The 58463-nt window shown below is 39.0% G+C and overlaps 4 protein-coding genes and 1 pseudogene across 6 annotated transcripts; 2 read left to right on the top strand and 3 right to left on the bottom strand.

The window, feature by feature from the left end:
- Positions 1-2167: 2167 nt before the first annotated feature.
- LOC131310604 (uncharacterized) lies at positions 2168-11614 on the bottom strand. 2 transcript variants are annotated; one of them, XM_058337716.1, is made up of 10 exons: positions 11290-11613; positions 10103-10180; positions 8573-8864; positions 8262-8488; positions 7968-8070; positions 5540-5644; positions 5263-5430; positions 3144-3314; positions 2935-3035; positions 2168-2810 (listed from the first exon to the last, which is right to left on the bottom strand). In XM_058337716.1, the coding sequence occupies exons 1-10, from the start codon at positions 11548-11550 to the stop codon at positions 2751-2753; spliced, it is 1566 nt and encodes a 521-aa protein (XP_058193699.1). In that variant the 5' UTR covers positions 11551-11613; the 3' UTR covers positions 2168-2750. The 2 variants fall into 2 exon arrangements, with proteins under 2 accessions (XP_058193699.1, XP_058193700.1); XM_058337717.1 differs by lacking the exons at positions 2168-2810; positions 2935-3035; positions 3144-3314 and adding an exon at positions 4055-4368 and having other exon boundaries at positions 11290-11614.
- Positions 11615-21295: 9681 nt separating this feature from the next.
- LOC131310603 (uncharacterized) lies at positions 21296-25430 on the bottom strand. Of its 2 annotated transcripts, none has more exons than XM_058337715.1 (3): positions 24621-25430; positions 23122-23675; positions 21296-22334 (listed from the first exon to the last, which is right to left on the bottom strand). In XM_058337715.1, the coding sequence occupies exons 1-3, from the start codon at positions 25317-25319 to the stop codon at positions 21563-21565; spliced, it is 2025 nt and encodes a 674-aa protein (XP_058193698.1). In that variant the 5' UTR covers positions 25320-25430; the 3' UTR covers positions 21296-21562. The 2 variants fall into 2 exon arrangements, with proteins under 2 accessions (XP_058193698.1, XP_058193697.1); XM_058337714.1 differs by having other exon boundaries at positions 23122-23681; positions 24621-25427.
- Positions 25431-31214: 5784 nt separating this feature from the next.
- LOC131310601 (uncharacterized) lies at positions 31215-36606 on the bottom strand. The gene is made up of 2 exons (XM_058337713.1): positions 36295-36606; positions 31215-31953 (listed from the first exon to the last, which is right to left on the bottom strand). The coding sequence occupies exons 1-2, from the start codon at positions 36454-36456 to the stop codon at positions 31399-31401; spliced, it is 717 nt and encodes a 238-aa protein (XP_058193696.1). The 5' UTR covers positions 36457-36606; the 3' UTR covers positions 31215-31398.
- Positions 36607-39315: 2709 nt separating this feature from the next.
- LOC131309600 (ABC transporter B family member 21-like) lies at positions 39316-47610 on the top strand (annotated as a pseudogene).
- LOC131310600 (ABC transporter B family member 21-like) lies at positions 44305-54722 on the top strand. The gene is made up of 13 exons (XM_058337712.1): positions 44305-44438; positions 48783-49235; positions 49474-49528; positions 49675-49850; positions 49939-50160; positions 50296-50534; positions 50702-51227; positions 51353-51626; positions 51789-52657; positions 53034-53300; positions 53413-53676; positions 53800-54093; positions 54210-54722. The coding sequence occupies exons 2-13, from the start codon at positions 48870-48872 to the stop codon at positions 54564-54566; spliced, it is 3909 nt and encodes a 1302-aa protein (XP_058193695.1). The 5' UTR covers positions 44305-44438; positions 48783-48869; the 3' UTR covers positions 54567-54722.
- Positions 54723-58463: the final 3741 nt, after the last annotated feature.

The following is a 58463-nucleotide window of genomic DNA, read 5'->3' as shown; positions in this document are numbered from 1 at the left end:
CTCTCTCTTCCTGTTTCTTTTTTTTTTTTTAAATTGTACTTTGTTGTACTGTTTGAGAAATAAAAAGGTATATTTTAATAGAGAATAGGTTAAATAGATAGTGTTGGTATAATGTTGAAAGAAATGTCAGTAGGTAAAATAAAAAATGTGCACTGTTCACATTTTTTTTTTACCTAATTATTGATAAACTTGCCCTTAGAAGGTCTTATTTGGGGGGGGGGGGGAAGAAATCTCAAGTGGGCTTTTTTATTTACGTGCGTGTTGACGAAGGTCTAAGCAAGGTGGTATAGAGATCTAGACAAATATGAACAGAATATTATGAATATATGATTGGGCTTGTTCATGTGCTTGATCTGCAGGCCAATGAAATGATTAATTATCTTCACTTCTCTCTCTCTCTCTCTGAATCTCCTTACATTATGAGGGGAAGGGATTCTCTCTGGTCTATGATCATGAAAATGCACCGGAAGATTTGGTGTGTCTGTTTATCGGTCAATTTTCAAACTCATTTTGATGATTCAAATCGTTTATATTTTAAAACTCGTTTAGAATTAACCACGTTAAATATCAAATTGATCGGATACTGGTTGGAATATTATTTCGATACATATTTATCTTGGGATATTGTTCATGATATCAATCAATTTACAACCAACTAATTTTTGACGTGGTTGATATTGTTCTTGATGAGCTTTGAAGCCAACGGTTTAGATTATTAAAGTGGGCCATGAAGGACCCTAAAATAAGTAAAGTGGAAGGTCCTCCAAGGACCATAGAGGATTCCTTTTCGAATACGAGATACTATTATTGAGTGTGAGCGGAACATTGCTCTCCAACATCAGATAGGTGCGCGCAGGTGCAACTTGAATAACTTTTTCTTTGAAATATAGTAAAAGCAACCAACTGATATTGAACCCCACATGTTGGAAATTTAGGTGTGCAGCAGCCTAAAGTAAATCAGTGCTAATAAATTTTGTTTATTTTCACCCAGTCGCCATTGGATTGACAATTTGGTGCAGATATTTGAGGTGATGTTGGATTTTAAATTCTGAATTCGTAATTTGAAATTGTTTTATGCACGTTTTGATTCTCAAAACAGGAATAAAGAGCCACAATCTACTATTTCCATCGCTGTACAAACTTCACATCTTCTTCGCCCGCCTCGGTCAGCATGTCCACGGTCGCGATCCCCATGGTGAGAAAGTCCCGTGGTCCTGAACGGCAAGTGCAACGTCCTCGTACGACAAGTCCCATGGTCGGAAGCCCTCGTTGGCCGCGTTTTTCATCCCCTCCCACTTGTGCATGCCAGACGGTACCGAGGAGGAGAATGGTATGGAGATGGCGTTTTTGGGTTGTAGCGGACGACGGTTTTTGGGGCAGCGACGGCTAAAAGTTCGATCCGCCGGTGGCGGTAGTAGCAGATGGTTAGGGTTGGGTTTAAGGTTTAGAGTTAGGTTTAAGGTTTTGTGTTTTCAGTTTTTGGGTGGTCTTTTTGTGTTTCCTCCTAGTTGGGTCTCCCCTAGTTTGGGTTTTCCTAACCTAGATTCTGGTCTCCCTAGATCTGGGGTCTAATAATGTTTCTGCAGGTTTTGACGGGATTTCGTTCTGTGGTTCCTAGGATCCGTTATCCACCATGGCCACGAAGGTTTGCCAATCATCCTCGATGCCGGCCTGTTTTCGTCTAGGAGGTAGTTCCTGTTGTGAGGTTCCTAGAATTTCAAAACGGGTATAGAAGAAAAATGGGGCTAAAAAGAATATTTTCGAGATCATATAGAAACACTCTTCTTATTTTCGCAAGACTATGCTTGCTGGACTCGTTGATGCCAGGAGAAGTCATAGTTTGTTCGTGGTTTTGGCCATAGTTGTTCAGGATATCAGATATGGCTGGTTATTCCTTTGATCAATGGTCCAGATAAAAAATACTTCTAGGGAAGAGTTAAAAATCCTGACCGTCCAAAATACTTTTAAACGGTGAGATTAAGAGCGCTGAAAAGAGCGGTAAAGGTTGAGCTATAGACATAGACTTTCTATTGTGTTTTAGGCTAGTCCGGGCTCCAGTGGGGTGCGAGCTAGTCCCGGTGGTTGTCATGTTTGCTTTCCAGGGGAATGCCCCTTCGATCCTGTAATTGAGTGTTTTTCAATGAAATAAGTTACTTCAAAAAAAAAAAAAAAAAAAACTCTACATTTTTCAAGGTAATAACTTTGGTTTAGTATAAAGCATACATAGATTACTTGTGAATTTTGTTGCAGGCTTGCAACATAAGGTTACATGGGTTTAATTGAAAACGAAGGAGAAAAATTACGTTACTTTCATATAACTCTTAAACTATTCCTTGCTATAGTATACGATGAACAGACAGTTCTATCCTTTACTAGCTCCAGAAGTCCTTCCATTTCGAGGAGGTTTCTTTCTCCCCAAGTAAACCCTCAAACACATTTTGTACTTCGAAAACAACCCTTCGACTAATTGCTAAATCATTGTTGTGGGATGGACATCTTTCCCTACACATCCAGGTACTCAGTAGCTGTTTCTTACAGAAGTACTATGTATATGTTCACTCAGTATCATTTCCTTCACATCACTTCTATTCATCGGGGCTATGACAAGTTACTCTCCCTCCCTCCCACCCACCCACCCACATGGTACTCCACTGATTTGGTTCCTTTCTTCGCCGGAAAAGGAAGTCGTCATGGAGTGCAAAACTAAGGTGGGGTGTAGAGAGGGCTAAATCTATGATTTCTCTGAGAAATCAGGCCATATCATGATGACTGAGAAACTCCAGTATAAATGGATACACTTGATCTGCTGCCTGCATTTTGCGAAAAGAAATTCATTATGCCACTGGAAACCAATATGAAACATGTCACATAGGACAATATTGTATCAAATATCTTACACTTTGATATATCTCAAGCTAAAAGATCAGGACCTACCTTAGGACCTCCAACTAAGTCGTAGTGAGCATAATGTGGACCACTCGGTTCACCGAAAACTTTATAGGAAACTATATTCTTAGGAAACAGCTTGACTGTCTCTGCACGAGACATCATCATGGCCACAAACAACAGTAAGAAAAGCCCTTCGAGATTAGTGCACGTTTAAAAAGAGACAACGGGGTATTAAGTATTAACACAAACTATACCAAATACAGCTTCAGGTGGGCAGATTCGGTCTCGGTCTCCAGCAATAGCTAAAACTGGCACATTGCCTTTGTGCAGATGATCTTTGTAAAAGAAGCTTCTACTCCTGTCACACAGTCCACCATCTTGAAAGGCAGTTGATAGCTGCAAAAGAAGCTTAGCTGGTACGGTACCTGTAAATTCTCACTGATCAAACCATGATTATAGCAATCAGAGTGTAATGATGATCAAGCTCTCAAAGTTTTGTTTTGTGAAGCCTGATTAGTATTGAACTTAAGGGTCAAGTGTTTGTGGATCCAACTAAGAAGTGAGTATCTGGAATTGTTGGGAGCAACACTCCCTTGCCAGAAACTAGGGATTTGGGGGCCCAGGAGAAATTTCTCTTGCGTTCTTAGCAGTGGCGACTCTAGGAATTATGATAGATGGGGTCATTCACAATGGACAATCTCAATATGTTTGTGAATATCGACAAAAATATTCAACTATTTCTGGAAAAAAGTTGTAAAAAGAAGTTGTTCCAAACTTATAGATATAAACATGTACATATATGTGTATATATTGGTCCTCAAGATTAATCGAGGTATGCGTAAATTGGATACAAGAGTTATCACAACAAAAAAAATAAAAAATCCTCCTATATCTGAAACTACGATCCCCAACTCTTATTCAATCATAATTCGACCCATCCAGGTTTAAAAAAATTTGTTAATATAAATCAGAACATAAAATTTTATTAAATCTTGTTTGCCATGAATTTAAACTCACAAACCTTACTTTTAAATTTTAATAAAATGGAACCCAAATTGAAGTTCCTAGAGAGAGAGAGAGAGAGAGAGAGAGAGAGAGAGAGAGAGAGACATAGGAGATAAAAGCACCTTTTGTAGACCAAGAGAGAGATGCTAAAGTGCCGCAGAGAGAGAGAGAGAGAGAGAGAGAGAGAGAGAGAGTCAATGTAAATTGCAGCGGTGCTCAAAGAAATTTTTTCAGATGCATTGACTCATGGTTGGAAGCCTTGGGGTCACGTATCATGTTAATGGTGTGAAACACTCTTCTACTTCACTCCAGAACATAGTGAAACTGGTGACTCATGGACAGCAATTTGCAGGGACTTCTGGAGACGTCATGGCTCCTCCACCACACATGCTTAGGGGATGCAACCATTCTAGCCTACATTTAATGAACTATTGGGTACTTGCTGGGTACTTAAATATGTCAAAAGAGTTGCACCTATCGAATCTCACAAAAAGATTCGGCCATCAGTAAGCATTAGAATTTCTAATTCCTCTTTTCACCATGAGTACTTCATACTTTTTAAACTAACCATGTAATGAAGGAACATAACAAGAGTTTTCATGTCAAATCACATTACTAATGCATGGTGGGTGCACCTTTGGCCAACATGTCAGATACAGATCAATAGCCATTTATAGTGTCTGACAAAGACTCATTTTACCTCTAGGTCCAGAAAATAGAAAGTAATTCCCACCGGGTCTCCTCTAATTAACGAAACACTAAAACTCTATGAAAGTGCCTAACCCCTAGGGCACCCTATGAAAGTGCCTAAACCCTAGGGTACCCTATAAAAATGCCTAAACCCCTAAGCTAAAACCCTATAATAGAAAAGTGCACCCTAAAACCCCTATGAAAGTGCCTAAACCTAAACCCTAGGGCTCTATGAAAGCGTCTAAACCTAAACCCTAGGGTACCTTAAACCCTAGGGTATCTTAAAACCTAAAACCTTAAGGTACCCTAAAACCCTAGGGTACCCTAAGATTTTAGGGTACCCAAGAGTATTAGGGTACCCACTAGGGTACCATAAAACCCTAGCATACCCTAAAACCCAAGGGTGACACTTCCATTAATGGTAAATGTATTTTTATAAAAGTGGACCTAGTGGTAATTAAGTATTCCATCTCTCCTTAATGGGAATTAAGTGTCATTTTTCTGTACTTAGAGGTAAAAATCTCCAACATGTATATACAAGAGTCAATGTACTGCAAAGTCATGACTGAGGAAATACCACATTCCTAATTAATGAGAAATGCAGCAATAGCATATTGCAGACATTAAAATATACTATACTAAGCCATGTCAGTTATGGGAGAATTATCATCTACTTACAAAAGTTGTTTAAAATAAGCTTCTCAAACAGTTCTGGATGCATGTTCTGTGCAGATGCCAGGAGCTTCAATCCAGACAAAACATAAGGAGGACGGGCTGCAAGAGGATAAGCAGCTGTGAGCAGCACTCCTAGTGGAATAGCAGGAATGCTCAAAGCCTGTGCAGGGTCTGCCTGTATGCCATAATAAATCAAGATTAACTTCTTTTTACAAGTAGATGAAGTTCCTCACATTCAGGCAGAAAGGACTTGTGTGAAACAACTAGATTTCCACTTCACTTTCCAGGGGTAAAAGCCGTTTTAGTGATGATCTTGAAGTTGAATAGTCAAGTGAAGAGGCCAATGTAATGACTGATGCCAGCCCAGAGTCCTTTCCTTCAAAACCTTTAAAATGTTCAAATATTATCACACATTAAAACTTGTTCCAAAATAAATATAGTGTCAGAAAATACTACACATTTACAATATTTTACAACATGAAAGACGACCTTGCATACTACTAAGAACATAGCTCAACCGCTCAACCTTTTCAACTTTCTTTTGGCCTTTCATTTAACACTAAAAAACCGTTAATAGTTGCTGCTCATATTTACAGCAACTAGATTCTCAAATTCTGTCAACAAATAACTTGAGAAAAGTCAAGCAAACTATCATCCCCTTGATTTGTAAATGCTGCTAAATCTATTCCACCTTTAGAACCCAAATTCTACGAGGTTCCCTCAAGTGGTTAGTGGTGAAGAGGCATATCCTAATGTCTCGGCATGTGACAGCCTACTTAGATGTTCACCCTCTGTGAGAAAGGATGGCTACTGATCAATGTCTAGATCAAGGGGCAACCATTGAAAGTGGAATACTATTGTCACTCTCCTCCTCTAGCGTCACCCTTTCTGGGCAGGAAATGGTTCTGCCAATACTTCCATAGTTGCAAATTCAAGATGTTCCACTTACTGCATATAACGTACCTACTTTAAAGTTACGCCTAGGATCATTGTTTCTAAACCTTTACAAAATGCGAACACAAGTTTGGGTTTGTCTTACTTTTCTATAAGTTCCCAGACATGTCAAAGTCAAAATAGCAGACTACTTACTCCCACCTATTGCTGGTAATAGATCAGTTGTTTCTTAATGTCCTGTCACACAAGTATGAAACATCTGTAAATTTCCATTAGTGTATTATAATGTTCTTCAAAAATACAACTTGATTCACTAGCAGTTCCATTAGTGCATGATTTGAACAGGAAGCGGAAGAAGTGTAAATTGCCTACCGGCCAATGCATTACAGGGGATTGCAGCCAAGCAGGTGCCAAGAAAGTCATCAATTCAATGTTCTAGATGGAAAATGTTGCCCAAATGAAGATGATAACAGAAACGATAATGTTCTTTTTACTCTTTTGCTGATTCTCTCCTTTTCGCAAGAATGAGTACCCTCACGTTAACTGTAATAGCTTGCTAAACATTCGAGTTTCTCACCATTTGAGAAGGAATAAAGAAGAGCCTAAGAAGCCAAGCTTCCAACGTATATCTTCTATATAGTGGAATCAGGTCACTGACTTTTTTCGCTTGCTCTTCCATATATTTCCCTTGTTTTCAGGACTATGAAAGTAACGACTCTCTTCAGAGGTTGCCAGTTCTGTATGCATGACATAACGTGGACATCTTAAGCATCAAGTCATTAACGTACTAGATTGTTAGTTCTGACTTAAAACAAAACAGAAGATCTCACAATGTTGGAAAAAACAAGCAGATTCCTATTTTACATACCCACGCAAAATTAAAAGAATTAGAAAGGAAACAAAACAAAAGTGAATTTCTATGTTCCATCTTCCAAGAGCCCCTAAGCAAGTTTGGGAACAAACACCAACACAATTGCTTCATAAACTTCCGGAGTAAGCAAGGTTGATATATACAACCACGGCTTCATAAAATGGTTGAACAATGACAGTATACTACCCATGTGGACACAATGCAACGGATCTGATTCCACTGTTTTCTAACAGACACTACGGATTTTTTTCTTTTATTTCTTTAGGGACAACACAGTTTGGAGTAAGTCCATTGCCAATATCTTAACTACAAGGTAAAGTCACTCGATCTGTACTTCACTATTCTAACATATCAAAACTAAAGCAAAATAAGCGTGTATAATGAGGTATATAACGCAACACCATATCTAGGTTTGGCTTCTTTTTGTCATTTACATATCTTGAAAATTGGAGTTTGATGTGTTCAACATCTAGATATACTCCTGCATCCAAGTCCATGTAACGAAAGTAAAATTTCAAGAAAATCACAATTCAGCCTTGTTAGATTTAAGTTACGATTACACAGATTTGTGGTTCTATCCTTTCGGCCTTGGTAAAGAACTTCAATTCATCAACCTCAGATGGCCACCGATGGAAGTCCTCTGTAAAGTTTTATTTCGGATATTGAATAATCACATTCTCTTCCTTCTTTTTAGTTGATGAAATTACTCCAAGATGTGGTCCTCAAGAAAACAGCTCTCTAAAAATACCAATAACACAGAAGAAAGTTACATGCAACACTAAAGCTGAGTCTATATCAAACACCCACAAGCAGAGGTTTGTGTTCAAATATTTTATGTGGAGATCACCAACTATATACATATTTATAGGGGGGCAAATGTATCAACCATGTATAGGGTAGGAGGGGGTTGCAATAGACAAGGAAACTACAGAGCATCACATACCGTTTCGAGATAGCATTGCATATAGCAAGATACCCCCCATGGAGTGACCAATTGCAAGTAACTTGCCATCCTTTGGCTTGCATTGGTTCCTTACATACTCCATCTGCATTGACCATATGAGTACCCAGATTATCATAAACTGTTGAGTGGAATGTACTTTTCTTCCAATTAACAAGGTGAAATAAGAAAAGTCACAACTAAGTATAGCAGATTATTAGTTTCCAAAAAACGGAAGTATAGCAGATTATTTTCTGAATCCCCCATCTAGATAATTATCAGGAGATGTCACCTCACCGCAGCAGGAACATCCTCTTCCAAATAGTGATCAAAGTCCCAATCATACTTCACAATCACGTCAAGTTGTATCTGGAGATCTTCTATTGTTGCAACGATACGATCTTGCATCTCAATAAACTGGGGAGGAATAGATTGTTGACCTTCTTCAATGATATTTATGAGCCTTTGACTCAAATCCCTGATTTGTTTAGCACTGGCAGAATTTTGCCCTGCCTCTGATGAACCTGAAACGTTTTCCTTAATGAATATTCTATTAAAAAAAAGTCAAGCATCAAGTGCGAGTTCTGATATACAAATGCTTGATTGACCTTCATTTAGCCAGCCAGATAGTTTTTCGGACCAATCAACAATAGTTTCAGTCAACTTGGTCACCAACCGCGATTTATCTGATTTCGTAACCATCTCTGTCCCTCTACCTCTGGCGGGTATGACATCCATGTTTGAAGAGTCAGCGTCTGGTGTTTGATCTACAAAGTATGCACCATTTCCAGGCTTCTTGACCTCTGCAGATCTCACTCCTCCAGTGCTCAACCCAGCACCACGAACTTCCAGAATCCATGTATCAAATCCTTGGCTGGACATGTAACGTGCAAATGAAGACTGCAAACAGATCATCCTATCAGGAAATAGGAATTTCCAAAAAGAAAATACTATTGCGAAGAAAATTAAAAAGCACAAGGAAATTTCTCAATAGAACAACTATAAGCTAGAGACAAATTCCATACGAATAGACTGATTGAACCAGAGACACATTCTATTCTATTCTTTTCCCTAGCGCAGCTGGGACATCCTGGACTTGAACCAGAGACCTCGCCTGTGAATCAGAACCACCGAATGAGCTGCAACACATCTATGCATTAACTATTAAGAATGCATGCATGTCACCCTTCCTTACTAAGTTCAAGATCATGCGCTTCCCTCCTGATATGCAAATGCATTACAATTTCAAACTTTGATTTCATGCATTGCAATTATGGTACTTGCACAATGCATGGCTCTTCGGCCAAACCGTAGAAAGACAAGTGAAAATAAATGGCCGAGCTAGCTTTTTGCAGATCTAGTCTTTAAGTCCTACAATCCATAAAAAGTAGGATTGGCATGAAGAGCACTGTTTGTTGAATTCTAAAAGGTTTATGCAGCTCATACCCAAGTTGGTTAGGTATCAAGACTTGGCGGCTTTGAGGATACCATGATGCATCAACTTTGTTCTTCAACATAGGAACCAACTGAACATGAAGTACAAGATGGAGGAGTATTATTGAGACTTAAGCAGGCCCCAGTATGAAACAAATAACCACACAGCTTACAGCACCGCTGCACCAGTAAAGAGTTTTTTTTTTTTTTTTTGGGGGGGGGGGGGGGGGGGGGTTGTTATTTTAAGAAGCTACAGCACCAGGAACTTTTGTAATGTAGTATTCTACAGTACAGGATAGAATCAGTAAGGAAAATAGAATAATTGATATGTACTAAATAGCACGTGTTTGTCTCTTACAATAGGCGTGATATCTATATAAAGAACGGTGGTTGAAAATATTTTTAAAAAATGGTCCAGAAAACAAACAAAAAAAACATAGAATACCTACACTATCCAAAAATTGGATGTCCAAAATGCCTAAAGAGAAATCTAGTTGAAGCTATAACCACAAGAAGTGCCGCAGAAGGTGTAGACTGTAGAGGGACCAAAGAGGATGCATGTCAGTTTGGCTTTAATATAAAATCCAAATCAAGATTTGCAACAGAACATAATTCCTGGAAGTTTGCAGCCAATCACATCACAATTACCAGTAAAAGGTCACAAATAACCAATAAGAAAGAGATGTGGCAAATTACTAACTCACCCCAGGAGAAAGATCGAAACCAATTGCATTTGTAGCAACTCCAGACAAAAGGAACAGTGGATGGTTCCTTGGAGGCGCCTATGAACATGAATAGAAAAATTAAACCCCCAATATCCATAAATGCGTGGAAGTAAGCTATGGAAGTACAATCTCTACTATATACTAAAATGAAAACAACACGACTGAAATGATAATTTCAACCCATCATTAGCTTATATAGAACAGAACCTAGGAGGAATCTTTTAAAGCCGGTCGGTCAGACCAGTGTTGTCGCAATAGATAAGGGATAAGGACCAAAGATAAGGATTGGAGATGCTCTTACGTACATTTGGATGTGAATCCGATACAGGTATCCAAACTTATATTTATGGTGAAGTAAATATTCTTTCACTGTAATGCTACCCAAATGACCCATAATGCAGTAAACGTTCCTTTTCCTTATTAAATCACGTTAGTAGTCGAACAAGTGCAATTTTGTATTCTCAAAGTTTTTATATAATACGTGAATAAAATTATATTTTATCTTGGGTATAACCATTTTTAAACTCATATTTACAACTGTTAACAGATGTTACCATACGTATCCGATCCGATACACTGAATGGAAAGTGGAAACGATACGTATCCCATCTTGACAACCTCCCTCAGGGTCAGACTACTAATGAGTGAGGGGATATGTTGGATGGTTAACACAAAGGAAATCACCAACACCACATCTAAAACCTTGTACTTCATATAATCCGGTACACAGGACTTTGAATTCGATCCCATTTCTAATCTGGCCAATCAAGCAAGACCTAGAAATTTTGTTCACCGATGTTCATATGTAAATCAACCCATGCAAAACTTAATCATGTTGATAGAAAACCCATTTGTCTCAAGATAAACATATTCTGAAATACTATAAACCGATGTCTGATCAATACGAATTTCCGTGTGATTGCTGTTCTTGACGATATCTAAAATATGCACGATTCCGAAAAGGGTCCCAATATGAGCTTGCATTGGACCCTCCAATCAGAGGATTGGAGGGTAGCCACCGTATATGCATATATACGTAAGTATAGATAGGAGCAATGCATCTAATCCTACAGATACAAATCAGAAAAACATATGAGCGGAGGAGTTTACAATGTCGACACTGAATCCCATTTCTAGAGAGGGAGAGAGAGGGAGAGAGAGGAAACCTTAGGAGGAGGCTTGTAGCGCCAGAGAGCGAGCCTCCAATCAGAATTGGGGACGGAGACGTAGTGAAGCTCATCGGCCGTGCAGATAGAAGGCTTGTCGGGGGTTGTGGTCGCCGCCGATGCCGCCGCAGCATTGAATGATCTCGTCGGCGTACGGATGGAGGCAGGGGTGAGGGGTCGGGAGGAGGAGTCGGAGCGCACGAGGGTGAACCAACAGAAGGTTTGGGCTGCTATCTGGATCGCCGACCGAAGGACCACCATTTTTGCTTACCCAACCCAACATGGATCATGTACTGTACCGTACTGTATCGGTCGATTTTAAGGTGTTTTTTAATACTATTTATTAAGCTGCTGTTTACCAACTCTGTTTTCTCACCATTTGGTACACCAAATATGCACGGGACAAACTTATTTACGGAGCCGTTGCCGACCGCTTATTTACGGAACTGTGTAATTGAAAAGTAAAAAAGTTATGATTTTTACTCAATTTTTACTTAATTTTTTTACTTAATTCAGTTTTTACTCAATGTTTTGTGAAAATATGTAAAATTAAGCACTTTTAGCTCAATTGAGAAAAAGTCATAAGTATTAACTTTTTCGATTCTTCTCGTCAATACAAACCAACAATTCACAAAAGTTTAATGTATAACACTCAAGTGCGAAAAAATGAAAAAGGACAAAACAAAAAAATCCAATTTTTTTTTGAAAAACTAGGGTTGAATATGGGCGAGAGTTTTATCGATTCATTCAATTGTTGTCCTTGCTAATTTAGCGGCAAAAACTCATTAAACTCTTACCGATATTCAAATGAGCTGATTTTTTATTAAAAAAAACATTTAAAAACATATTGTAAAATAATTGAAAGGTGGCAACCATCAGTGTAGGATACCGAGATGAGTCCTACACAATCCAAAATATGTAGTTGATGTATACCCGGTAGTTCTTTTCTGACACTGTAGCTATTTGTAGCTTCTGATTTTTACAGCGTTAAAAAAAAATTAAAATAAAACACAAGAAGGAAGTCCCATTTTATAATGTGGAGATCAAAACTTATCTCATTTTGTGGTTGGCATCTCAACAGCAACTTTTGTAGTTGGGATTGGTTATCGCTTCTCAACCATTCTGCTCAAGAGATATGTGTTCTGTCCGGATGAGGCGACAACCCCCACCGCGTGGATCGCATTTTAAATTGCTTATCTTGTCGGACCGGCAAAATAATATGTCCGCACAAAAAAATCTGTTTGATCTAACATCAATAGTTATATCAAAAATTGAATTTTGGTTGATAAAATGGATTGCATGATTTTGTCACTAGTTTTTAAAGTTAAGCTGTCCGTGACCGTCTAGTTTATAAACCAAAATTTTATTTTTGAGATAGCTATTGATATCCGATCAAGTTAATTTTATACGTGGACAAGTAATTTTGTGGGCCCTACAAGATGAACGGTTTAGATTACTGCAATAAACGCTTGGTAGGTGATAGGTGCGCAAATGTTCACATAAACGCCCACTAATTTATCCTTGCTAAGTCCGTTTATATTATTACTCAAAATATTTTTTTTTCCTAACATTGTACAGATCAGCGGAGATTAGTGGAGGGTATTAGAATTAACACAGGGATCCAGAGGCTCTCCATAGCCCTGAACCCCAAAGTCTCGCACCCCCGTAAGATTCGAACCTTGGTTACCACTGGAAAAGGAAGGTAAGCAACCAAATTCACTAGAAGTGATTCTCATTGTTACTCGGAAAAATGTTTGATTTTTGTGTTTTAGGTATTCAGAGATTTTAAAATTTGAACGGGCTTCAATAATTAACATTTGAAGAACACTCGTACTTGTCTTGGTGGGCCCCAGGATTGTAGTGACCGAGACTTGGACTAAGGAAAGAAAAGAAAAATAATTAAAAGGCCCAAGCCAATTATCGGCAGTGAGCATGGCCCATGCCCACAATGTTTGGGGAAAAGGGTTTCTGCTACAGCTTTGGAGCCCACGCAAAAAGGAAAGGGAAAATGACAGCAATGATGTGTTTTGATAATTAATATCCATCAAAAATATATTGAGAATATTTGTTAATGCTGAAAATGTCTTTGGCGGATATTAATTATCAAAACACGTCATGGACCGTCGTTTTCCCAAAAGGAAATAATGGTTGGCTACCCAGGCTTATGCTTTGCTATTTGCAAGGAAGATTTGCAGGGAATTACGTAAGAAAAAATGCATTTAGGTTCATTTTGGATCTCACAAAAATTTAGAAAAATATTCATAAATTTTTGAATATTATTTTATGAGGCCCTGTAAAAAATCAGCTCCAATGAACATCGGTAAGTATTACTTTCGTTCCTACGAATCCAAAAGTAATACTTACCAATATCCATTGTAGTTGATTCTGTACAGAGTCCCATAAAAAAATATTCAAAAATTTATGGATATTTTTCTAGATTTTTGTGGAACCCAAAATGAATCCAAACGAGTTTTTCCTTATATGGTTTCCTGCAAATCTTCCTTGCGATAAGGATTTGCAGATAAAAGGAGAAGATACACAAACAACAGAGGGCATTCGAAAACCAAAGGCCAGTAGTCCAATCAATGGCCGGCTAAATTCTCTCGTATGGCATAGATGAAGCACGATCTCCGAGTAATGTAGTTTATGTTTTATTTTAGAGTTTTTTTATTCGAACAATGATTGTATGAATAAATGAATTTATTTATTGATAATTCTTTCTATTTAATTAATCTATTGTGTTTGTCTTTCTAGATTTCAAACATATCATACAACGGTTTTACTAGTTCGTGATAAATAGGTAAGATGAGCTATGCTGTAATATCCCATCGAGTATTCGGGAATGTATAATTATCCGTGTCTATTGATTTGTCTTTTTACATGGGATAATGGGAAGATAGATAATTGGAGAAGAAATATGTGGCTGGAGATAAATGTGCAGGAAGGTTTAATTGGTATATTGTGTATTTATTAGGAAAACTAAAATGAGATCTTTTGCATGTATAGTTTAAGTGTCAACCGGGTGAGAGTATGTGCATGTGAAGGAAGTATTTGGTAAGTGTGCGTGCAGGTGAATTTCACGTGACTGAGATTATCAAACAAAACTTGCCATGGATTTTAGAAGTTACATATGTCTTTTGTTAACTTGGTTTAGGGAGTATTAGATATACTCCTTATAAGGCTTGGGTGGTAGCCTAGTACACGTGCACGAAGGGAAAAGTTTATCGCCTAAAAGTACTACACGTGCACGAGTGCATGTGAGGAGAGAATTTGTGTGATTAATACACAAGATTAATAAAGAGAGAGGAGAGGGGAAAAAAAAAAGGAAAAAAAAGGGCGAGGAGGAAAAAAAGGAAAAAAAAAGGGGGAGGAGGAAGAAAAGGAAAAGGGGGTTCACGGCTGGTTTTTTTTTGTTTTTAGTTGATGGGATTAAATGGAAAGGGCGTGGGCATATGAATTGGGGATGGGTTTTTATAGACTTCACCAATTGTTGTGAGTTTTGATAATTTTGGCATGTAACGATACTGTCGTAATGAGAAGGACGAAGTATGTGTGATGGTTTCTTGTGTAGGTATTAAGGAAGTGATTTGGATTTTTAATTAATGATTATGATACTTTGTGGGGCTTATGGATCCGAGTCGTTACATATGCTCCGTAATACACGTCGTGCTATTAAACAACCTGTGCCTCGGGCTATTAGACAATCTGTGCCTCGGTTCGTGCTAGGCGACGATATTTCATGCCATTTGATGATTCGCAATTATCTTTAAGTAACACCCTATGGGCCCACAAACCATGCGGTGTTCGGTTTGACTCAAATAGTTAGCCCTGGACAGTAACATAAATTTCATTATAAGGGATCGAGTGGATTCAAAACCCTAAGTCTTTTCTCTTATAAATTCTCTTTACTTTTTAATTGCGTTATATTAATTTAGTTTTCATAATTTTATGAAATCAAACAATCAATTTTGTTGTGAATTAATTTAGGAGTAAATTAAAATAACTATAAATTAGCCTTCGTAATCTTTGAGGATGATACTCGGAGTACTTACCACTATTTTTTAGGTAGTAGTAATTATTTTGTTTTCAATTATATTTTTGGTAGAGAAATGACACGATCAAATTTTGTCGTTTCCGTACCAAAAATAATTAACTAAACAAAATATTTACTACTACAAAAAGGATATCGATAAGTACTCCGAGTATCGTCCTCAATGATTACGAAAACTAAGTTACAGTTATTTCAATCACTTTCTAAATTAACTCAAAAAAAGATTTGATTTTTTGATTTTCTAAAATTAATTATGCATACTAAATTAATTTGAAGCAATTAAAAAGTAAGAGAGTTTATAGGAGAAAAGATCTAGAGTTTCAAATCCACCCATTTCCTTGTAATGGAATTCATGTTAATATTAAGGGCTAATTATTTGAATCAAATCGGACACCGTAGGGTTTGCGGGTCCACAGGGTGTCACCTAAAGATAATTGCAAATCATTGAATGGAATGGGATATTGCCGGCTAGCACGAACCGTCTTACTAGTACAACCCGTATCTATGGCATAGACTGTCTAATAGCACGACACGTCTTACGGAGTATAACCCATCTCACCACCCAATTATCACGAACTAATAAAATCGTTATATGGCGTGCTTGAAATCAAGAAAAACAAATTTACAATAGATTGAATGGAAAGAATTATCTATAAATAAATCCTTAATTCATACCACCATTGTTCGAATAGAAGAACCCTAAAATGAAACATAAACTACATCACTCGGAGATCGCGCTTCATCTACGCTCTAGGAGAGGGGTTTAGCCAGACATTGGATGAGAAATTACTGTGCTATTTTTCTGTCCAGCCACCGTGATAGTTGAATATGGAATAGCTTCAAGGTAATACAATTAAATTCTGTAGGAAAACAATGTAAACCTAACATAAGTGCAACTGCAGGCTAATTATTCGAATAAAACGGGCACCGGAGAAAAGAGTTCTATCACGTTTGATTTTGGTTTATTTCAAATTATCAACAAGCTAGATGCGTTGGGCCGGATCCCAACCCCGTATCACCACCCCATAATTGTCCTCCTCAATCGGATCCCAACCATGTATCACTAACCAATAATCCTACAACTACTACTCAACGTCGGTGCAATTCTAGAGATTGGATAACCAAGTTTTGGAACAACTATTTCAAGGTTGACCTGGACTGGCTCACACAGGTACTGTTCATACACACATATACTTTATCCCTCTCTTTTCGATTGGGCTGGATATCAAGTTATAAAAATACTTTCTCAAGTAATTATGACCCTAATCATAACAAAATACATCTTCTATGCCAACAAACACGCGGCCAATTAATGACATAAGCCACCCTAATGGCAACCGTAGCTACCCAAGCTATTTTTAGTCCACCTGACAGGTTCTGGCAGGATACCCGTTAATGATCCTAACGGACAGAAAAGCCATTTTGCGGGACTAGCCATTCCAGACAGTTATCATGACGAGGATTTTCGCTTTATATTTAGTTCTTAACACTGTGGTGTTAATAGGACTGTTGAGCACTATCATGTTTGCCTTATGTGGATTTTTAAACCGCAATAAGTTTTTAATATGGCTGCTCGTACTCATTGTGCATGTCACAATTACATGCATGGTTGCAGCTTATGGTTTTTGCAATTTTTATGGTATCCCTAAATGTATAGTTCAAGTTTAGACTTCCTAGGCGTGTATTTACGAGACTGGGGATAAGTTGGTTGGGTCTATGCGCATTTGTTGTGGTGCTTCACCTATGCCACTATCTGTGCTCTTGTTGTGCCATGCCGGTGCCCATGTTGTGCCATGCTTGTGCTTTTATTATGCCCTATCCGTGCTCGTGCCTAATCAGATCTTCTAAAGCCAAATAATAAGTTCGAAAAAAATACTCAAATTAGTTCATATTGTGATTAACATAAGAAGAACAAATTAATTGACTCTTCTTTATAAATAAATAACTTTACTACATCTGTACTTGTATTGTGCCTTATTGCGCTAGTGTTTAATCGGGCCCCTGCCACGGGCCCTAGAATGACAGTCTGGTGAGGCCCTAGTTGCAAAAACTTTTTCTAATTGTCATGTCCATCCCCTCTCCGACAAGCACAAATGTTCTGCTTGTTTGATCCTATGAATACATTCTCCGTACAAAGACTCGCTCTTATCCCAATGTAATATTTTGTTGCACTCATGTTAGGAGTAGCTTTGATAGCTGCTGATATCGTTGTGACGTGGCCGGATCCGTCTTTTGCTACGGTAACGTTCGCACGCATACTATGCCCTCTAGTACGTACTCGGGCACAGTGTCACAAATATGAGTGCTGCCAACATCCTCGCATTCCACCTGTCAAATTACATCCGCACATTAAGAGCATGTACACCAACAATATGTATTTTAACTACCTAATAATCTACTTTTTTCATTTTACCTATTTAAATATTTCTCAATCCTACACCAATCCTCTCTATTAGACTCTCTTTTCTTATAAACTATTATAAATACTTCATTATTTAATTTGAGAGAGAGAGAGAGAGAGAGAGAAGTCAGAACGGGAGACAGGGAGGAGGAGAGAGAAACAATTGTTTAAGGGTATGGAGATGAACAGTGTCTCGGTATATTTGGAGAGGTTTCTCCGTAAATGCAAAATACATGCGTGTTTGACTAGGCTGGTGTGGCCCATTTTTGGGCCTTTCCTAGCTAAAGTTGCTAAAAGTGCAACTATACCTAGGCTAGTGTACATGCCCTAACTTGTGTAGATTAGCGAGTCGCCTTGATTACTATTGAAATTAAGGGATGTTAATGTAACGCTCCGATTTTTGAAAATGTTAATTTAAATACAGTAAAACCAAGTGTAGTATTTATTTAAATGAAATCATAATTTAGTCTTACAAACAAATAAATCTTCAATTGAATTACATTAATACAAAAAAAAAAAGAAGGGAAGGGTACTATGGTAAATTCTACTCTTCAGGGCATCCGTCTTCCTCTGCAACAAACCTGCTCCGCATAAAATTCTCCATGCTCGTCACCTAGGTCTGACATAATATGTTAGGGTCACAAAAGTAACATCGTGAACTTTTAAACTCAGTTGCTAACTCCTACCCTATATCCCTTACACTAGCAAAAATATCATATAATTTTGTAAAGTAAATTGCAGAAAACAGTTCATCACATAAAATCAAATCAACAAATGAAGTGTCAGTGTCTTATCAGAGTTTATCATCGAAGTGTATCGTAATTCGTATCCTCATTTTGCAAGTTCAATTCCACTTTCCATCCTTTTTTCTCAAGCACTAGTTCCGCAGACCATCTTTCAGGATCTACCGAGCGCTTAGGCTAAATTCAGATTTTGCCACCCAAAAGCACAGATTCCGCTGACCTTCTCTATTAGAACCTACTGGGCTCTCAGTCTTTGATCATTTCACAAAGCACACACGGCACTAATTCCGCTGACTATTCTTTCCGACCCTTCTGGGCTCCTAGATTACACACGCACACCCAAGTCATGGTTCCGCTGACCATTCTTTCAGGACCCACTGGTCTCCCAAGCTCACACATGCACACTCGAGCCATGATTCCGCTGATCATCTTCAATAGACCTATTGAGTTCTCATGTTCACACAATCATCAACCCTTTTCACATTTCATTTTCTCATTTCTTTTCAAATTTCATTTCTCGTGTCTTGTAAACATGTATCATTTTCTCGTGTTCACTTCAAAGCTTGCATAAACACGCAGTATCAAATAAATCTTAATTTTCCATGCCTTTCTACTTGACCAATCAAAAATCATAACGGCTCATAATCTAAGAGCAACATTTCTATCATGTAATCGATAATCATACTTTACAACTAACCAACTATAATAACTAAATACAATTTCTAATAATTAACTCAAAATCATGTTTTTCGAAATCAAGGGGAAAAAACGAAAATCCTATGGGTACCGATGGTACCGTAGGAAAAATACACCGACGGCCACCGGATGGCCGTCTCCGGCCACCGGACGGCCGATCCGAGCCGTCCAAAAATTTTAAAAAATAAAACCGAGTGGGCTAGTGCGAGAATCAATGGCATCCGAGGTGTGTAGAGTACTTAATCCGAGCACCCTTTTTTCGTGTATATACACGTATATACATATATAGACGAAAAGGGGTGCTCGGATCAAGTACCCTACACACCTCGGATGTCATTGATTCTCACGCAAGCCCACTCGGTTTTGTTTTTTAAAATTTTTGGACGGCTCGGATCGGCCGTCCAGTGGCCGGAGACGGCCTTCCGGTGGCCGTCGGTGCATTTTCTCTACGGTACCATCGGTACCAATAGCCGTACTCGGGAAAAAATGACTGTACACTTAGCCGATTAAGATCATTTCCTCTAATTAATGATTTTGTCATCTTCCAATTTTCTAGGAGGTTACACCTCCACTTTTTTTTTTTTTTTTTTAACAAGCACTTATCATTCAAGCATAATTTCAGTACTTTTTAAAATCAATGAATACATAGCACTATTATATTTAGGTGAGTAGGTAGGAGGTTTCTACCTTGCTTTTAGGCGGTAGTAGGTTGAGTTACGTCAGATCGGATTGGAATGTAGCAACACAGTTTCGTTCAATTTTGGATTGATCGGAAAAAAAAATCCTAACTTCCCTCTGAATATAAATAAATATGGTGTTTGGTGGTGATGTGGCGAAGAAAGTGGTGGTGTGGGTGGAAAAAATCAATTCTCCTCTCCCTCCATCTCAGCCCACTTTCTTTCCGGAACTAGTGTGGGTGAGAATAAAAATTGGAGAGATTTTTGGCGTCCAGAAAAAGTGTTGGAGGGTTTTCTTTTTATAGGCAATTCCTCTCTCTCTCCCATTTATTTCTATCTTATCTCTTCTCTTATTCTTTCTTTCTCCCTACGACACATTCTCTCTCTCTCTCTCTCTCTCTCTCTCATTTATTTATAGAAAAATTTTAAAATCAGCCCAATAGTGAGCGTGTGAATGTGTATTAAAGGGTTTAAAAAATACACAGAAATTCGTATTTTTCTTGTCTTCTAGTGTGTCTATCGTTAGCCCAGTGGGCTGACAATAGCAAGACCGTTATTTATATCTTATCTCCTCTCTCTCTCTCTCTCTCTCTCTCTCTCTCTCTCTCTCTCTCTCTCTCTCGCTCTCTCTCTCTCTGTAACGCGCCGAATTCTGAAGTGATTTTGGGTGTTTTGTTAACGTCTCTAACGATATCGAACGAAGCTCATTTTTTACAGAGACCTTAAACGACATATTTAGAACAACATGAGCGGCTCCAATCATCTTTGTGCAACCCGAGCAGGGAGAAAATGGGATCTGTGCACAGCTGCTGTGTACAAGCTGCTGTGCACGTAGCTTTTCTGAATAGATAGTGTTGATGTAGTGTTGTAAGAGATGTGAGTAGGTAAAATGAAAAAATTGCACTGTTTATTAGCATTTTTACCTAACAACTGGTAAAGTTGCTCTAAGAGCATGTACACTAGCATTGGTAAAATACCTTTTTAGTTATTTTGGAGAGGAGAAACTCAAAAAATAGCCCTGCACTAGATTAGGTAAAATACATTTATGAATAGGGCTTAGCCACTTTTACCTAAACACTATTCACACTCCTTTCTTTTTTTATTGTTTCTTTCTCTCTCTCCTCCCTCCTTGGGGAAAAAAATAATAGGAAAAAAGTGAAAATATATATTTTTTAATTGGTGTTAGGTAAAATAGATAGTATTGATATAGTTGTGAAAGAAAAAGTTGATAACTAAAATAGAATTGTAAATTGTTCACAATATATTATACCAATCCATTGATAAACTTGCTCTAAGTATGCATAAATTGTACTCAAAATTATACAGAAAGTGAATTTATACCGTTGATTTATCTTATGAAGTGAATCTGTACCGTTGATTTACTTTTTCGGGAAAATAAAAGTCAAATCAACATACTGTCTATAAGTTGGTGTGGGAATTGTAATGAAAAAGATTTTCGTTATTCCAAAATAAAATATTTTCGTTATTCCAATATTCATGGCATATACCGATTTTCACTACTTTTTGCACCTGCACCTTAATCTCCCATGGAATTTTAAGCACATACTAGAAAGGAGGACAATGAACCAGTCCCTTATTTCACATGGGAGACAACAAGCAATTGGTTAGAACCCAAATTATTGCATGAGAAGATCACAAGGCAGAACAACCAGACCTCCTCCAGAATCCTTCAGTATTGCTTTTCTCACAATGGTTGCGTGTTTCTGTTTTGTTGGGTTGTGGTATCCGAAGGCAACTGAGCCGCAGCCTGCGAGAGAAACACCGCTGTCGCAGGGCTCATGGTCTGATACTGAGGCGGCATAGGTGCTGCAGCCGGATGCTGAGCATAGTACACTTGCTCGTGTGTCTGATGAGGATACTCAAACCCGTAGTTACCCGCCATCGACTGAGACGGGTGGTGGTGCATCTGAGGGACACCCATGTATTGTTGCTGAAACTGATTACTAGGAACTTGGACCGGCGGAGGAGTTGCTGTTGCAGAATTTCTATTCACATGTCCGGTCATTTCTGGTGCAGCCGTCTTTGTCATGTAAACAGACTGATTGGGTTCGTTGTAAACTGCTGAGGGAGAGATGGTGGAAGAATTCGAAGGCATTGTTTGGGTGACTGGATAAAAGTACATTGGATATTGTTGCTCCCCTTGGTGGTGGAGTTGTTGCTGTTGTGACGGTGGTGGAGCGTACATTTGGTAGTAAGACGAGATTGGCACTTGTTGGCCGGTAACCGGGTGGTGCATATAGTGCTGGTTCGTATAGACAAATTGCTGTTGCTGTTGCTGAATTTGTTGTGGAGGAAGCATATAGGCAGAATCATGAAGTTGCTGGGAGCTTGGATCTGGGATGTTACTCTTCGCCTCGGTCGGGATAGCAGGGCCTCTAATTTCACTTGTTGCAACATGAGGTTGTTCTTGGTAGACTGTATGTTTCGATAGAGTTGCCGATGCAATACTGGAATCACTGGGAACCAAAAGCAATCAAGAACACATTTGCCAGTTAGCACTACCCTTAACCGAATGTTCGAAGAATAATTTCAACATATACCCCAAAAATGCAAAAAACATAGCACGAAACGTGCCATTTCATTTCAACAGAGCACACATATGCCATTTCAGTGTCTTTCGTTTTCAATCGCCTATCCCCATGTGGTGCATCTAATATTTGTCTATCGAGCATGTTCAACTCCTAGAACTACCCTTATCGGCTAAACTGAATTGAAAGTTGAATCACGCACAGTAGAAGGAAAGAACATAAATTCAAAATTAAACTCTTAAAACTTGTAGCATCAAAATGTAGATTCTGACACAGGTGCCTCGGCTTGGGCATTACCGGGATGACACTCATAGGGTATCTACAATAACACACTACGAACTGGATCGGATGAAGTTCTGCCTACCTATAAGAGGGGGAAAAACCTAGGGATATTGGGGGATATCGTGAAAATTCTTCGAATCCCTTCCAGACGATACAATACTAAAAAGGTCACACAAAGGAATGAAAAGAAAACTAAGCCAGTAGTATTATTTCAGATTTTTGGAGATGAGAGTAACATTTTCGTGTTAAGCTCATTTAAGGGAGTTCTTAGGCAATTTAGTTCCTCCAGATTGAAACTCTAAGATGTGATCTTAATGGATACTTCCCCTTGACTTTCAAATAAATTTCAGAGCATGAAACAATAAATCCACAAGTTTCTCGAGTCTCAATTTAGAAGGAAAAAAACAGACCCGAAATACAGAGTTCATGGTACCTTGCAACTGAATCAGGCGACAGCAAATTACAAGCATCAGCAACCTTCCGCTGCATGGGCTGCAGCGGAAGTGGAGGTTTCCTAAACGCCGTTGTTGCCCCCTGATCTAACCTCTCATCATCGGACACCACCACAACACTAGCACCACCACCCGAAACCACTGCACCACCAATAACCGTCGGAAGTGGAGGCATAGCAGCATTCATATGCGCAAACTGTTCATCTAACCCAACCACTTGAACCCCACCGCCAATAACCGCTGGAAGTGGCAGCTGCTGAGCAACACTCTTATGTACAAACTGTTCAGCTAATCCAACCACTTGAACCCCGCCACCAACAACCGTTGGAAGTGAAGGTGGCGGAGCAACGTTCATATGCAGAAACTGGTCGTCTAGTCCAACCATCAGAGCCCCACCACCACTACCCTCAACCCGAACCTTGATCGGGGGCAAATTCGACATCGAAGGAGACGAAGAGCTCGACCCGAAGGACGAACTTGTTTCCACCAAGGGCGAGTCAGGCATTACCGCAACCACATTGTGGGCATTAGTATGCTTTCCCTGTTTTAGATTGAATTTGGGCAAAATTAAATTTTGTAATGGACAATCGATATAATTTAACCTTTAATTACCTTTTGACAAAAAAAAAAAACTTTTAATTACCTTTTATTATATTTACGTCATTAATTTTTAGAAGAATCAGAAAAGCCGTCACAATTTTTAGAAGATTGAAAAACATAAAAGTATAAACGACCAGATGACGCCATCAAACAAACTAAAATACGGATTTTTCCAACTTCTTAATTCCAACATTTGAACTTAGATTTAGAACTTTATACTTTTTCGATTCCTCACGTGAATGCAAACAATTAACATTCAAATGCTTTTATTTAGATTTTCATCGTAAATTTCACATCGCGTCATTTGTTTTGATGAAAAAAATTAGAAAAACATAATAAAATTTAAAATCAAACTCGAAAAAAAAATTACTTCCTCCGTTCCAAATTGAGTGTCCCTTTTGGGGATTCCAAATATTTTAGGGGCATGTAATAATTACACCTATATTGTCTACCATTTCCACCATTACCCATATATTTACCTACTTTATCACACTAAATTCACTTGTGAGGGACACTTTTGAAAAAATCACCAATCACCAAATTTTTCTTTCCATTTTTTGAAAATAGCCATCATTTTGGAACAACCCAAAATCAAATGATGGACTCTCAATTTAGAACGAATGGAGTATAAGACAACACTGATGTCGTTTTTCGTCTTTTCTATCACTTTTCGTTTTTGATGAATTTTTTCAACTTTTCAATCCAATTGCGTCCAGAACTATTCGATGTATATAAATTCTCATGCATCAAATGGCTTTTAGATCAAATTGTGTCTAGAGTTGTAGATGTGGACTTTCTTATATTTTCATACTTCCCGATTTCTCTCGTGGACACAAACAATTGATCGAAATGATTAAAAACTTAGGCCAAAGGTGCCTACCTTGTTATTAGTGCTATCACAATCCACCTCAGCACGAGAATCCACATTCACAACTCCATCTCCATCATCTCCCTCATCATCAAGCTCAACCAAGCAATCCATGACGGCCGACTCAGACAGTCCTCTAGGAAGATCAAACCCGGTCCCGTTCAACGCGTCCACGAACCACGTCTCCGACTTGGCGTCGTCGAGCAGGGACCCCATGGAGGCCGCGGTATCCGGCTTGGCCAGGAAGAGAAACAAGCGGAGGCGGCCGGGTTTCGAAGAAACGGAGGTGGTGATACGGTCGTACTCCTCGAACATGTTGTCGAGGTCGTCGTCGGTGGCGACGGAGATGAGGGAGTCGAGGTCCTCGTTGGGGAGCTGGTACTTCAAGGTGAAGCGGCGGCCGTTGAGGAGGGTGCGGGAGAGGCGGGAGGAGAGGGCGGAGAGGGAGGAGCTGCCGTGGCGGTCGACGACGACCATGCGGGTGTCGCCGCCGACGTAGCAGAGGCTCTTGTCGTGGGGCCGGGGGATGATGTGGCCGCCGTAGCTGCACATGAGGCGAAGCTTGGGGTTGGGGACGGGAGGGAGAGGATCGACGAGGACGACGTCCGGGGCGGTGTCAGCGGGGCGGGCGCGCGGGGAGGAGGTGGCTGAGTCGGGGTGGTTGGATTGGGCGGTGGTGGTGGGTTGGGATGGGAGAGGTGGTGGATCCATTTTTAGAGAGGAGTAAGTTTGGGAGAGAGTAAACTTAGGTTTTGAGGGGGAAGAGTTCCTCAGTTTAAAGTCTCTTTTTGTGCGTAAGTTTATTTTGGAAGAGAGCGATAGCTTGGAAGGAATTTTTTTATTTTTATTCAAGTGGTACATATCTTTTTTATTAATTAATTTCAATGAATTCGTGGCATCGAAATAAGTCAAACTCTGACTAGATTTAGTGATTTTTTTAAAGCTATTTTTTAGTTGAAACTATAGATAAATGGTGCAGGTACTTTTTAGTGTAAAAAAGGCAGTAGCAGTGCAACGGATACAAATTAAAGTGCACAAAAGGCATGATTATATATGTGTTCAAAATCGTTCAATGCATATGATAGATGTAAAGTTCATTCATTATATTTTTATAAAAGATTTTCCAAAAGAAAAGTGCTAAATTTCAATATCAAACTTAGTTTTGGTGACAGTATCAAGTTGAAACGCCACTTGCAACCAGTGCATAGCAAGGGACTTTTCAAACATTACATTTTCATTTTGTTAGTGCTTTGAATTTAAGTAACCTATTTTGCCAAATTAATTAATTATTTAATTACCAATCATAAATACTATAATTGATTGTATATATGGTTATTTAATTGAAGATCCATTTTGAGAGCTACGTCAAAATGGTGTGTCAAGTATCTTACCTCCTTTAAAATGCATTAATATTTGCTAGGACAACTCTTAAAATATAGTTCGATTTTGATTTCGCTGTTGCTCATGAAGATACTCTAACTTACACTGTCAACCTGCTGCAAAAATCAAACACAATACAATTTCTTTCGTGTGCATTTTTCAATCAATTACGGTCATCTTGACTTTAGGAAGACTAACAGACTATGGAAAAGAGAAGCCACATCTAGCTGATAGAGAGTTGAGTACACTGTTATGGACCTTACAGTCGTCCTAAGTGTAATTAAGTTGGTCCGGATGATGCTTAGTCGATCTTGGGCTGAGGTTTAACATTAATTATCCGGTTTGAAAGGCGATGCTTTGGATTAGCATGAGGTTGGTGTGGGCAGCAATAATAATCCGCGATTATTTTGGGGCTAGGTGATCATATAGCTAGTTTGAGCTGCAAACATTTTTTAATTGCATATTTAATTGGTCAAAGGCATCGCTAAAGTGAAATAAAGAGAATTTTTTGGTTGAGGTGGGCCCCTAACGCCTCCTATATCCCATCCTTACATACACGTAGGAGGTCACATGCATTCCCATAATTCATCATACTATAACATGCGAAATCGAATAATTGAGAGCAAGAGGGTACGGAGGGGCTTCGGGTTGGTGTTGCGCACCTACGAGCAGTCGGATCATGCATTCAACGGTTCGGATCTCATCTCAGCAATCAACAATTGAGAGCCGTTCATTGCCGAGATGAGATACGAGCCGTCGGATACACAATCTGACGGCTCAGAGATGCGCAGCATGGTGCTGCGCACACTACTACACAGCACCATCCCCCAATTGGATGCATAGAGAGAGAATTGAGAGCAAGAGCGGAGGAAAGTTGTTCACGCAAACTGCAAGGGGTCGGTTTGTTTGCTCTCTCTTTAGATCTTAGGTTCGATTTTCCTAACCATCGATTCTTGGGGCCATTTCACCCTCGTACAAGCGTGTAACTGCTATGCAAAGCGCTGTTATAAAGATTACACTAAGGTGCTGATCATAAGCTGACCAGAACACCACCGCGTACAAGGGCACAAAAAAGAAAAAAGGAAAAAGGAGTTGTACACACGCATGTGGGAGGGGAACCAATGTTGTGGTTCACATGAATCTCTCACATGGATTCACAAATACTTTAGTTGGATGAGATGCATGCATCGGAACTTGGGGCATGGGTTTTTGATAATGGAAATACAGTAATACTCCAGCGTTGAGGGCTTGAGTGACGGGTTATTAAAGAAACAAACAAACACGGCCTCACTTCCAGGAGCTCTTTGCTTTGCGCTCTCTCTCAAGATTTGCGAACTTTGGTATTAACAAAGTGGAAACACAAGAGAGTTTCTTTAGGGGGGGAGAGTGCAATTAAAGTAGTACTACAAAATATTTTGTGCACTTGCCAGTTGGCATATATAGAGTTTAATTTTTTTCTTTAATCACCAGTTGGCAGAGATTTGTTAGATATTCTATTTCATCGAGTAATTATTCAGCGTTTTCGAAGTCTCACGTGACGAAAAATTATACAGTAGAGACATTATCATTCACTTTAGTTGAGCGTTGAGAGATATACAAGGTCTGACACATATTGTGTGGTGGTCAGAGGCGGACAAAGGGGTGCAAGCGGGGCCCCGGGTCCCCTTGAACCCTCCTCCGCCCCTCCCCCCCCCCCCCCCGTTATCGTAATATTTCTACTATATTTTAGGTTTTATATGTAAAAATTATGAAGAAAGGTCCCCTCAAAAATTGTTATTGCTATATGAGGATAATATTTTGTTGTTAATTTATAAATACATGTGATTCGGTCCCCCCACGTTAAGAATCCGGCATCTGCCACTGTTGATGGTGATCTTTCATTTGTGTGGAATATCACATGTACTCCGGGTGTACTCAATAATTATTGACCGATTTCCTCGCTTTCTAGATACAAGTTATTGGCTGATAGTAAAAAATAAAAATAAAGAGGAAACAAGCTCTTGGGATTCACCAGATCAAAATGCCAGTAGGATCCAGCCTCTATGACAAAAATATATAGGCAAACTTCGCCTAGGGGTGATTTGGTCAATAGTTTTGGATTATTTTTCTGTCATTAATTTTTTTTTCATTTTCATATTTAGAAATTTGTTAAATTTTTAATTCGTCCCGGCCAAAGGAATAAATAACTGGATGGCTTTCTTTTCAAACAGATGCATGTAATTTTGCCCACCAAGAGCAACAAAGACTATTTAAGAGGTTTGTGTGGAACTCGGATACAAGGGTTGTTGGCTTATTAATAAGGAGCAGTAATTTTTAAGCTATGGGCTAGGGCTCGTAAATCTTGGCCCTTTCCTGTCAGTACGTAGCCACCAACTTTCGTCCATGGCTGTGCGGTAGGCGTGTCCATAGCATTATTGTAACTCATAAGAACGGCTAGGGAGATAGACGAAAGTATATAATTCTGGAGATAGATGTGTTTGAGACTGTCGGATACACATAAATCTCATAAGGTGAATACGAAACTCGTGTACATGATCAGACGATTCCAGACACATTTGTATTGTGTAATTGGTTTGTGTCCTTAGTATTTTTGTTTACTGAGATTGTATTCATATAAAGGCCCCCATCAATATTGTCCCACTTCTACCTCACCGATTCAAACCGCGTTAAGCCAACCACCGAGGTGGATTCAGAAACATTTGTGATTTTAAGAATAAACTTTAAGAAGACATGTTTCCTTCGTATCTGTGCTAATCTCATTTCTTACATGGACACCAAATTCGACGAGACAAACAAAATAAACAACTCAGACCACGCTCATGGGCTCCGAACAACGCCATTGAGGAGGAGGCTCTTGTCCAGTTCCGGGTCTAGTTTGTGCCTTTGTGGGTCCATCTCAAGCCCACAACAATTATCGAAATCGTTCACTCTGTAGAGCTCGTCGAGTTTGATAGTCACGTAAAATAATAGCTTGATCAAACATCAGTAGATACATGTTCGAAACAGATTAGTATAAGGAAAAAAAAATGGAAAATTTAAGTTTCAAATTATTTTTTCCATCCCATTTTTCTTGTACAGATTTGTTAAGATCATGTATCTACCTATATTCGATCAAGCTAAATTTTTTTTTCTTCATGTGAAAACAAACTTAACGAGATGTACAAAGTGAATGATTCCGATCATTGTTGGGGGCTCGGAATGAGCCCACAAAGGCCCAAACTGAACCGAGAACTGGACAAGGAAATACTAGACCGGAGCCTCCCGACCATTGAAGGGTACAACACCATATTGTGCCTTGGGGGCATAGCAGGGCCCCCCGCCCCCTCCCTTTTGCTCCGCTTGTAACATGTTTACTGACCAAAACAAATACTAAGCAAAAATAATACTCCAGCAGCAGCAGGCTCTAGCTGTACCCCCAACCAAATTAGGTGGGTTATGACACACTCAGGGGTTGCCCCAGTAGTGCAGGCAGATATTCAGATTTTGGGAGTACTTCTCAAAATTTAGGGTTCGATTCCCCACAGAGTGAGGACCTTGAAGTAAGTGGGAGGCCGTGACTGATGTGGCCGTGCTAGCTCCCTGTTTGGGTTGCGCAGTTGGGTCCATTTAGTGGCCTGGCTGTAGGGCTCTTCCTTTGTTAAAAAAAAAGTTGGTTATGGTTGAAACAATTAAAGTCAGTCACATTACTTCTCCACAAACAATCACACTACTCCTTCATACACATAACCTACCCACTAACACACACACACACACAAGCATGGAGTCACACACTACCTTGTGTGGATGCTTGAAAAGGCACAACATGAGAAGGCAATACCAGAGGCTAAGTAAAGTTTCTGCCAAGAAAGATAAGAGCTCAAGGGTAGATATTGGATGCAGCCAGAAGAAGTATTCGAAGATTAAGCCGAAACCGAAGAAAGCAGCACCGAAGAGTAGTAGTAATCTTCTGGGAAGGCTTCAAGATGCTTATGTCGAGATAATGCTACGGTTGGCCGGAAACATTCTGCAGTTGAACAATGGCAATGTCTTCTTGGTTCAAAGGTTTCTGGGGACTCCCGAGGTCCCAACTTGAAAAGATTCCGCTTTAGGAGCTGTATTTGGATCTCGGATTTGCAGAAGGAAAAAGAAACTGTGCGAAGAGAATGTTGCAGAATCGCTTTACATTTTCTTTTTCTCTGAACAAAACTCCCCATACATTCAAGATGCAAACACAGCCCTAGTGTCTTTCTAAGCAATTTAGGGTTTCACATCTTGTGATTTGTTTCCTGTACTATCTTTCTGTTTTAAGTGGCTTTATCGATGCGTGTCTAAAACAAGGTACAAATGGCATGATACTGAGCTCAGAAGTGTTGTTTATTTTCTTGGTTTTTGTTTTCGAGTAACAACTCTTCGGAATGATGTCTGGAATCCTATTCTCAAGAGTCCTCCTCGCATTTTTACTACGAGAAAACTGCTTTTTCCTTTCGAAGTTTCTGCTTGTGTAGGTTGGAGCATCTTTCATAAGTTCAAGAAACTGAGAATTTCTTTTTCAGATTCACCTCAGTACTGTTGTCACTATCTTCTTTTTCTTTTGGAGAACCAAGTTTGAAATAGATACTTATAACCTCAAGCATCACAAATTGATCGCCATAGCCAATACATAACTCGAAACGCAAATGCATAAGCAACTTTTTTTCTAGCCTTGTGCAGCAATGCTCGGAAAAGGAAAAACAGGATCAAATATTTACTACTACTTGTTTGTACAAACACACATCACTGTGTAACTATTCATTTATCCCCTCTGCCAAGATTTGATATTCAATTTTAACGAAAACACAAGGAAGTTTAGTTATAGGTGGCTTGTGAAACTAAGTAGGAGATGCGGAAACAAGATCAGACATTATTCCAGTTCGTCGTAGAAAGGGTGTATTCTATTTGTATCATTCTACAGCTACAATCCTTAACTTTTAAGGATTTCAAACCATTCCCTTTAAAAGGCTACTTCAAATCCATCATAATAGAGCTCTCAAACTCAATATCAAACTCTTCACGTAAACTACCAAATATAAATTTGAACTATATCAAATCCCTTTATTTGGAATCCCTTGCAATCCAAACGGACGGACCCTAAACTAAATCACATGCAACACATGGATACTGTTAAAGCATCCAACTAAATACAATTGGCAATGAATGGAGAGGCCGCATAGCTCATATACTAGTTTTGGAGGAGACAATTAACCGATGTGGGACAAACTCCAACAAATACCTATTGTTGCTGATATAATACTTTTGAAAGGAAGTCCGCGAAACTTCTCACGCGCACGAAAGTCTACTTTCGCTAGTCAATTTACAAGAGAATTTTCTTCCATTGATACTACAATTGGAGAGTAACAGTAAATAAAAGCAGTGTTCTTACTAATGACCATCATCAACATAATGACCCAACATCATGAGTGTGTATTTCCTCTTTCATGGAGTGACTGTGAAGGTCCCGCGTAAAACTGGTAGTAGTGTCCAAGAAATAGAGCACAAAAGACATTATGCAGCAACACACAAACATGGGTATGGGACCAAAAAGCCAAAGGAAGAGAGGGAACGAAAGGTAAAACGCTCGCAAACCGAGTGACCAGAAGTAGCTACCCCGGTTTAAGCTTCTCGCAACATACTCGATGGATTCCTTTTTAGCTTGTAACGTAGGCAAGGTAGCCAGGAAGCTAACATGGGCATAGTACCTAACAGACTGCACATTGCACAGAAAGGCAACAAGGAAGCACAACAAGAGGAAAAAGTACTTGATTGAGGACACGAGTGGAGTTTTGCTGCCGTAAATCAGTTGTGATGATACATTGGAAGAACTTGATGAGTTGCTGACGAAAACACTGATCAAAGAACAAAGAGTTATTGCTGTGGTTGCCAGAAGTGTAGAAGCCATTATGTTGTTGCGGATTGTTTGGACAGTCAAAACCCCATTCTTTAGCGGATCCTACAAGAAATAGTACAAAACCATTACTTCCAAAAACTAAAATTTTATCACATTCTTGGACTATAAGGTTAGTTTTGAGAATATATCTGATGCCATCTATTGAGAAAATGGATTATCACTACTATGAATAATGAAAATTAACATTCCTCTACAAAATTACAACTCCATGGATTTCAAATTGTCCCAATCGTGGCCAATATTATGATATTGATATTGACGAACTCTATTATCACCACCACCATAACTTGCTACTTCAAATTAATCATCTCCAGAGGAGTCCCCTATCAAATATTATTGATAATGAATATCATTGGCAATTTGGTGATTAGACTTCCCCTCTTAGTGACACTTCACCCAGCACTATGCTTAATTCAACATCACAGTAGTTCTCTTTATAGTTTCAAAAGAATACCTAAACACCATTAAAGCAAGTAGTACCCGTACTCTAAAAGTTAGTATAAAAATGACAACAATTAGATAGATAAGATAGGCAAAAGATGATTTGTATGCCCAAACTTTTGTAAAGAAGAAAAATCATGATATCTTGTGCTCCTAAGGCTATGGACCATGCAGATGTTCATACATAAAACACAGCCAGTCAAATCCTCCATTTTTTGATAACCAGGTGTTTGGGCATCGGGCCAGCTTGTGCGCAACTCGAGTAATCCGGGGGCCCTGAAGTTAACGACCGGACAAACCTCTAGTGGCCCCAAAGGAGTTGATAGCACCTTGGATGTTTCAAACCTGAGACCTTAGGAGGGAACAAACCCCTAAGTCCCAGGCCTTGACTACTAGGCCAGCCGGGGGTTCAATCAAATTCTTCATTACACCAAACTAAGTCTCATTCTATTCCGTTTTCTTTTTGTAACCAAAATGGATATATGAGTATGATTGCTCAGAAACTATCCTGCAGAAAACTATGATCAGAAAAAGTGCTCTGGTGCAAAATACAGCGTTAAGAGGACAGTCAGGATCAAACATGTGATCTTTAATGGATGCATCATCTAGGAATATTTGATAGAGTCATATGTCAATGCCAAGAAACAAAACTAAGATATTCCATATGGCAAGAAATTACGAGCCAAAATGCAAGTATATGCAGAGCAAAAGAAGGGGTAGACTCAGAAAGGAAACTGTGGTAAACACAAATCAATTATGAGGTACAAAAGACAAGTTAAAAATACTACCAGGGTATTCCATGAACAAGTGTGTCTTCCATGTTACTTAAAATAGATACTTGAAACTTCCAACGAATTATTAATCTTATCAGGAAGGTTTACAATCATGAAGTAGAAAAAACTTCCGAAATCCCTTATGGTGCATACTTTCATGTAGCATTCAAAGCATTCACAAGCTAAGAAGCACGGACACGTCTACAAGCCTTTTGTATCCGCGTCGGACATGCATCGGACATGGACACGTTCCCGACACGTGTCCAACACGTGAAATTATGTGTCCGAATATTTAATTTTTTTTTTTCTGAGTTGGACACGTTTTGGACACGCTCCGACACGTATCGAACAAGTATTGGGTGGTTATGTAATTTTTAAAACTTAGAAATGGAGTAACAATGTACTATTTGAGATATTAACCAAATTTAAAGCCAATATCAAATAACTTAACAATGAAAACAGAATCCGCTATTCTCATATTTTCATCATTAATTTGGAAAAAATATTTTTTTTTACATAATATTGAATTTACGTATATAAATATATTTATTTATTTATGTACTTTATCCCCCAACGTGTCCATGTCCTAGTTTTTGGAAAAATAACGTGTGCATATCCATGTCGTGTCCGTGTCCTGTATCAGTATCCGTGCTTCTTAGTTCACAAGTCATATTAATCCTAAGATACTAACTTTGGAGCTCCGATATTTTATGTTTAGTTTTGAGTCTTTTGACCGAGAACAAAACTAATAAAGCAGTTAATTATGTCATTCCCTTGACATTTAGCCTCATTTGTCTGTTCGGTCTTCCTTTTATTGCTTCTGAAGTGATATCCTCAATCAATCTTCAGACAGCTGGTTTCATTTGACTGTCAAGCTTCAAACCACCAGAGAGGTTTGCCTTCACATCCTTCTTCCATCTTCCTTCTACTTCCAATCATTTACAGAGTTTTTTGTTCTTTACTGCCATAGTTATTTGCACCAGTCATAAAACCTTGCATTCAATTGCTCTTTGCTGAGGTTACAAGGACTTTCTAAATGTATAAAGTATCTGTGTTGGACATTCAACACTTGGACTAATTGTGGGAAAGAAAAGAGGTCCATTTGAAGAAGGTAATGTTTACACCGTTACGTTCACAAAAGTTAGTAACCCACATAATAGCTCCAGCTGGAACAATCTGACACTACACTCAACATGACCCTGGTAATAGGTAATGGAAACGAGTTGGAGCCAGTGCTTCCCACTGAATTTGCAATAAGGGAAGAGAGGAAGAATTCCCAAGCAAGTAGAAGTACATAGAACACTAAATTAGTCATACACTGTTGCAGAAGATACCCAAGTTGGGCATTTTATGGTACACTCATACACATCACAAAACCGTGGGGTATATTAAATCGTAAAATTTGACGATCAATCGATCTTCCCAGGTCCGAAAAACTCATTATTAAAATGGTAAACCATGACAACACGGGCACCATTAGAGGAAGAAAGCTTATTTCTACCAAGAGTTGTATTATGTAGGCAGGAAGAATCAACACATAAAAAACAATGAACAGTTTCGAAGAATATGGAGAGCGGTCTTTGAGCTTACAAAATGAGGGAAGGCGTGAAATTAACAGATTGCAATCAGAAAGAAAGCATCTTTCTCAAACTACTAAACCAACACATGAAAACATATTACATTGAAAACTATACAGGTCATTGGATCCTATTGTGAACTTTAAATCCTCTTTGAACTAATTGCTATCCATTTCGAATTCTCAAAACCTCATCAGGCAATGATCAGAAATATTGTATTTCGGGTCCTCTCTCACATACCAAACACATGAACAATACATGTTTCACAAAAAGAGAGAAATATTAACGGAACCCAGATGCCTTTAAAATCAGACACAGATGCATTGACTTAAGCCTAAAACTACAAATACTCATTTGTGATGCAGCAACTCTCCGCTTTTAAATATTGAGCATTGGTTATGTGATAACAAGTACTTTTAGTGATGAAGAGGGCCTTGCTTGTGAGTGTTTTTTTTTTTGGACTTGTATATACTTTATGTTTCCAACACTTAAGTATTGATTCTAAAACTAATTTTGTATTGGGAATGATTAACCTTGGAACTTGTAGACTTTTTGGGGTTATAATCAGAGGCAGTCATGGGGGTTGCAAGGGGGGACTGGGCTTGCACAACTTCAAATATTCTTGCATATTATACTAATGTTTACGTAAAAAAGGGAAAATTCTATGAGATTGGCCCCTGCAAGTCCCTTCGAGTGAAAAAAAAAAAATCTTAAAATTTCTCTCTCTGTGGGGTAAAAATTCCTAAGATTTCAAGTTATCAATCATTTTTTAGGTGGGGTGTATAAAATTAAATAGTGGCTACGCATATACACACACAATATCGTCTCTCAATATCGTCTCTCATTCGTACCTCACAAGGAGCACTATATACTAGTAAAATGTATTCTTTTTGTTATTATGAAAATACATGTGATTCCGGGCCCCTACTAGATAAGTCCATCGCTGGTTATAATAGATGATTAACCTTCAAACGTGCACTTTTTTACTACTATTACCTATTAGTAATTTATTATCAGCGGCAAATTTATTTTAATTTCCCCACCCCACCCCAACCCCGAACTCAACTTCTTTAAAAAAAATTCATGCAATGGTTATTTGTAACGCCCTTTCACATAATGTGGGTCCCATGTATGTGTGAGTCCCACCTCATGTGAGAGAGGCTTTGCAAATAACTACTAAATTCAAAACTTTCTCCAAATTCTGGTTTCGCTACCGATTCAGACAAACATGTGGTATGCGCACAGGTAGCAGCTAGAAGCCTAGAAACTTCAAACAAGAGAGAGACAATACATACGCACGAATACAATACATTTGGAACGGTTATTTGTAACCCCCTCTCACATGATGTGTGGATCTCAGTATGTGTGAGTCTCCCATGTGAGAGGCGTTAAGAATAAACATTGCATTGAAAATTTTCTCCAAATTCTGGTTTCGCCACTGATTCAAACAAACATATGGTGTGCGCACAGGTAGCAGCTAGAAGCCTAGAAACTTGAAACAAGAGAGAGACAATACATACGCACGAATACATCAATTTGCCTATACGTGCAGATATATACGGGGAGAGAAGAGAGGGTTTGGGAAGACTAACAGACATCATGGAGAAGACCCACTGGTGACGGCTCTCGGCATTGAGTCCGACGACGGTTCTTGTGGGATATCGGAGTATGGAAAAGAGGAGCCAAACGTGGTACATTCCAAACACCGCCAACCCTAATGGTACCAGCACGTAATCCAATTCCTTCTCCTCCATCTCCTGCCCTCCTTTTTCAGCACCCACCTCAACCCCTGCCCTCTCTCTCTCTCTCTCTCCGGCCCTTGTAGAGCCACAGAGCGCAATTCCCCTGAGGTTAATGCTTGGGTGATGCGTCTATTGCAGAGGATTTGGATGGTGTGATTTGATAAGAAAAGAAAACGGTTGTGATGATATGTTTTGTCTCTTTCCGTCTCAAAATGTTTATCCGATTCACAAATAAGAGCTAAAAAATAATAATTTTGTTTTAAAAAAAAATTTAAACTTTTTCCATAATTTAAAAGAATCCATCGAAATCTAGTAAATTATTTTTACGTTCTCATTTTACGACCAAACAAATATTATGAGACGAAGATATTCTTTCTTCTTCCACTTAAATCCCTGTATCCAAAAGCGCTAGCATCTCCACCATATACTTAAATTTATGAGTTTAATTTGATATTGTGTGCTCCAATGGGTAATCCAAATCCGTGCACAAAATATGAGTAAATATTTCATTAATGACATAGTCATAAATATAAATGTGTGAATTTGCCTTTAAAAAATTGAATAAGGATTTTTGTATAACTCAATTTGAGTTTAAATTTGAGTAAAAGTTTTGATATAGACTAAAATCCTCGAGGCTAGGACCGGGTTTAGTTAGTATTCCAGCAGATCAAGTTTCAAATCCTCTAGCCCCCAACCCTACCCATATGAGTCGGGTGGGGCTTGGGACAGGCTAAAGACGGACTGGACTAGACTAGACTAAATTTCAACATTGATTTCGAATCAATGAACCCAATTTGTAGTCCTAAGTTAATTGAGAAATTAGGATACTGTCGTGGGCTGGCCTTAATTGGAACATCGGAATCGATAACTAGCTGAAAATGGAGAGGCATTCACAAACGAACCAGCTGCAATAGGCTAGGACCCATTTTAAGAAGGTACTAACATTCACACGATCTCAACAGCTCTAGCTGGAACAATTATACAAACAACTCTTCGCAATAAATAAATAGAGACAATGTTTGACTCAACTTGACACTGGCAATAGGTAATATTATACTGACACTGGTATTATTCGCCATGTTGTGGACTTACCGCACGCACCAACCCCTGTCGGCCTGTCCTATTGCTGATTGGGCCTCAACCAACTGGTGGACCTATGGTTTGGGCCAATTTAAGGGTTCAAGTTATTCTTTATTGGGAAAATGACGGCCCATGATGTGTTTTGATGGAGTAATTAATACCCGTCGATGGCATTTTCAGCATTAACAAATGTTCTCAGCATGTCCTTGGCATGTATTAATTATCAAAAACACGGCCTTGACCGTCATTTTCCCTTCTTTATTTTGTCTGTTTTTTAATCAGATGGTTGACGTTATTCCACTACAAGATTCGGTCATTTTGAGAATCTTAGGAGTTCAAATTCACTGCCTCGGCATAAGAAGACCGCATCTCTAACCTTTACTTGGATCCGCCGTTGATTAAGCCCAAAATTTGTAGGAACTAGGAACAGTTGGTGTTGTTTTCTTCCAATGGGCTCCTTTAATTCGGCTTGTCAAGTTTACTAGACGAATCAATAAGTTACGTGAATTTATATAGAAAACCTTTGTAATCTCGTTCATGAAAAAACCTTCACACAGGAAGAAAGAATAAAACCCTTGATGACCTTCTATTACAGAGTAGTTATAGGATATTCATAGTAAGCATACACGGTGAAGATATTTTAAATCTCATGTGTTGTGCATGTAAGGATTGCTTGGCATGCTGTATAATTTATCATTACTTGTACAGGAAGGAAATTAACAACTGTGTTAAAAAAAAATGAAAAGAAAAATTAATTAAACAATAATGAGAAAGAAATGTGAACAAACGCAATGGTTACTATACGCCTATATCTTTGACTTTCGAAAAAGCTATGGCCACCGACGGTGGCCTTATCGATTCTCCACCGATGCCCGCGTGGGGCCCAATTCTGGTCGCGCACAGAAAACCCAAGCCGTTCAACAATTTTTTTTAAAAAAAAACCGAGTGGGCCTAGTGAAAAATCAGCTCAATCTGATATGTATAGGTGTTCGATCCAATCTTTCTATTTTTCATTCGGATTTCAGGATCTCGTCAATCACAACCTAGAAAGAAGTAAAAATTTGCACATGCTCACATGTGCTCGTGTCAAGCCCTGACCATATCACCAAGAAAGTAGCATGTACCACCTAGTCTACTTTGAGCAGGGTGCAATTTGCTGAGTTACCAAACCCATAAAAAGCAAAAACCAGATTCACCCCCCAAAAAACAAACAAACCAACTACATACAAAGGTAAGTTGATGATTGTCGATCTAGCTAGTACTCCATAGTACTGTTATATTTCTTCTCTCCTATCCTTTTCTTTCGTCTTCTCCAATTTTCCTATATTCCTTTGTGGGCGGTTGTAATGGGCAGCCTTATATATGTTCTTCTACTTTACTGAGAAGCGATCGATCAAACGTGTTCTTGCATGTTGACGCGCTTCATATGCTACATATGATGATAATGATACTCTTAGCTAGCTATGATACAGAGTGACATGATCAATGCAGCTTGATCACTTATACTTCCCTTAGTTTTTCATTAATGTTGTTTAGGAATAGGTCTATTACAATTCAACCCAAGAAAGCTGGCAGCTCAATCGAATATATATTCCGGATATAGTGTTTAAGATCTTTAGTTCGCCATGGATCCCAAAGTAATTAAACAAATGCTCCTTACAAGCAATACAAGAATACGAGTATAGTCGGAGTGTATCACTGACTGCCCACTCTATGAACTCTATTTTCCAGCTTACAGGCCCATTTGTAGTTTTGGAAGATCCTGCAAAAGGTACATCAACAACCTGCTCAGAAGAGCAGAATCAGTCAATCAGATACATAACAATACTACAACTCTAGCTTGAATATGGCAGAGGACAATGGGCTGCATGGTGCCAATCAGGATCAGGCCACGACATCGACAAGCCCTCCTGGGCTTGAAAGAGAGGCAGCTGCAAGTTCCCCAACAAATGGGGGTCAATTTGACATAGATCAACAGAAGAACGGCGAAAAAGCGGAGAGCGGTACCAAAACGGTTCCATTTTACAAGTTGTTCTCATTTGCAGACTCTGTAGATGTTGCCTTGATGGTTGTTGGAACAATCGGTGCGGTTGGAAATGGGATGGGCCTGCCTCTTATGTCCATACTTCTTGGCGAAATAATTAATTCTTTTGGACAAAACCAGAACAACAAAGATGTAGTTCATGTAGTTTCTAAGGTAAAAATAAACAAACAATCCTTCGATTAGCATATTCTTGCTCGGATTTTTCTTCACAGGAGAGGCATGTAAGTGGAAATTAGGATTTTTCTTACGCTGATCACTCTTCAACGGAGTACTATATTATCGTTACTGGTTTTTCTAAAATTCCCATTAGTTTTGCAAATATCCTACAGTAGTTGTTTTTGGAAAAGTACGTGGGAATGAAATATTGTCACTGATTATTTGCTTGATTATGTCTTAGGTAGCACTGAAATATGTCTATTTGGGTTTGGGAGTCGGGGTGGCAGCATTCCTCCGTAAGTACATCCAACCTAGAAACAAAAATACAACCGCACAGTAAAACAAGAATGTGCTAGAGAAAAGAAAAAAAAACTTCCAAAAACTATTGGTATTTTGCATAACAAGCTATTTTTTCCTCTATTTTTTTGTCTGTTAGAGGTGTCTTGTTGGATGGTAACGGGAGAGCGACAAGCTGCAAGAATAAGGAGCCTTTATTTGAAAAGTATAATGAGACAAGATATAGCCTTCTTTGACAAAGAAACGAATACAGGAGAAGTTGTGAGCCAGATGTCAGGCGACACTTTACTAATTCAAGACGCTACGGGAGAGAAGGTACTCCTTATTCACCATTACTCATCAGACGAAAAAGGCCTCATCTTCTTGCATTCTACAATATTTCATCCTGGTATGGTGTTTTGATGCAGGTTGGGAAATTTATACAGCTGGTCTCTACATTTTTGGGAGGCTTTGTGATAGCATTCATCAAGGGGTGGCTCCTTGCGCTTGTCTTGTTATCCTGTATTCCTCTACTTGTGATAACCGGCGGAGCCACTGCCATCACTACATCCAAATCCACCGCGAAAAATTCTTATGCTAAAGCAGCCACTGTGGTTGAACAGACTATTGGCTCAATTAGAACAGTATGTCGCAAAATCCAATTAAAAAGCTCTACTTCTTTTTCCTTTTTTTAACGGAATCCAAAAAGCAATTTAATGACTCCGGATGCTTAAACTTGACATTGTGTTTAATTAATAAATTCTCTGTTGTTTTGATCTTTCACTGGCAAATGTTCATCTTTCTGCTTACTACGTATGTAGGTTGCATCATTTACCGGCGAGAAGCATGCTGTGATTGAGTACGACAAATCTCTTATGGATGCTTACAAGTCAGGTATTCAACAAGGCTTAGCTACTGGATTGGGTTTAGGAGCAGTTATGTGTGTCGCTTTCTGCACTTATTCAATGGCCGTATGGTTTGGCGCAAAGTTAATAGTGAATAAGAGATATACCGGAGGCGGAGTGATTAATGTAATTGTTGCTGTGCTGACTGGTTCCGCGTAAGTTTCACTTCTAAAGCTCTTTCCCAATTTAATACTAAACTTATGTTCCCAATCAATTCATAAGTTTTGGCGTAATATAATTGTTTCAGGTCTCTTGGCCAGGCATCTCCTTGCATGACTGCATTTTCTGCCGGTCAAGCTGCAGGATTCAAGATAATTGAGACGATAAATAGGAAGCCTGAGATAGACGTATATGACATCAAAGGCAAAAAATTAGATGATATTCGTGGTGATATAGAGTTGAGGGATGTTTACTTCAGTTATCCTGCCAGGCGAGATGAGCAAATATTCAACGGATTCTCACTCTTCATCCCAAATGGCATGACTGCAGCTATGGTGGGACAGAGTGGTAGCGGAAAGTCAACAGTTATCAGTCTGATACAAAGATTTTATGATCCACAATCTGGTCAAGTCCTCATAGATGGCATTAATCTCAAAGATTTCCAGCTAAAGTGGATTAGAAAGAAAATAGGTCTTGTTAGCCAAGAGCCTGTGTTGTTTACATGTAGCATTAAGGACAATATTGCATATGGGAAGGACGGGGCAACCCTAGAAGAAATTAAAGTAGCAGTTGAGATAGCCAATGCTACTAAATTCATTGATAAACTACCTCAGGTTCTTTCTCTCTTTCTTTCTTTTGGTCTCTTTTGGAATAACTGTAATGTATAGTAGAGCATATTTTATGTTCATGATTGAGCATGGTTGGTTAGATTTTAAGTTTTACCATATCTCATTTTTCGATTTTAGGGGTTGGACACTGTGGTCTGTGAGCACGGAACTCAGCTATCTGGAGGACAGAAGCAGAGAGTTGCCATAGCCAGGGCAATTCTGAAAGACCCACGAATTCTACTCTTAGATGAAGCAACAAGTGCGCTCGATGCAGAGTCTGAGAGGATTGTTCAAGAGGCATTGGACAAGATAATGGTCAATAGAACAACTGTCATTGTTGCACATCGCTTGAGCACCATAAGAAATGCTGACATGATTGCAGTGATTCACCAAGGAAAGATCATTGAAAAAGGTATCTTGGGAACAAATTTACTACTTACGTAACAGGCTGATGAGCAAAGAATATTCATATACATATATAGATGCACATAGGAAGATAACTTTGTTGCAATAGAAGAATATTCATACTTGTTTAGCGCCTTATGTATTCTTGGATCAGGCTCACACTTTGAACTACTTGAGGACCCAGAAGGAGCATACTCTCAGCTAATAAAATTACAAGAAGTGAACAAAGATTGCGAACAAGCTACAGTGGACCTAGAAAAATCAGATCCTGTTAACAAATTGAGTTGACAGGCAAGTCAACGAATGCCATCTCTTCATTCCACAAGTCGTGGATCTTTTGGGTCAGGAACTAGTAGCCGTGACCTCAGAGTTTCATTTGGTCAACCTACTTCTGACACTGCGTTGCCAGAAGCAGGAGCCAACTACAGCCATTCGGTAAAAAATCATCCAAAAGTCCCACTGCACCGACTTGCTTATCTAAACAAGCCAGAGATTCTAGTGTTGATAGCAGGAGCAATCGCTGCAGCAGTTAATGGCTCACTCCTTCCAACTATAGGTCTACTAATTTCAGAGGTGATTAAAACGTTTTTCAAGCCACCCCATCAACTAAAGAAAGATTCACAATTTTGGGCCCTAATGTTTGCGGTCCTTGGAATAGCAGCGTTATTTGCATTTTCAGCACGGACATACTTATTTTCTGTGGCGGGTTGTAAGCTGATAAAAAGGGTACGATCGATGTGCTTTGAAAAAGTGGTTCAGATGGAGGTCAGTTGGTTTGATGAGTCCGAGAACTCAAGTGGAGCAATCGGTGCTAGACTCTCTGCAGATGCAGCTACTATTCGGGCTTTAGTGGGAGATGCACTTGCTCAGCTTGTTCAAGACTCTACTTCAGCAATTGTAGGATTGATCATTGCTTTCACAGCATGTTGGCAACTGGCATTAATTGTCCTAGCTTTGATACCTCTCATAGGATTGAGTGGTTATGTTCAAGTAAAATTCCTGCAAGGGTTCAGTGCAGATGCAAAGGTTTACTTTTTTTATTCCCAGCATTATAATTTTTTCACGATTATTTACCCAATTTTTTTTTTCACAATTGCAACATTTGTAACACCCCACCAACTAATTCCGAAAAACCACATGCAAAAATTATATCCATATTCTTGGAAAACCAAAAATTCTCATCGAGCATCCCTTTTTCCTTCATCCTTTTTCAATATTTTTGTACTTGAAAGAAAACTATTAATGCTATAATATATGAGTAGATAACATCCAGAGATTAAGATCTAGACGTAAATGGGTGCAGTTAATGTATGAGGAGGCAAGCCAAGTTGCAAATGATGCTGTTGGAAGCATGCGAACAATTGCTTCTTTCTGCGCTGAAGAAAAAGTGATGGAATTGTACAAAAGGAAATGCAAAGGACCTACGAAAACTGGCATAAGGCAAGGACTTTTTAGTGGGATAGGTTTTGGGGTATCTTCTGCTACAATATTTTTGTGTTATGCTTGCAATTTCTACATTGGAGCAAAGCTAGTTGAGGCCGGGAAAGCGAAATTTTATGATATATTTCGTGTAAGAATCCAAAAGCCAATCACCAAGAAATTATTTTAAATTTTTAATATGCATTTGTATTATGCATATATAATTGTATTAATTTACTAACAGTGTGGGTGTGGCCTCGCAGGTTTTCATATCTCTAACCATGGCAGCCCTGGCAATATCTCAATCAAGTGGCTTAGCCTCTGACGCTACAAAAGCCAAGGTTGCTACTGCTTCCATATTTGCCATTCTTGACAGGAAGTCAAAGATAGACCCCAGTGACGAGTCTGGGATCACTCTAGGGAGTGTGAAGGGAGAGATTGAGCTCCACCATATAAGCTTCAAGTACCCCACGAGGCCAGATGTTCAGATTTTTCGGGACCTCAATTTGAACATTCCCAGCGGAAAGGTAGAATCCTCAGTTTTGTTTTATGTTTTCATTTTTGTGCTACTATTGTAAAATGAAATATGTATTTGTCACCAAACAACTTTCGCTTCAAATTGATCTTGTGAATATGATCAACCTTCAGACGGTGGCTCTAGTAGGAGAAAGTGGAAGCGGAAAATCAACAGTGATAGCGTTACTGCAAAGATTTTACGATCCTGAGTCAGGTCATATTACACTTGATGGGATTGAAATTCAGAGGCTCCAACTGAAGTGGTTGAGACAACAAATGGGTCTGGTTAGCCAAGAGCCAGTCCTCTTTAACGAAACAATACGTGCTAATATTTCCTATGGAAAAGAAGGAAATGCAACGGAGGCGGAAATTCTAAGTGCATCAGAGTTGGCAAATGCCCACAACTTCATTAGCGGATTACAACAAGTAAGAACACTTCCACTATTTTACAGTTATTGGCGTGTACTTTTTTTTTAAAACAGGGGAGAAAAGAATTGTTTTCATCATGTATTGAGAATCTTTTTCGAAAAAAATAAACCGCAGGGGTATGACACCATAGTAGGAGAGCGAGGAATGCAGTTGTCAGGGGGGCAGAAGCAACGGGTGGCCATAGCGCGTGCCCTGGTCAGAAGTCCAAAATTACTACTACTGGATGAGGCAACGAGTGCACTGGATGCAGAGTCGGAACGAGTAGTTCAAGATGCGCTAGACCGAGCGATGGTGAACCGGACCACGGTGGTTGTGGCGCACAGATTATCCACAATAAAAAATGCAGATGTGATCGCAGTGGTCAAGAACGGTATGATAGTGGAGAAGGGAAGGCACGACACTCTTATAAAAATTAAAGATGGTTTCTACGCTTCATTGGTAGCACTTCACCTGAGCACTTCATCATATCCTAAAGCCTCACCGAGGAAGAAAGGTAGTTTGTGCCGAGACTAACAGTATGTTGGAAATAAACCTGAAGAAACGAACAACAGTTATGAGGATCCTGGCATGACATGAAATTCTCAGTTCTCACCTAAATAGTTGGATGATATCATAAAATACTTGACCACAGTATTTTAACAAGTAGAGCGCCAGCCAAATCCAAGAAATGTTTAAACACTAGTATAGTAGCATGACATGAAAATAAAAAAATTCCTCCATATATATCTCGTAGAAAAAGAATATAACCAAGCAAAAGGTATTTCATTTTTTGTTTGCTCTCTGTATCATATATAGGTCACAGGATGCAATGGCAAACGTCAAATCATCTACGAACAATTTGGCATGCATTTTGAATTCTCTAAACCCCATCTAGTATGAGCCATGATCAACGACAGAACTTTGTATTTCAGGTCCTCTCTATTACATTACACCATATGAGTAGACCTATATCACCTGGAACGTGGATTGCTCCGGTGCAAGGAGCCAAAACATGAATGTGGTATCCCACATTCCCTAAGTTTCGACATCCTTGTGCACCCATTTCACCTGTTAGGTGTAGCTGGTGTATTGGGGGGGGGGGGGGGGGGGGGGTTGCGCTCTCTATATATAGTCAAGTGAAACGACAGGAATAGGCATTTATTGCTTACAGTCCAAGGCATATCATCGCCCCCAATTCCGATGGACAACCCAAGACTACCCCCAAAGTACCAGAACCAACCTTCAATATGATCCTCATCCTCCTAATTCTCCACCATCAATTATGTGTGGCACTTTTTTTTTTGCCGTGTTTTGGACTTACCACACACACACACGCGCAGCACCCCCTCAACCAGCTGGTGGACCTATGGTTTGGACCAATTTAAGGGTTCATGTTAGAATTCTTTTTGTTTGTCTGTTTGTTAATCAGATGGTACACGTTATTCCAATACAAGGTTCCGCCATTATTGAGATTCCTGGGGTTCAAATTCACAGCCTCGGCCTAAGAAGACCGCATCTCTAACCTTTCCTTCAGGGCCTCAGGCAGGAGCACAACTAACTGAATTGAGATCCCACTTCCTTTCTTGTGGAAAAAGCAGAGGTTGTGCCGGATCCAACCCTATTGTTGTATGGCTTTCACTGGGTTCAACGTCAATAAACATGGATCAGCCTTTGATTAAGCCCAACATTTATGGTAAGGGGATCCTGGCGGCCAATCCAGCCATCCATTTTGAATTTTAATCCGAGCAATGGACGGCTCAGATTAGTAAAAGCACGGATTAAATTCGAGCCGTGGACGTCAGCCAATCCAGCCCCTGTAGGATTTCCAAATTCCAACATTTGTAGGAACAGTTGGTGTTGTTTTCTTCCTATGGGTTTCTTTAATTCGGCTTGTCAAGTTTGTTATCCATTTTGAAACGAAGTTTATCACAGATCGATCGGCATCCACAAAATAACCACCACATTTTTTAAGAAAAATGTGTCCTGTTCATTTATGTTCCGAGGATTCCAACAAATTGAACCGCGTGGACGCTAATAAATCCGAGATTTTTTTTTTGAAGAAATAATAGATCAACGACTTGTCATTTAAGAGTTTTGTCTCTCGTTATTTTTTCTACAAATCGGGTTATCTCAATCGAGATTGTTTTACAATGATGTATGTGCTTCAACGTTCTATTCCTACACGATGTCTTTGGCGGGATAACTCGTGGCGGCTTGGCAAATCTGTAGTTCTTAGGAGTTCATTGGTGCGTTCATACTTGGTTGGAGTACATCTGATCGTCTGGGTATTTGGTATCTTTTGTCCTTAACTTTGTATTTTTTCTCGTTTGAGACTCCTAATTAGATATTAGACAGTTTAAAAGTATCGTTGTTGCGTCAAGCCAGAGTTAGAACGAAAGACATCGATTGCCTTGTGATTTACTCGTTTTGTATTTGTTAGACGATTAGTTTGACTTTATCCAAGTTCTTTGTAATGATATCTGTTTTGTAAGTGTCACTGGGCGTTTATCAATACAATCTTTTCACTTTTGACAAAAAAAAAAAAAATCTATATCAAGTATTAATTACATGAGTACTATTTATATTGGGGCTTTAAAAGCATTAGCATTATCTACTTTGGACATATAAACTGATAAACTATATACTGTACTAAATATTACTCATGACGGACTTGGATCAAGCTTCTATAGGCTAAAAATCGTCGGGCCTAGGTACAGGCTAAAGATAGTCTGGACTAGACTAAATTTCAAGCGACGGATTTCGAGTCACTGAACCTAATTTATACTCCTAAGTCCTAAGTTAATTGAAGAATTTAGGATATGAGTGTGGGCTGGCCTTAATTGGAACTGTTCGGTATTTGATTTTGTTGATTGGCAGTAAATGCGAATCTTGGTCGTTGGTTCGAGTTCTTCAATCGCTACCCGATTTTGGAAGGATATTTCACTGCAATCAACTACCTACCGCATTCATCTCTTTCTTCTTCTCTTCTGAATTTTGGTGATATCTTCTCGGTAAATGGAACTAATTGCTGAAATCCGTTGCCGCCTCGCTCTGCTAATGAGTACCAGCTCTGCTATTCTATGTAATTCAGTTAGCTAGTTCGGTTGCATTTCGGTTTTGTGGAGTTTCTGTCTGTTATCGTTGTCTTTCTTCTGTTGACATCTTGTCAACCCGTGCTTCAGGTCCGTGATTGGACATGTCAAGAGTCTGCATGCCAACATAATTGGGATGCTTTCTCTTTGTTGTGATGTTCACTTTAATCTTTGTAATTCTCTTAACGAAATTCTTTTTTTGATTTTCAGAAAGAAAAAAAAAAAGAGTCCAACTACTACAAATATAACTCAATGTAAAGAGACAAAAATAACCTTCACACAGGACAGGAAGAAAGAATAAAACCCTTGACCTTCTACAGAGTAGTTAAAGAAGTATTCATAGTAAGCATACACGTATTTGAAAATATTTTAAATAAAGATGTGTTGAGCTTATAAGGATTGGTAGTCATGCTGCATGCTCATCAATATCAGTTACTTGTCCAGGAAGGAAATTAACAACTGTGTTAAAAATAGAAAAGAAAAAAACAATTAAACAATAAAGAAACAGAAATGGAAACAAGAAGCAATAATAAAATACTAATGCGATGGTTACTATACGCCCATTTCATTGACTTTAGAAGTATATATTCAAACCATACAGTGATCATACATATACTATTCGATCATGATTCCAATACTCCAACTAAAATTAAGAAGAAAAAAAAAAACCCAGCACGTGCTCACATGTGCCTGTCATTTGGATACCCAACAAATGGTGTTCCCTATAAAGACAAAACAAAGCCAAACCACCTCCTAGTTTACTTTGAGCAGGGGAGAGAGTAAGATATAGGAGTACTTTTGCACTTTGCTGAGGTACCAAACCAACAAGAGTTCCACAAAAAGCAAATTCCAGATTCACCCCCCAAAAAACAAACCAACCAACTTTACCCGTTCTCCTTTTCTGGAACAAAGAGATCAACTACATACAAGAGGTAAGTTTATGATTGTCGATCGATCTAGTACTCTATACTACTGTTGTATTTCTTCTCTCCTATCCTTTTATTTTCTTTCGTCTTCTCCAATTTTCCTATATTCCTTTGTGGGCGGTTGTAATGGGAAGCCTTACGTTCTTCTGCTTTAATGAGAAGCGATCGATCAAACGTGTTCTTGCATGTTGACGCGCTTCATATGCTACTTATGAAGATAATGATGCTCCTAGCTAGCTATGATACAGAGTGCCATGATCAATACTTCTTGATCACTTATACTTCCCTTAGTTTTTCATTATGTTGTTTTTCTGACTGCCCACTGTATGAACTCTATTTTCGAGCTTACAGGCTCATTTGTAGTTTAACAACCGGCTCAGAAGAGTAGAATCAGTCAATGAGATCCACAACACTACAACTCTAGCTTGAATATGGCAGAGGACAATGGGTTGCATGGTGCCAATCAGAATGCGCAAGAGGATCAGGCCACGACATCAACAAACCTCGGGCTTGAAATAGAGGCAGCCGCTGCAAGTTCCTCTACAAATGGGGGTCAACTTGACATAGATCAACAGAAGAATGACGAAAAAGTGGAGAGCAGTACCAGAACAGTTCCATTTTACAAGTTGTTCTCATTTGCAGACTCTGTAGATGTTGCCTTGATGATTGTTGGTACAATCGGCGCAGTTGGAAATGGGATGTGCATGCCTCTTATGTCTCTACTTCTTGGCGAAATAATAAATGCTTTTGGACAAAACCAGAACAACAAAGATATTTTAGTTCACGTAGTTTCTAAGGTGAAATAAATAAACAATCCTTCGATTAGCATATTCTTGCTCTGATTTTTCTTCACAGGAGAGGCATGTAAATGAAAATTAGGATTTTTCTTACGCTGAGTACTCTTCAGTGGTACTATATTATCATTACTGGTTTTTTGTAAAATTCCCATTAGTTTTGCAAATATCCTAGTTGTTTTTTTCTGTGATATGTGGGAACAAAATATTGTCACTGATTATTTGCTTGATTATGTCTTAGGTAGCACTGAAATATGTCTATTTGGCTATGGGAATCGGGGTGGCAGCATTCCTTCGTAAGTACATCCAACCAAGAAACAAAAATACAACTGCACAGACAAACAAGAATATGTTAGGGCAAAAAAAAAAACTTCCAAAAGCTATTGGTATTTTACATAACAAGCTATTTTTTCCTCTATTTTTTTTGTGTCGGCTTTGTTAGAGGTGTCTTGTTGGATGGTAACGGGAGAGCGACAAGCTACAAGAATAAGGAGTCTTTATTTGAAAAGTATAATGAGACAAGATATAGCTTTCTTCGACAAAGAAACGAATACAGGAGAAGTTGTAAACCGGATGTCAGGTGACACTGTACTAATTCAAGATGCTATGGGTGAGAAGGTACTTCTTATTCATTCCCTGTCAAGACAAAAAGGCCAAATCTTCTTGCATTTACAATAGTTCATCCAGGTATGGTGTTTTGATGCAGGTTGGGAAATTTATACAGCTGGTCTCTACATTTTTGGGAGGCTTTGTGATAGCATTCATCAAGGGGTGGCTCCTTACGCTTGTCTTGTTATCCTGTATTCCTCTGCTTGTAATAACTGGTGGAGCCACAGCCATCGTTATATCCAAAGTGTCATCCACCGCGCAAAATTCTTATGCTAAAGCAGCCACTGTAGTTGAGCAGACTATTGGTTCAATTAGAACAGTATGTCACAAATTCAAAAAGCAATTCTATGACTCCAGATTTGCTTAAACTTGACATTGTGTTTAATTAATTAGTTCCCTGTTGTTTTGCTCTTTCACTGGCATATGTTCATCTTTCTGCTTACCACGCATGTAGGTTGCATCATTTACCGGCGAGAAGCATGCTGTGATTAAGTACGACAAATCTCTCATGGATGCTTACAAGTCAGGAATTCAAGAAGGCTTAGCTACCGGAGTGGGTTTTGGAGCAGTTATGTGTGTCGGGTTCTGCACTTATTCTTTGGCCGTATGGTTTGGTGCAAAGTTGATAGTGAGTAAGAGCTATACCGGAGGCGGAGTAATTAATGTAATTGTTGCTGTGCTGACTGGTTCCATGTAAGCTTCACTTATAAACCTCTTTCCCAATTTGCTTCTATAAACTATGTCCGCGTGTTAGGAAAGCTAAGTCTGTTGGACCTCTATAGTGACATTGTTCATCTCTACTACTGAAATTATGTTCCCAATACATCTATATAAGTTTTGGCGTAATATGGTTGTTTCAGGTCTCTTAGCCAGGCATCTCCTTGCATGGCTGCATTTTCTGCCGGTCAAGCTGCTGGATTCAAGATATTTGAGACAATAAATAGGAAGCCTGATATAGACGTATATGACATCAAAGGCAAAAAATTAGATGATATACATGGTGATATAGAGTTGAGGGATATTTATTTCAGTTATCCAGCCAGGCCAGATGAGCAAATATTCAACGGATTCTCACTCTCCATTCCAAATGGAATGACTGCAGCCATGGTGGGACAGAGTGGTAGCGGAAAGTCAACAGTTATCAGTTTAATACAAAGATTTTATGATCCGCAATCTGGTCAAGTCCTCATAGATGGCATTAATCTCAAAGATTTCCAGCTAAATTGGATTAGAGAGAAAATTGGTCTTGTTAGCCAAGAGCCTGTGTTGTTTACGTGCAGCATCAAGGACAATATTGCATATGGGAAAGACGGGGCAACCCTAGAAGAAATTAAAGTAGCAGTTGAGATAGCCAATGCTACTAAATTCATTGATAAACTCCCTCAGGTTCTCTTTCTTTCTTTGGTCGCTTTTGAAATAACTGTTATGTATAGCAGAGCATATTTTATGTTCATGATCGAGCATGGTTGGTTAGATTTGAAGTTTTACCATATCTCACTTTACAATTTTAGGGGTTGGACACCATTGTCGGTGAGCGTGGAACTCAGCTATCTGGAGGACAGAAGCAGAGAGTTGCCATAGCCAGGGCAATTTTGAAAGACCCACGAATTCTACTCTTAGATGAAGCAACAAGTGCGCTCGATGCAGAGTCGGAGAGGATTGTTCAAGAGGCATTGGACAAGATAATGGTCAACAGAACAACTGTCATTGTTGCACATCGCTTGAGCACCATAAGAAATGCTGACATGATTGCAGTGATTCACCAAGGAAAGATCATTGAAAAAGGTATCTTGGGAACAAATTTACTACTTACGTAACAGGCTGATGAGCAAAGAAAACATTAGCATACACATGCATACGTACATATATAGATGTACATAGGAAGATAACTTTGTTGTGATAGAAGAATATTCATATTGTTTACCGCCTTATGTATTCATGGATCAGGCTCACACTCAGAACTACTTGAGGACCCAGAAGGAGCATACTCTCAGCTTATAAGATTACAAGAAGTGAACAAAGATTCCAAACAAGCTACAGCAGACCTAGACAAATCAGATTCTGCTAACGAATTAAGTAGACATCCAAGTCAACGAATGCCATCTCTTCGTTCCACAAGTCGTGGATCTTTTGGGTCAGGAACTAGTAGCCGTGTTGGTCTACCTACAGGATATGATGTTTCCGACACTGCATTGCCAGAAGCAGGAGCCAACTATGGCCAATTGGTAAAAAATCACCCAAAAGTCCCACTGCGCCGACTTGCTCATCTCAACAAGCCAGAGGTTCTAGTGTTGATAGCAGGAGCTATCGCTGCAACCATTAATGGCGCAATACTTCCCACTATAGGTCTACTAATTTCAGAGGCGATTAAATCGTTTTTCAAGCCACCCCATCAACTAAAGAAAGATTCACAATTTTGGGCCCTAATGTTTGCGGTCCTTGGAATAGCATCGTTATTTGCATTTTCATCACGGACATACTTATTTTCAGTGGCTGGTTGTAAACTGATAAAAAGGGTACGATCGATGTGTTTTGAAAAAGTAGTTCAGATGGAGGTCAGTTGGTTTGATGAGTCTGAGAACTCGAGTGGAGCAATCGGTGCTAGACTCTCTGCAGATGCAGCTACTATTCGGGCTTTAGTGGGAGATGCACTTGCTCAGCTTGTTCAAGACTCTGCTTCAGCAATTGTAGGATTGGTCATTGCTTTCACAGCATGTTGGCAACTGGCATTTATTGTCCTAGCTTTGATACCTCTCATAGGATTGAATGGTTATGTTCAAATAAAATTCCTGCAAGGGTTCAGTGCGGATGCAAAGGTTTGCTTTTTTATTCCCAGCATTATCATATTTTTCACAGTTGCAACATTTGTAACACCCCACCAACCAAGGTTCTAAAAGACGCTAGGCACTCCCAAGTCGGCCGGGTACCGCCTAGCACCTAGGCGGGAGACTAGTCGGCCACTTAATCGCCTAATCACCTAGTCGTTGGACCCCCGCCTAGCGCCTAGGCGGGGACTTTTAGAACACTGCCACCAACTAATTCCGAAATACAACATGCAAAAATTCTATCCATATTCTTGTAAAATCAAAGCCAAACGCCTACATAGCCACCACTATTCTCATCGACCAACCCTTTTTCCTTCATCCTTTTTCAATATTTTTGTAATTAAGATCTAGACGTAAATGGGTGCAGTTAATGTATGAGGAGGCAAGCCAAGTTGCAAATGATGCTGTTGGAAGCATACGAACAGTTGCTTCTTTCTGCGCTGAAGAAAAAGTGATGGATTTGTACAAAAGGAAATGTGAAGGACCTATGAAAACTGGCATAAGGCAAGGACTTTTTAGTGGAATAGGTTTTGGGGTAGCTTCTGCCACACTATTTTTGGTGTATGCATGCAATTTCTATGCTGGATCAAAGCTAGTTGAGGCCGGGAAAACGGAATTTTATGATGTATTTCGCGTAAGAATCCAAAAGCCAATCATCAAGCAATTATTTTAATTTTTAATATGCAAATGTATTACATATATACCTATATTAATGAACTACTAAAAGTGTGGGCATGGCCTCGCAGGTTTTCTTATCTCTAACCATGGCAGCCCTGGCAATTTCTCAATCAAGTGGCTTAGCCTCTGACGCTACAAAAGCCAAGGTTGCTACTGCTTCCATATTTGCCATTCTTGACAGGAAGTCAAAGATAGACCCCAGTGACGAGTCTGGGATCACTCTTGAGAGTGTGAAGGGAGAGATTGAGCTCTGCCATATAAGCTTCAAGTACCCCACGAGGCCAGATGTTCAGATTTTTCGGGACCTCAATTTGAACATTCCCGGCGGAAAGGTAGAATCCTCTTCTTCCTTTTTTATGTTTTCATTTTTGTGCTAATATTGTAAAATGAAATATGTATTTGTCACTAAACAAATTTCGCTACAAATTGATTTTGTGAATATGATTAACCTTCAGACGGTAGCTCTAGTAGGAGAAAGTGGAAGCGGGAAATCAACAGTGATAGCATTACTGCAAAGATTTTACGATCCTGAGTCAGGTCATATTACACTTGATGGGGTTGAAATTCAGAGGATCCAATTGAAGTGGTTGAGACAACAAATGGGTCTAGTTAGCCAAGAGCCAGTCCTCTTTAACGAAACAATACATTCTAACATTGCATATGGAAAAGAAGGAAATGCAACGGAGGCAGAAATTCTAAGTGCATCAGAGTTGGCAAATGCCCACAACTTCATTAGCGGATTACAAGAAGTAAGAACACTTCCACAATTTTACAGATATTGGCGTATAATTTCTTTTAAATAGGGGAGAAAAGAACTGTTTTCATCATGTATTGAGAATTCTTTTTTGACAAAAATAAACCGCAGGGGTATGACACCGTAGTAGGAGAGCGAGGAATGCAGTTGTCAGGGGGGCAGAAGCAACGGGTGGCCATAGCGCGTGCCATGGTCAAAAGTCCAAAAATACTACTACTAGATGAGGCTACGAGTGCACTGGATGCAGAGTCGGAACGAATAGTTCAAGATGCGCTAGACCGAGTGATGGTGAACCGGACCACAGTGGTGGTGGCACACAGATTATCCACAATTAAAAATGCAGATGTGATCGCAGTGGTCAAGAACGGTGTGATAGTGGAGAAGGGAAGGCACGACACTCTTATTAACATTAAAGATGGTTTCTACGCTTCCTTGGTAGCACTTCACATGAGCACTTCATCATCCTAAAGCCTCAGATGGGTTTTTGTCTTTTCCCCTTAAGTTTGTTGTTTCTTTTAGATATATAAGATTTTCAGAACGTACAACTCAATCATGTTTCCTCTCTTGTTGGGGGAACTGGAAGAGAGCCAAAGGCAAGGCAATGATTTTTGCACTCAATTGTTATACTCCTTATTTTTCACCTTATTCAAGTGCAATTTTAAGTTTTTCCTTTTATCTGTAAAGCAAATTTGTAAGGAATAAAAGGATTAAAGGCCAACTTTGCAATTTCATATATAAACAGGGACAAAAAAGAGAGTGCGAAAATGAATTCACAAATAGGTGAGTTTAGTTATAATAATAAGCTTACAAAAACTCTTCAATATATTATTCCTTTCCTTTCCTTTTCTTTTCACGTAGGAGCATACATTACATAATACTAGCAGTTAAGTAATACTATATGTGTCGTATCCTTATGTTCTAGTCAACTGTTATTCTATGAGCCGATCGAGGCAATGCCTTATTTGGTGCGATCTGCCTGACAACACAAGTAGTGTTTGGGGGTTTTTAAATTCTCCACCTCCCCCATGATTCTTGGGAGAAGATAGATACATATACACAATTTTCAAATATCCAAAATATTTCAAGCGTCATGGATGACGATGAGACTATTCCATAAACTATTATACCATATAGTAAAAATAATACCCAAGTTGTTTTGGGTTGAAAAGCCTTGGACAACTAAGATCAGGTTTAAGTACTCTAAATATTCTAGTAATGTCAAAGTGTAAGAGAAGAGAAATACTATTAATTAATACTTTATTCTCTCTTTCTTTCTTTTTTCATAAAGCTCTGGCACTTTGGGTTACATTTATTAAGGAGTCGCATCCTCTCCGGTCCAAGTTTTGGACTGGTCAGGACAGGACAATCGAAATCATTAATGGTCCGGATTCGCTCAAATACTCTTACCGATAAGAGTTGATTTTTACCGGTAATAGCATCTAAGCAAATCTAAACCATTGATTATACCAATATATGGTCTAGGTTTGAACGATCCCGTCTAGCCAAAGCTTGGACCGGAGAGGATCCGACCCCATTTAATTTATTTATTGAACTCAAAAGGGGATCATGACACCAGAATAGACAAAATATTATAAGTATCCGTTGGGTGCCTAGGGAAGAAGGGTTTCTTGACTTCTCAACAACCATTAAGTAGAATACTACTATGACGTCGTTTCTACTAATTGAGTACAACTCTATACAGGTTTTCCGATTTGGGGGCAACTTAATGATATTTTATGCACAAGTCATGGACGAAGACAAAACAAGTTACTTATCAGGGGAAACAACAAAATTGATTTTTATCATAAAGACCACCACTGAGAATTTTCACCGAATCAAGCCTTGCGTCTCAATTAGTTCGGGCCGGCTACATATATCCGTATCTCTGTTGAATTCTGTTGAGGAGATCGTGTTGTGTGATATCCAAGAAACTTGGGTATTTTCGAAGTACTGCCTCTAAAGCAAATTGTGGTCTCTCCTCTCAATGCTACAATCTCCCGTAAATATCACATCAACCGATCTACAGTAGACATGTTCAAAGTTCTCGTCTGTCATTCTATGTCGCACAGTATTACCACACCTCCGTCTCATCAATTTCATTTTAGCTACAGTCCTTCTACTTGCATGCTATTTCATAGTAACACAACACTCCGTTCAATATAACACAGATGGTACGGAAAATTCTTATACATCATAAATTTATGACTATAATCCTATTTTCTCTTGTTCTTGATTCTGCAAAAAAGTCTGCTCAAGGATTTGGCAGAAGAGAACGAAAGCACCTAAATTTCAAATCAAACTTTTTTCTCGAATGTGGCTAAATATTTCAACTTTACAGTCATGAGATTCTATTCGAACAATCTAAAAACAAAGAGACTGTTTGAACAATCTAAAAATAAAAAATGGGCTCTCGTCTTGCAATCGCGGCTAGGAATGTCTAGCGCAATATATTTGTTGCTGCTTTTATTAATGTAAGCAGAAGAAATGGGCTCTCAAGACTATGGTTACGAGACTTGCTATGGGTACAACACTTGTACACCACCTTGTGTGGGACCATTTCGAGGTCCCATAAATATTCCGAGCCGTTCAATTTGTTTAGAATTTTTTTTTGAAAGATTCCTATAAAAAATCAGTTCAGCCAGATATGAATAAGTGCTTGATCCATACTTTCTTTTTTTGGTCTCTAATCGTACAGACCAAAAAAATAACATATGGATCAAACACTTGCCAATATCCAACTAAACTGCTTTTTTTCGAGGACCCTTAAAAAAAATTCTGAACAAATTGAAAGACTCGAAATATTTGTGTGGGACCTCAAAATATACCACACAAGGTGGTGTATAAGTGTTGTACCCATAGCAATTTTGTAAAAACATCAGTGTTTTCACCATTTAGTGAAACTTTGCCGATGTTTTCACTTTACCAGCTTTCGGAGACATCTTGATTTCCGAATTTGGGATTTTATCCACACAGATAATAGAAAAACTGCATTGTTTGTCCTAAGTTCAAAGTGTAATGTATATAAATGGCAGAGAGAAAAAATGACGGGATGTTCGGTTTTGGCTTCCCAAAACCAACCCCTCTCTGTTAGCACGGTCTCCAATAAGTTCTCCCTCTACTTGTTACTCTCATAACTTTATCTCTCTCCACTTATTACTCCAAAAACCTCCCTATAATACATTTACCAAACAAACCCTGATTGAGATTGTGGCATGCATTTTCAATTTGTCCTCGTGTAGATGAAGTTCTATATAGAGTTAAAAGGCAAAACTGTCACTTCAAAGCTATCTTAAGGAAGGAGAAGATACAAAAATAGATCACTGTCAGGTTCTTAAAATACTTCTGAGGAGCCTAGTCCTCTTCACTATCATCACTGTATGAAACTAAACCAGTATCGGCTACAACATGAGGCTTATCAGCATCATCGTTGGGAGATTTTACCAAGTCCAATTGTTTCCCTGTATCAACCGAAGGTGACTTTAGTGCATCCAATGACTGCGAGAACAGAGGACCAGTGGAATAAAAAGTGAAAACACAGGGGAGTATAAATCGAGGACCAGTGTGGGTAATCATGCCGGGTGAACGGAGGACCAGTGGAATAAAAAGTGAAAACACGGGGGAGTACAAATTGAGGACCAGTGGGGGCAATGCTCTTCTGTAATTTGTTGTGTTTCTCTAAACAACAATTATGAAAGATGCTTTACAGATTCTTAAGGTCAATTACAGAAGTTTTCACATTCAAGGTTTCCTAATCCCTTTAGTAATCTTATCTTACTAATTACATGATAAATTTACAGATTGGAAAAATGCTTGCCGGTAAACTTTGTTGCTTCTCTCTGAAAAAGACAATTATGAAAGATGCTTTACGAGAAATGATCACTTATTTACAACCGTATCGAACCTCCACAAACCAAAATAGTTCTACTAGGTTAGGGTTTACAAATACGGGTCTACAATAGAAATGAGTTACGGTCTCAAATTTGGGATAGGATTTCTGATGGTGAGCTTGAGGAGAAGACAAATTATTTGGGATAGGGTTTCTGTCAGGTCCGTAAAATACTTCCGAGGAGCCTAGTCATCTTCACTACAAGTCCACAATCACTCTGTGAAACTAAACCGGTATCAGCTACAACATGAGGCTTATCAGCTTTACCATTGAGCATTGGGGGATTTTACCAAGTCCAAAATTTTCTCTTTGCATTAACCAAAGGTGACTTTACCACATCCAATGACTCTTCCAAGTTATCCACATCCTTCTTTGCCTTCTTTGCTTGTGGCTTGGCTTTGATAATACCAGTACCAAAAGGGCAAGCTGGCGGATTCTTCCTCCCAGCTAAATCGATTTCCTACAAATAAGAAACAGTT

This window comes from Rhododendron vialii, chromosome 12a (genome assembly GCF_030253575.1).
Source record: "Rhododendron vialii isolate Sample 1 chromosome 12a, ASM3025357v1".
Taxonomy (NCBI): domain Eukaryota; kingdom Viridiplantae; phylum Streptophyta; class Magnoliopsida; order Ericales; family Ericaceae; genus Rhododendron; species Rhododendron vialii.
Note: the sequence above shows the minus strand (reverse complement) of the source record. Positions and strands in the feature narration are given on the sequence as shown.

Coding starts and splice junctions, on each gene's coding strand:
- LOC131310604 (XM_058337716.1), bottom strand. CDS start 11,550: ATGGTGGTCCTTCGGTCGGCGATCCAGATAGCAGCCCAAACCTTCTGT. Junction 10,181..11,289: donor GCTACAAGCCTCCTCCTAAG/GTTTCCTCTCTC, acceptor TCATGTTCATAG/GCGCCTCCAAGGAACCATCC. Junction 3,036..3,143: donor CCCACCTGAAGCTGTATTTG/GTATAGTTTGTG, acceptor TGTCTCGTGCAG/AGACAGTCAAGCTGTTTCCT.
- LOC131310603 (XM_058337714.1), bottom strand. CDS start 25,319: ATGGATCCACCACCTCTCCCATCCCAACCCACCACCACCGCCCAATCC. Junction 23,682..24,620: donor GTGATAGCACTAATAACAAG/GTAGGCACCTTT, acceptor AATCTAAAACAG/GGAAAGCATACTAATGCCCA. Junction 22,335..23,121: donor TCGCCTGATTCAGTTGCAAG/GTACCATGAACT, acceptor TTTGGTTCCCAG/TGATTCCAGTATTGCATCGG.
- LOC131310601 (XM_058337713.1), bottom strand. CDS start 36,456: ATGGAGGAGAAGGAATTGGATTACGTGCTGGTACCATTAGGGTTGGCG. Junction 31,954..36,294: donor GGGTCTTCTCCATGATGTCT/GTTAGTCTTCCC, acceptor TATTTCTTGTAG/GATCCGCTAAAGAATGGGGT.
- LOC131310600 (XM_058337712.1), top strand. CDS start 48,870: ATGGCAGAGGACAATGGGTTGCATGGTGCCAATCAGAATGCGCAAGAG. Junction 49,236..49,473: donor TAGTTCACGTAGTTTCTAAG/GTGAAATAAATA, acceptor ATTATGTCTTAG/GTAGCACTGAAATATGTCTA. Junction 53,677..53,799: donor TGAACATTCCCGGCGGAAAG/GTAGAATCCTCT, acceptor ATTAACCTTCAG/ACGGTAGCTCTAGTAGGAGA.